Source organism: Toxotes jaculatrix, chromosome 16, assembly GCF_017976425.1.
Source record: "Toxotes jaculatrix isolate fToxJac2 chromosome 16, fToxJac2.pri, whole genome shotgun sequence".
NCBI classification, from domain to species: domain Eukaryota; kingdom Metazoa; phylum Chordata; class Actinopteri; family Toxotidae; genus Toxotes; species Toxotes jaculatrix.
The window spans coordinates 11,302,960-11,375,048 of record NC_054409.1 but is presented as its reverse complement, the minus strand read 5'-3'; the positions used below and the strand labels follow the sequence as shown (position 1 = coordinate 11,375,048).

At 41.8% G+C, this 72,089-nt stretch overlaps 1 protein-coding gene across 5 annotated transcripts; it reads left to right on the top strand.

The window, feature by feature from the left end:
- Window positions 1-19,960: 19,960 nt before the first annotated feature.
- On the top strand, window positions 19,961-69,143 carry LOC121195296 (ephrin type-A receptor 5). 5 transcript variants are annotated; one of them, XM_041058675.1, is made up of 19 exons: window positions 19,961-20,020; window positions 27,768-28,488; window positions 41,956-42,111; window positions 42,228-42,566; window positions 49,628-49,752; window positions 50,777-50,866; window positions 51,061-51,130; window positions 51,341-51,443; window positions 54,743-54,810; window positions 55,748-55,873; window positions 56,756-56,941; window positions 57,946-58,007; window positions 61,345-61,412; window positions 61,507-61,648; window positions 62,937-63,086; window positions 66,331-66,561; window positions 67,527-67,544; window positions 67,792-67,895; window positions 68,763-69,143. In XM_041058675.1, the coding sequence occupies exons 1-19, from the start codon at window positions 19,982-19,984 to the stop codon at window positions 68,869-68,871; spliced, it is 2,907 nt and encodes a 968-aa protein (XP_040914609.1). In that variant the 5' UTR covers window positions 19,961-19,981; the 3' UTR covers window positions 68,872-69,143. The 5 variants fall into 5 exon arrangements, with proteins under 5 accessions (XP_040914609.1, XP_040914608.1, XP_040914612.1 ...); XM_041058674.1 differs by lacking the exon at window positions 67,527-67,544 and adding an exon at window positions 51,166-51,168 and having other exon boundaries at window positions 66,331-66,524; window positions 67,731-67,895; XM_041058678.1 differs by lacking the exon at window positions 67,527-67,544 and having other exon boundaries at window positions 66,331-66,524; window positions 67,731-67,895.
- Window positions 69,144-72,089: the final 2,946 nt, after the last annotated feature.

Below are 72,089 nucleotides of genomic sequence, written 5' to 3'. Positions count from 1 at the left end.
CGCTCAGGGCGCTCGCCTGAACCAACAGGAAGACCTCATGTCTACCCTGGAGCAGAGCATGAAAGCTGTCTCGGCTGGTCAGGAGGCGTTTGAAGCCACTATGACATCCAAGATGAACCAGTTCGTCGATCAGTGCCAACATGTTTTCTCCACGATGATCCCTGGAGCGTCTCCTTCGAATGCGCAAGTAGGTGCCTCACCCGCTGCCATCCCAGTGTCGTCGGATTCAGCTTTGGCTCCACGACTTGCCCCACCAGAGAAATTTTCCGGTGAGTCTGGAGATTGCCGAGCATTCATTGTGGACTGTGACCTGCATTTCGAACTCTTGCCCTCAGCTTATCCGACCGAACGAGCCAAGGTGGGGTTCATGCTCTCCCATCTCACGGGGAGGGCGAAGGCATGGGCTACCGCCGAGTGGTTTTGCAACTCGCCAGTTTGTCAGTCCCGATGGGCCTTTGTCGAGGCCCTCCGGAGGACATTTAACCCCATCTCATCGGACAGGGAAAAAGTAAGAGAGTTATGTCACATCAAGCAAGGTACGGAATCAGTTAGCGATTACGCCATCCGTTTCCGCACTCTGGCCACGGACAGTGGCTGGAATGCTTCGGCGCTGTTCGACACTTTCCTCAAGGGGCTTTCTGACCAAATTCAAGATCTGTTAATTCCCCTTGATTTACCTGATGATCTAGACTCCCTGATCTCCCTAGCAGTCCGAACTGATCATCGTTTGCAGGAGCGCAACAGTTCCAGGAGTTCCAGGATGACACCTACTCTCCGTCACTCTAGTCAGACCGTCGCTTCCAGATCCGGCTGGCGGAGACACAACCTGACATCGTCGACGGCACCACGTGAGCTGCTCTCCTCTGGGAAGGAAGATGAACCTATGCAGCTAGGCCGGGCTAAATTGACACCAGAGGAACGGCAACGACGACTACAGGAGGGTAGGTGCTTCTACTGCGGGAGATTGGGTCATGTACTTTCTGGTTGCCCAGTAAAAGACAAGGCTCACCAGTGAAAGAGAGGGTCCTGGTGAGCCGGCTCTTTTCACCCAAATTCCCTCTCCGTGCTCTCACAGAAGTCGAGCTCAAGCATCTGGACATTTCGCTATCTCTAGGGGGATTCATTGACTCTGGCGCTGATGAAAGCCTCATGGACTGGGGTTTGGTTGAGAGACTTCAGCTCATAACTGATCGGCTGCCTCAGCCTCTGGAGGCGACTGCTCTCGATGGAAGTGCCATTTTTAAGGTGACTCATAAGACTGAACCCCTAGAGGTCTCCATTGGTGATCACACAGAACTCATGGACTTTCATGTATTCTCTTCTAGCCAGCATCCCCTTATCCTAGGTTTTCCCTGGCTACTTAAACACAATCCAAGCATTGAATGGAGTACAGGGAAAATTTTAAACTGGTCACATGGGTGTCAGGCTGTGTGTTTGAACAGGGGCAAAAAGACTGATGAAAGTGTGGTTTGTGGAGCCCTATCTGTGAGTCAGAATAAGGGTTCTGAATGTCCTGATCTTTCCACGGTACCAGATTGTTACCATGACTTAGGGGAGGTATTTAGCAAAACTAAAGCCACTTCCCTTCCTCCCCACCGCCCTTATGATTGCCCTATAGACCTTATTCCTGGTGCCCCCATCCCCAAGGGGAGAGTGTACTCCATCTCAGGCCCAGAACGGGAGGCCATGAATGAATACATTGAGGCATCTTTAAAGGCTGGTCTTATCCGTCCCTCCTCCTCTCCAGCTGGGGCAGGGTTCTTCTTTGTGGGAAAAAAAGATGGCTCCCTCAGACCTTGTATTGACTATGGCCCCCTCAATGACATAACAATCAAGAATCGTTATCCCCTACCCCTCATGTCATCTGCATTCGACCAGTTGCAGCAGGCCAAAATTTTTACTAAACTTGACCTGCGTAATGCCTATCATCTGGTACGAATTAGGGAGGGGGATGAATGGAAGACAGGGTTTAATACCCCTCATGGACATTATGAGTATTTGGTGATGCCATTCGGGCTGACTAATGCCCCCGCTGTGTTTCAAGGCATGGTTAATGACGTTTTGAGAGATTTTCTGGGTCACTTTGTATTTGTTTACATTGATGACATATTAATCTTCTCACCTGATCCTGATACTCATGTCAGTCATGTCCGCCAAGTTCTCCAGCGTCTGCTGGAGAACAAACTTTATGTAAAAGCCGAAAAGAGTGAGTTTCATGCCGACACTGTGTCTTTCCTGGGCTTCATTGTAGCCCCTGGGAAGATACAAATGGATCCGGCTAAAGTTAGCGCTGTGGATCAGTGGCCCACACCTGATAGCCGTAAGAAGGTTCAGCAATTCTTGGGATTTGCTAACTTCTACAGACGGTTCATCAGAAACTTCAGCGCCATAGCTGCCCCTCTCCATGCTCTCACGTCTCCGCAGGTGCCCTTCCGGTGGTCCACTCAGGCTGAGGAGGCTTTCCAGCGACTCAAGACCCTCTTCACCTCCGCTCCCATTCTCACGGTTCCTGATCCTACTCGGCAGTTCGTGGTGGAAGTGGACGCCTCCAACGAGGGTGTGGGGGCAGTTCTCTCTCAGCGATCCGCCAAGGACAACAGGTTGCATCCCTGTGCCTTCTTATCCCGAAGGTTATCACCAGCTGAGAGGAATTATGATGTCGGGAATCGTGAGCTGTTGGCTGTCAAGATTGCTTTGGAGGAGTGGAGACATTGGCTAGAGGGTGCTCAACATCCATTCATTGTCTGGACCGACCACAAGAACCTGGAATATATCCGCACCGCTAAAAGACTAAACTCACGTCAAGCCAGATGGGCCTTGTTTTTTAACCGTTTTAACTTTACCTTGTCTTACAGGCCGGGGTCCAGGAACGCCAAGCCGGATGCCCTGTCCCGTCTGTTCGACCCCGAGCCCACTGCCAAAGACCCCGAACCTATCCTACCACTTAACCGTGTGGTTGGAGCGGTGGCATGGCAAATAGAATCTGAGGTGAAGCAAGCCATTGGTGAGTGCCCGACACCTAGTGGATGCCCAGAAAATCGTTTGTTTGTGCCTGTGGCCATGCGTCCACAGGTGATTCACTGGGCTCACGCCTCTTTGCTCACCTGCCATCCGGGAGTCAAAAGGACCATGCACGTCATCTCGCAGAGGTTCTGGTGGCCTTCCATGGTTCGAGAGGTTCGTGAATATGTGGAAGCGTGTCCCATCTGTGCCCGCAACAAGACCTCTTCCAGAGCGCAGATGGGGCTGTTGCAACCACTTCCGGTTCCCTCCCGTCCATGGTCTGACATTTCTCTGGACTTTGTTACGGGGCTCCCGGTCTCTGATGGTAACACCACTGTGCTCACGGTGGTGGACAGGTTTTCCAAAATGACCCATTTCATTGCATTACCCAAGCTGCCGTCAGCCAAAGAGACGGCAGAAGTGATGATGAATCATGTTTTTCGTATTCATGGTTTTCCCAGGGACATTGTGTCAGACCGGGGGCCCCAGTTCGTCTCCCAGTTCTGGAAGGAGTTCTGTAGACTCATTGGTGCCAAGGTCAGCCTCACTTCTGGCTACCATCCTGAGGCTAACGGCCAGACAGAACGCCTCAACCAGGAGCTGGAGACGTGTCTTCGCTGCTTGGTGTCCCAGAACCCTGCTTCCTGGAGCAAGCACCTTGTGTGGGTAGAATACGCCCACAACTCGCTCCCCACGTCAGCCACCGGTATGTCCCCTTTCCAGTGCGTCTTCGGCTATCAACCTCCAGTGTTCGCGGAAACGGAGAAGGAGATCAAGGTGCCATCTGCTCATGCCATGGTCAGGCGTTGCCGGCGCATCTGGTCAGCAGCCCGCAGGGTCCTCATCAGAAGTGTGGACCGCATGAAGAGGGCGGCTGATCGACGGCGCCGACCAGCGCCGTCTTACCTACCTGGCCAGAAAGTCTGGCTCTCCACCCGGGACTTACCCCTTCGTGTGGAGTCTAGAAAGCTGGCACCTCGATTTGTGGGGCCTTTCCCTGTCTCCAAAATCATTGGTCCCTCCTCTGTAAGGTTAAAACTGCCCCGGTCCCTTAGGGTCCATCCCACGTTCCATGTCAGCCGAGTTAAACCAGTCAGGGAGAGTCCCATGGTTCCCGCAGCCACACCCCCCCCTCCCCCCCAGCTGATCGACGGCGGTCCTGTCTACGCCGTCAAGTCTCTCCTGGCTGTTCGCAACAGGGGCCGGGGCAGGCAATTTTTGGTGGACTGGGAGGGTTATGGTCCGGAGGAGCGGTCATGGGTTCCAGCCAGTTTCATTGTGGATCCTGAACTCATCACAGACTTCTATAGACGTCACCCTGAGTTGCCTGGTCCGTCAGGAGCCGTCCCTAGAGGGGGGGGTACTGTCATGGTCCGCAAATAATGCTTTATGTTTTGTCCCGTGTCTGTGTTGTTTTGTGGCTTCCTGTTTTATTTTGAAATTATTGCCTGTGTGTGCCTTGTCTCATTTTACTTCCTGCCTTTGTCTGGTTTCCCGCTGTTGTGATTGTCTTCCCCGCCCTAATTGTTTCCACCTGTTGTCCCTTACCTGTTGTGTATATATAGTCTGCGTCTTCCCTTGTTCCGTGCCAGTTCGTCTTGTCCTCAGTCAAATGAACCAGCGTCCGCATTTAGCTCTTGTGTCCCATGTCAAGATTGGTAATTCTTTTGTACTTTGTTTGTTCTTGTTCTGATCAGCGCTATAGTCTTAAGTTTTCATTATTCCTCTGAAAGAGTGATTTTTTGTTTCCTCGTCTGAGTGATTTTTTGTTTGTTTAGATCATTTGTGTTTTGAGCCTTTTTTCCCAGTTGGGTGATTCTTGTTTTGTGACTTTGATTATTAAAGACTTTTGTTACTCAGTATTACGTTTTGGAGTCGTGCATTTGGGTTCTGTCTAAGTTCAGTCGTGACACCGCCTCCTCATTCACCTGCTTTTAGCTTATTTGGAGATGATTCCCACTCTTTCTCACTTACAAACTGTAAGTGTGAGTGTTACAATTTAATGGGCAACTGTTGTGGCATTGCCAACATAGAGTTTGAGCTTCATAAAAATTATTTTGTACACTTCCAAGACAGTACTGTGTCCATGCTTTCCCCTAAGACCACTCCTGATAGGCCTTTTGGCTGCTCAAGATTTGTAAAGTTATTCCATGGTTTAGCTTGTTGTTTAGACTGATGGCTTATCGCTGTGTCACTTAGCTCAGTTGTTAGATCGATGCTATTGGTACTGTAATGATTGTGTCAGACAATGTGCTCTGCCTAGCCCCTTTACGTCATATGACTGGAATAACAAGGAGAGGGCTGGAAACTGCAAACAGCTATTACAGTAATGCAGATCATATATTCTTGCACTGTATTGACATTAATATGTATGATCGTACTAGGATATGTAAATCTGCTGTTCTGTGTGGTTTTCTGTTTATCTCTATACATGGAAACATCAAGCTCAGGAAGCATTCTGCACATGTGCCTGGAATATTTTCCTATAAGAAACTGTGTGGACTGTATTGTGCTGAAGAATTAAGTTGTTCGTCGTTGTTTTGCCCAGAGAGAGAGAGATGGATAGAAAGATAACAGATGGACAGAAATTGGAAAAAGAAAGCGAGATGCCAGCATTTTTGCTAACACCACTGAACTGGACAAACAATTGATTGAATTGTCCTGAACCCCCAGGGTGTGTGTGTGTGTGTCTGTGTCTGTGTCTGTGTGTGTCTGTAGCCAACAACAATGTAGAAGTTGTAGGTTAATAGGAAGAGGAAACGCAGGGTTTTAGAGATGGGAGTGTGTGCGTGTGTGTGTGTGTGCGTGTGCGTGCGCGCGAGCGGGTGGATGAGTGCACTTCTATACTTCTGTGGGCCAACTGTCCTCATAAGGCTCAAACAGGGAGACATGTCCTCCAAGTGATTTCATTTTTACAACTCTCTCAACTCACATTCAGGAATTAGCTTTAATTTTCTAGATTTTCTATAACTCTGGTCTAGTTTTCATAGTTTGAGCCGTTAGCTTGATTAAACAGCTCGAGTGCAGAGACATAGATGTTTAATGCTGCTGTACAGTGGAGTCCTTGGAGCAGTGCAATCATAAATTTTGAAGTTTAAAGACCAAACTTGGCTCTGCCTGAAAGACATTAGCTGAATTGGTACATAACCTCAGCTGTGCTTACAAATAAATGTAAGAGTGGAGGACGAGGAGGAGAACAAATGAGAGTGATTTACATCAGATATATATATATATATATATATATATATATATATAAAAGAAAGAGGACAAGAGTGTACTCTATGTCTGACTGGAGGAAATGCTGAGGGAGAGAAAAAGTGAAGTGACAGAAAAGTGCAAGGATGGATGTGGGGGAGGGCTGGGGGAGAGGAGTAGACAAAAAGGATGAAACAGATAAGGATGGGGGGAGCAGGGCATGCCTTTGGGAAATGGAAGCAATTGATCGAAAAAGATGCCAAAGTGTTGTGGTGGATGGGGGGGGGGGGGGGGGGGGCCCTTAAAACAGGATAATCTGAATTCTGTAGAACCCTCATCTCTCCTCTAAGTTGGCTTCTTCCTCTAAGTGGACTTGCACGAACCTCAGAGTGAACTGAATGGTTGTTTGTGCATTACAAAATGTCACAATAAAGCATAACAGGACAACACTGATGCACTGAGGGATTTCTGCATGGGAAATATTAAGGGGTCACAAGCATCTCTAATAGGGTCACTTTGATCCCACTTGTCCATCACCTAAGCATGTATGTTTGTTTCAGTTTAAATCCAGCTCATGAGATTAGTTGTTGTTTATATTTCATCTCCATTGTTTATGTGTTGTTACTTTTTCAAACTGAACAAACAACGCTGAGCATAATTTTCTGCCCGCGCATCCTTTACGGAAGGTTGGGATTGCACTGAAGGACCTGTACTGACAACCATTTTCTCAGTGTACTATGATTTTAGTCCATTATAATCTAACTCCACTATAATCTCCATAAGCAAAGATGTTGTTTTTTTTTAAATACATGAAATAACCGATGATGGTAAGAAACAAAAATCAGTGCTTTGCTTCTTTGATCTATTGTCTTTATGTTGATGTCCTTGTCTACTTTTGTGTTCCGTTACCTTTCAAACGTGTGTGATTACATGTTTATAAAATTACAGAAACTATAAGAAAAAAGGCAGTGTTTCTTTCGTTGCATACAGAAGGAATCTAAATCAAAGCACTTTGTGAGTATTTATGATATGGCTCATCTTATACCCTCTGGCATTGTTTTCTCCGTGTTTTCCACACACCATTTTCCATACAAAGTATATATATATGTTCTGTAGGTCCTGAGTTGAGAGATAAAATGTGTGAAAAGAGAGCAGTAGGATTTGGAGCAGCATGCAGAGGGGAGCAGCCAAAATAGAGGGAGAGAGAGAATATCAGCAGCACTGCCTGCCAGCCTCACTGAGCTGCTAAGCAGGGCTTAACGATGCCCAGGGGGTTGTGTATGTGTGTGTTTGTGCATGTCGGTGTGAGTGTGCGAGTGTATTTCTATGTGTGCTTTCCTTCTTTGTAAGCTCAAAACAAGAGCTCCATGTTTCGGGGTCAAAGAAAGGCCAGAGAATCTGAAAAGCAGAACTTTGTTTGAGGGTTGATAACTTGTCGAGTAGTTGGTAAACTCAAAGTGGATGCAGGTTATTTTAATTGGAGCAAGCTGACGGGAGGAAGACAGACTTGTTTTGAATCTGTCTTTCCTCCCTGCATGGGAGTCCACTTGTGGTGGTCTCTGGTCACATAACAGTTGATGCACTTAGGTGTGTCTGTTAGTCTGTAAGAGTCTTGAGGTAACACCTCTCAAAGCAGCTGAGAGTCCTTGCTGCAGAGTCCTGATAGACTGACAAGCAGATGTTTCAGCATGGGATGTGACAATGAGGTTCACACCGTCTCTTAGATCTTCTCACTTCTCAGTGAATAGTCAGCCCGACCAACCAGTAGGAGTTGCCACTTCATCTCTCTGGACAATGATCTCCCTCTGACTGCCCATCTGAGAACCCTGCATTAGAACTTGTCCGAAAGAGCAGGTGTAACTAACAACATCAGTGGCGGCTCTTTTTCATTTAAGTGCTCCGGCGAGCCACGCCAGTGAGCCAGCATGCACAATAGCAGAGCCCTGGAATTGGGACATCTAAATGGAATGAAGCCATCATTCATGTTAGTAATTAGACACATGCTTTTTCTGCTATGAAGTGCCAAAATGTCTGCTGTGAAAAAGGTCCATGGTGCTCTTTGGATCACCTCAGAACAGGTGTCTTAATGTTTTGTTTTGGTTTTTTTTAAATCGTGCACCTTGTTTCCAGTGACTCAGAATGTGAATTAAAATGTAAATTTCTCCAAACACTGACAGTAAAATTGTCATGTCCACCAGATTAATAAATAATGGAGAGGAATAAGCCATGACTGGCAAAATGAACGACAGCTTGAACCCCTCATTTTAACGTGTTCTACAGCCCCAGAGGAAACCGCATCTAAAACAAATTAATGGCTATAAATGTTGCTCTGGAGGCCTAATGTGTTGCAATGTCTCACCACATATTGCCGAGGCATTCTGGAAAATCCCAGAGTTCCTTGCATCAGAGGCCAGCTGGTCAAGCCCCAAAGCTGATTATTTTGGGAATGGGGGTGCAATATGTGCATGTGTGTGGGATGGAGAGGGGAGGGGTGGGAGGTAGGGGGGTTCAGCTACATCTTGAGGCCTATTTGTCCCCAAGGGCAGTCTGGTCGATCAGAAGGAATCAGAAGCTAATGAAAAAATTGAGAAATGTCATTTTTGCTTTAATGCTTATTGTTCTCTTAAAAATTTCTTTTCTTATGTTTCGTTTCCTGTATGTTTGTATTTTCTGTCAGCAAAGTTATGAAAAAAATAACATGTTGCAACAAAGAACATGCACTGATGAAATCATCTGAGTTGCTTTAAAAAATAATCTGTGGTGTAGATATGTTAACAGCAGGTTTTCTTCTTTGAATCAAACCTGTGGATCACAAACATTACATATCTTTGACACCTGAGGATGAATCGGTAAGGTTGATTAAGGAAAGACCATCACCTTAAAGAAATGCGACTATCACTAATGTTTAATTGTATTATTGTGAAAATATATCAGCACTGGTTCATATACAAATTGCAAAAGTTATGAAGAGAAACTTGAAAAGCTGAGAAATTCAAAATGCTTTTTTTTTTACATTGCACTTGCAATGTAAAATAATGTTTCTTTGAACAGAAAATATAAGAACATACTCAGTAAATGATGATAAAGCTGTATTACATTTATATTTTACTGACAGTTGAAAAAATGATCTGTGGAAAGTAATTCTCAGGTACAACGTTGTGTGTGTGATTGTGAAGTGAGATTTTCTCAGCTGGAGGACTGAGTTAGCTTTGACTTGTTACTTCTGCATCAGACAGAGGTCTCTTTACTGTTCCAACAAGGTACTCCCTGCTACAAACGTGTGTGTGTGTGTGCGCGCGCTCCACTGACCCTCCGTGACCTTGCTTTCCCATTCCCTCCCCTACTGTCATGAGTGGGCAGACACAAAATCACAGCTGACTGTTGAGCCCCCAAGGTTCCATCACATCTGATTGCACCAAACCATTGGTTTTGGAAAATGTTTTAATACGATGCTGCATCCTGTAGTGAAAAGTGAGGTTCTAACATCAAAGAAAGGGGGAAAAAATTGGTCATTATCTCTCTTGGTGCTTCAGTTTGTGCATTTACCACTGCACACGATGTAATGTCACTAACCTTAATGCGAGTCTGATTGAAGACACATTTAGACAGTACCGTAACACAGAAAAATAACAGGCTGGAGGTCTGGGTAGTAAATGGGGACATAAGCATTTGGCTTCAAAACCAACCTCACGATTTTATGGTTTTATTTTCTTTTTCTTTTTCTGTAATGAGCATAGTGTTTCACTAACCCTGGCCAATGAGGATATACTAAGAATAACCAATATGAAAGAGACTGTAAAGTACATTATGTAGATAACAATGTGACACATGGAAAGAAATGTAAAAGATAATAATCACCTATTACTAGAATGTTTCAGATGTGTTTTGGAAGTGCAAATTAGTAGGGTTTCTGACAAAATGCAATAATAATATTATGAGAATTTATGGCAGTTAGCAGTTAGCGTATGTTACAGTTTGGTTTTATGATATATCCTCTTCCCACCTCCTGCATCGTCTATTCCTTAGGAAGTTCCTGCCCTTGCTTTCTTCTGTCTCTATTTTAATCTTCTAAGCATCTAAGTAAATTTACTTCTAATATTAACAAAGTCCATTACAGCTGATCTGGGAATATCTCAAACTGACCTTCCCCTCATCCATCCATTTGCCAGCCACCCAGGGGATCAAGAAAAATGCATTGCCAAACAACAAAATGAGAAGCTGCAACACCATAGCTAAATGTTAGGGGGCTGGTTTGAGGTTTGGAGGTGGATTTTTCTTGCACTTTCCTCCGCAGATATTTTATAGAATTAAGCCGACGACACCTCCAGGAGACAACAACAGTTTCTGGCATCCCAGAACCACCTCCACACCCGCTGTCAGTGCTGATCAGACCCCTGCACATCTACAATACACCACCACCCTGGCATTACACCTACAGTTATGGCTACGCTTAGCAAACAATGTTTATCATTTACTGTAAAAGAGGTTTCATTTCAGATTTGATGCTGAAATGTGACAGAAGCAGGAGGTGGAAGAGATTAGTGCATCTATTGAGGACGACAAGGAAGGTCGCAGCGGGGTCACAGAATGTCTGAATGCGTGTTTCTAGCTTGGGTGAATGAGAAATGAATCAGTGAGGGTACGTATGCCTGTATGCCTGTGTGTATGTGTGTGTCTGTGTGCGTACACAAGGAGCGTGGGAGGTGTCAGCAGGGTAAGCCATAGGAATATCACCCAGAATCAAAGAATCTAATTGCACCATGGAGGGTGAAAAAGATGAAAAAAAATAGGAAGGCAGGGAGAGCAAACAGTGAGAATGAGAGAAAGACAAATAGAGAGAAGAAGAAAGAAAGAAAGGCCTGGAGAGAGAGAGAGAAACAGACAGAAGTACGGTATGTGTTTGTCTGAATGTGTGTGAAAAGTGAGAGAAACTGGGTTGAGAGATATAAGAGAAAGGGAGGATTGAAGAGGAATGGAGATAGAAGCCAACACGCCATTACAAAATCATTAAACGACAACTAAGAGTTTTATGATGCCGTAAATATAAATTAATTCAACACATTTTGAGGAATCATGATGATACAACACTGATTTACAGCTTTAGCTGTACAGGAGGAGCCTTAGAGGCAAGAATGTTTCACTTTAACACACATTTAACAGCTACAGTGTGAAGAGCTGGCAGAGGGGAAATGTGTGTGTTTGTGCTGTGCTGTGTGTGTGTATGTGTGTGTCTTGGGGGGGCCGGGGGGCGTTATGGTTAATACACATTCACACTTCAAAGACCCAGTGGTGCACCTACACTTCTCTGAGGGTTCTTAGTAAAGTGGCCTTTATGGGCACATTTTAAAAGAAAAACTGTTACTGTTTAACTGTCACTGTCTAGACTGTTGCAGTTTGTTATGTCGCATCCAATTAACTGACAGAAATAAGCCCATGACAATGCACCATGGTTCACACCTTGTTCTGTGATGCTCGTGGAAAGAAGGAAGTTGCCAATGATTTGGTTCATTGCACATCAACAAACATCAGTTTTAATTTTAGCCCTTACTGGTAGAGGTTACAATACATGTGCAATTATTATTATTTTTTCACACGTTCCTTTTGGTAAAATCATTACTGCTGCTTTGCTTAAACTCGTTATTTAAAGCCAGGACAGCAAAGCCTTGATCACCAGTCTTGAATGGCAGGGACAGAAAGTGGCATTTTCTTGGTGCTGCTATCCATAAAGTGCCCCCAAACACTGCTAAACAAAGAAAGAGGATGTCACATTTTCAAACCAACAGCGCTTATCACATGAAGAGTACAGAATGAAAAGTTTCACACTGAGGCAAGACTACAGCCCAAGTTCCTGTAGCCTGAAGGGCTCCATAAAGCCCACAAATAAAAGTGAACAAGACTCAGGGGCCATCCTCCAATTTACTTTGGTGGGGTGTAGCAGAAAGCTGCATAAAAAGTGTAATTGCAATGGTTTTTAATGACTGAGCATATGGTAACGAGCTTAATAAGCAACAAGCCCCGCTCTGTTAATCACATGTAGTCACTTATGTAGTCTCACTCAGGCAGAAAGGCAACGCGAGAGTCAGCAGATTCGTAGGCGCCATAAATGAATTTGAAACTAGTAACGAAGTGAAGAGTAATCGATTATCATTTGGAGAAACGACTCCAGCAGCAATGGGGGTTCACCTGTGTAGAGCCTGTGATTGGAGAGGCTTTGCGTTGCACTCCGCCCCCCGCCCACCCCAAGCGCGCTGCCCTCCTCCCCCCCTCACCAAACCCGGAGCGCACGCAGCTCCTCAGTACCTTCCTCTACCCGCAGCTTAACATGAGCTCCCATCTTTCCGAGCGGACGCATAACGATACAGATGGTTTCATTAGGGTATCCCGCTTCATGCATGACTGAAACTGCTGTTGTTTAGGAAAAATCTCCACCCTGTTACCGGTTGTGTTTTTGGTTCTTTTGGATGCGCCATGCAATCTCGCTGGTGGAGTTGTGGCGTTCGGCTGGTGGCATGGACGTGGGTTTGGAGTCTGGCAGTGCTCGGAGCGTGGTGCATCCCCGCAAATGAAGGTAAAACACACGCAGAGAGTTAATGGTGAGGGAGGGGGGGGGGGGGGTAATGACACAGCCTTTTAGTACACGGCTGGGCTTTAACCGTCACTGACACTGAAGTCTGGCCGGTTAAAGGTCCAGTTGTGTTCTTTTGGTGCCCCAGACCGTCGGTCTCCTTCCTGGCTTTACGCTTGCGACGCCGTTTGACAGAAAAGGAGGTCGACTATAAAATGAATTTGAGCAGATAATGTTTATGACAGCAGTGTCCCCCAAGTCGGTAATGATTGTGTCTTCCGAAACGGTAAAAGCCGAAATTTTAAAAAAAAAAAAAAAAGGACCTTTGAACAGAACATGTGTCTCTCCAGATAACCAGTCCTTTGAGGACTTGGCAGCGCCGCCAGACCCACAGTGCGCTGCGAAAATCTCTGTATTAACCTTAAACATTTTTCCTGTGCAGCGTGTAAGGTGTTCTCCTTATTGTTGACTTGGCATTGACCTGAAAACATTTTATGTCTCGGCTTGTGTGTAGTGAGTTTTAATTAACCTCATAGTTTTTTTTTCCCCACCTCTTATCATAACGAGAACGTTGTGACTGGTTTTGCTGCTACATTTCTCTTCAGTTTCCCTTTAAGATTATTTTAGGTTTAGTCTAATCCGGCATTCTGTCTTTAAAGATGAGGACTGAATCAGTCTAACCTCTGAAGTCTGTTCATACACCTGCCAGCCAATAAGTTCAAGTGTCGCTTTCAGTAATGTTACTTGCCAGATATTAAGAGTTTCATGTGTCACCACACATAATTTGGCGCAATTATTTCCATACTCGTGCAGTGGGTTGCAGACTGTTCACTAATCAGTTTGCATCACAGCTGAACTAATGCACGCCTGCATTTTCCCCCTTAGGCTACTAGGTCAAATATGGGCATTTGCATTGTGGTTTAAAAATAAGAAAAGACAAAAAAAAAAGAGCAAAATATGAAAGAGTGTGTCAAATATTGTTCCCACGCTATTGTCCGCGGATTGAACAGCATTTTAATAGCTCGAGGTGAGTGCCATTGTTTGGGGCTATTAGACAGCATTATCCGGGAAAGAGGGAACATTCATCAACCTCCTCATTCTTCCCATGGCAGATTTATTTGGCCAAAGCTTAGATTCACAAAAGTAGCTCCCAATGTGTGGCCGTGGGATATGCATGGGTCATCCTGTGGTTTTGCAGGAGCTTCCTTGGGCAACATATAAATTAGTTGGAGTTCACCTAGAATGTGTTGGTTACCTCTTTTGTATCAGTGTCCTCTGGATTAAATGACCACACTAGGGGTTTGGGGTGTTAAACATATGCATTTGTTCTTAAAGTACAGTTTATATGGAAATAAACTGGCCAGTAAGTTGAAAGAAAAAGAGTGAAAAGTTTACCATTTCAGCAGAATCACTTGAAAGCGGTATTTTACTTAAAATCTATCCAAGTTAATTACACTTGAGGTTTGTTGTCTTTAGTGCCAACACCAATACCTGCAGCAAAAACACTTGAATTCCCATTTCAGTAAAACACAGCCTTGTTAAAGCCAAGCTTCAGGCTGTGAGAGCATTGTGAATCAATGGCAGACTGGATCGGTTTGTGTTTTTAACTTGTGAGTAAAGAAAGCCAGAGAGAGAGCTCCTTAAAAACAACATCCACATTTGATCCTTCACATCTTAAAATTGGTCAGACATTTGATGTCTTTGTTGTCTTCATTTCGTCGGCCTGTCCTTTGTTTTGCTCTGCGACAGCTCGTTGTCGGAGAACCTGTTTCATTTTCTTAAAAGTGCTCTCCCTCAAATTTGACTTGAAAAGCCGAGAACGTCTGCTTAGCAAAACACATAAAATAAAACAGTTAAACACCTCAGGCCTCAAGAATCATTTGCCAGAGGCTGCCATTCAACACAAATTTTAGATTAATTTGGCACGTATTTGCATTGCAGTGGCTAATCATACCATTACACGCATAATTGAAGAGGAGAGAGAAGCCCATAATTAAAATAGCCGCTATTCTCTCATTGGGCTAATTTATTGTAATTGAGGGGGAAAAAAGTAAGATTAAACCATTTTCAGTTTGCCTGAGACATCTTCAAGGAATCATCGGGGATTCTGGCCACTTTGGGCACCCAGCTCAATTTTTGTCTTAATATGAGAGGAGCATCCTGTCAGACAACATGCTGAGGCACTGCAGCGTAACGTGTCCTCACATTACGCAGCAGGCGTACCTCATTCAGCTGTCTCTTTAAAACTGAAGTTCACCTTTAATTTAATTTAATTGAATCCAATTTCATTTGCTACATGCCAACTTTGCTCCCTGATTGGGGATTAGTAGAAGAAAAAAACAAGAACAAAAAAACAAGTGAACAGAGAAAAATCCTGATCTCTCCTTTTATTATATTAACATTTTTCTGTCAGTGGGGACAGTTTCCTTGCAGTGGGGCTCCGCCACTGATGAATGATGTTGAAGAAAACTGTACACGCTGTGCCAAGTTGATTAATTTTCTCTCTTGAAGCTAATCCATTCTTATTTAAAACTGATCAATTTCGGAGAACATCTCAAAGCAGAGCCAGATGCCTCACATCTGTTTTAGAGATTATTGTGCTTGATTAATCATAACATCTGACTAATGAGGATAATCTGGGGCGTGCAGACTGACATACACTGGGGAGTTTAAAACCCATCACTTTGCTTTTTGTTGGTTATGGAGTTGATCAAATGAGGTTGGTAAATTTAGGTACAGTTTAGTAAATGGCTTGAAAGAAGTGTGTGTTTATCTTGCCTGTAGGTCTGTGTGAAAGTGAGAAGGAAGGCCATGAAGCCAAGAGCGATCCTAGCTGGCATGTAAATGCCACAATCAAACATCATGAGGCACAAACAAGGGGGAAAAAAAAGCATTAAAGAGACAAACATGTTGAGAAAATGACGTTTTATACTTTAAACACTGTTTTCAGAAACAGGAGGTAGATATGGTTTCAGAGAAGATTGTATCAAGGATCTCTGAGGTCAAGTTGGCACTTAAACCCACCACCTGCAAGAGTGTCAAAAGTATGCAACTGAAAATAAATACCCTGGCAGCCTTGTGCTTCCGAGATCAAATATTCGGTTGTCATTTCAGTGAGAGTTTAATCAGTAATCCCCGAGCTGAAAATCCACTTACTCCTCAACATCTTTGAAACACTTTTGAGTGTCCTAGAAGTAATGCCACTACAAGACTTTTGAATCACTTCATTCATTCAGTGTTGCTGACTTTCAATAATAAGTTCTGTAGATCATTGTCTCAGCCGAGCTGGAACTTGTTAGGTGGTTTGATCCTTAGAGAGAGTGAGAGAGCGTGAAAGCGGTAACATATCCCTTATGATCTAGTTCAGCATCACTTATCTCTTCTTTATGGCCTAATTAGTTGTCTAATCACCTCCTAAGGACATCTTTTATTATTCTCTGTAGAGCAGTGGAGACAGTAAGACTAGAGTAGTGTGTGTGTGTGTGTGTGTGTGTGTGTGTGTGTGTGTGTGTGTGTGTGTGTGTGTGTGTGTGTGTGTGTGTGTGTGTGTGTGTGTGTTGGAAGGCGTTGCAGACCAAACGCGTCTCAGTTACTGAACCAGCTCTGGCTATATATCTTGTTCTGCTTACACCATCTTCTCATTGCGGATGTTTATCCTTTTGCTGACACTGGGGCAGCGTTGATAAGAGGATCAGACGTTTTACAACATGGCTTATCACAGAACCTGTGACTGGAGGGATTGTGCTCAACATCTGGTTTAAGACCTGAATAATATTTATGGATGAGTATGATTAAATTTTTGGATGACTGATAGAATCCAGTAAATTCTACTCAAATCAGGGAACAGTGTGACTGAGCCCTGCCTCTCAACTTTGTATTTCAGTAGAGGAAACCCCGATAGCACACAGAATGCAGCTAATAAGTTACTCATCATAGTTAAACTCGGTCACATGTGCCATATGGGTTCACTGTGGATGAATTGGACCTAAACAAGTTGGACTGAAGCATGTAACTGTCTAAAATGTATGCATTTAAGAAGCTGTTACTTTTTTTTTAAGCACTCAGCATGTTTGCATGTTTTTTTTTTTATCCTCGTTGGATATTGCGTGGCTCATCATCAAATGAAAAATTCACAGTGAAGGGTTATTTAGATCTGCAGCAAAGGTAGACTAATTTTAGAACTGGGCTGAACTTCTGCCAAATCGGCGGGTGAAATTCGGGGGGTTATGGATGCCCGATTAATCACCTAAATGCTCAGCGATCTGGCTGTTGGACGGTTGGCTGGGTTTTTGGCATCTTACAAACTTTGATCAGCTGTCTTGCAGTTTGAGCAGTTCCATGGTCCGATTTCCCACATGACCCCTGTCTGTTATAAACTGAACTGAGCCTTCTGTAATATTGTTGGAGTGGTATTTGTTGTGGCTAAAACTGTAGTGTTGATAAAACTGAACTTTGCTGCAGAACAGACAGACCAGACTGTCTGTATCTCCCAGCCATTTTGTTTCTTGTCACTTTTCTTTCACATTAGAATTCTCTAATAATGTTTCCTGTCTCTCTTTTTGGCAGACTGAGGATGCTTTCATATTGTTTGAACAAACTTTATTGGAGCTGCTTACGTTCAGTGTGTGCACCCATGTCAAGGCCAGTCAGCTTATCTGTACAGTGTGAGCATAAAAGTTGCAGAAGGCAGTTGTGGAGTGAGACAGCATAACGTACAGGATGAATACAAATGCGCACTGTCTACACAACTTTAGACCAGTTAGCATGTAGCAGATGCTTCTTGACCTCTAATAGTGAAGTGCTCAAATGTCTACCTCTTAATCCACTCCCATTACATGGCAACTTCAAAGCTTTGTTAGCATAATAAAGGATCCCTCGGTTGGACTTTCTCTTTTATTGTTTGAGCACACACTGTGTCAGACACAGAATGAACCAAACATTATCATAGATGAGATAAAGAAAAACGAACTCCGGCCTGAGTTCTCAGTAACGTTTATGACTGTGCATGTCATACAACTCATGCACATGATTTTTGAAGCTGTTGCAAGACAGCCTAGTGTGTGTGTGTGTGATACACCATATGTTCACTGATGGGATTTATTGTATTCAGTGTCTGTGAGAATGCTGTTGAGGAACTTTTCACCTTATATAACACTCTGTAGAGTCCTGATCAGGCTACTGACTGAACAAGCCTCAAGCTGAGCTCCATGTTGACGCTGTAGAACTCATCCATGCCATGTCATCCTCAAGATTTACTCTTAGTGTAAACCAGAGTCTGAAGCTGTCATAAGGACACAGGACCATCAAAGAAAAGGTGGCAGTCTGGAGACATGTTAACTGCTTTTGACCTTTGTAAACTGCCTCCAAATGTATCCAAAAACACCTCTGCGAGCTCACAGTTGCCTCTTTGAACAAGAACTTTTGTGACTTTTTTTTTTTTGTCGAAGAAGCAGTTGGACACACTGATAGGCAAGATAAGACAGAATTCACAAGACTACACTGTCACCAGTGCAACACAGGAGAAGATGGAAAGGTAATTGCACTTGACAGCTTTCGACTGAGAAGCTGAGAGAGGAGGATTTTAATGGATCGGTTTGAGCTGAGAGCTGTGTTCAACCCCGTAGCCAGAGAAAAGGTAAATACCAAGAATTCAGGGACAGACTGACGAGGCTGCTGCATCTGTTGCATCATGATCCACCATTTTTATTAGATTTTCTCGATAAACCAGTTCATACAGGCATTAAAACCAAGCCACAGCATCACAGTTAAACTTATTTACTTTTTTTGCAACATAGTAAATCACATCTCGACAGCATCGAGAAGTTAAATCCGCGAACCAATACAACAGTATGTCAGAAGAAATCAAGATAACTACACTGACAGCGCAGAGTGCCACTGTTGGCCAGAAGCTAGATTTGAAATGTATTTTGTACATTTGGAGAGGCTGTCTTAAGTCAATCCAAACCTCATGACACGACGGATCAACAGGTCTACAGACAGATTACTACAGAAGGCTGTACAGGATACAGGAAACCAACTGGAAAACTTGCCTCACAATAATATGAAAAAATAGCAGGATAGGCCTGCTGTCAGTGACAGGAATCAGGAGAGTGGGGTGTAATGCAGAAGAAAAATTATGATAATAATAATAATAATGCAAATGCATGTCGGCCACCTGGGGGTGGGGTTGCTGCAGCACCCTCAGCACCCCTGCTTCTCACAGCTCTGGCTGAGCAACTTCTCAGCGTGGAATCTCCGCCGGACCAGCTGCGTCTTACGTGCATGGCACATCAACAAGCAGCTGTCTGTGAAAACTTCACTCGTTACTCCCAGTGGCTTTGCACATGTTGCTGTGGACAGTTAATCTATTTTTATTTTTTTTCACTTGAAAAAGTAATTTTGGGAGGTGAAGGCCTGTGTAATGGGCCCAGCTGCGTTGCAGACTCTGAATTACTTGAACCCCAGGGTAGAAAAAGTTGGGCACCAATTTATGGTCAACGTAATGCACACAACTGCATTTCCGCTAATGAGTGTGGATAATAGCCACAGTTTTTAACACAACACTCCAGGCTGTGCCAAGTGTCATGTCAGCCGAGACTCATGAAGAGACTCTTGGCATGAAAAAGTACTGTACGCCAAAATTGCTTTCAAATTCTCAAACGTGTCTTCATTTTAACACTGGTGACTTGTATTAAACAAATAGAAAGTGCTCAAGAGACACAAAGATTTATGGAATAAATTACATCCTAACCCATTCATTAGATTTGAAATTGTAAATTAGTTTTTGAAAACATGTCCACCAGTGGAAATCCTGTTATTTGTGCCAAGATTTAGTTGGGGGAACAGATCTGGAGTGAAATTTATGACATCAAACTCTGATCAAACTCTCTTTCTTTAAATCCTCAGTTCATGATAAAGGTGGTGTCACTTCTCAAAACTTATTTGCAGCTTATCTACACAACAATCAGCCTTTGTGATGCACATGTAACAAATCTTGACCTTCATCAGCTGAATACCTATAATGGTTGCAAATGGTTATATCATAAGTGAATAAAAAATAATTAACATCTAGAGAATGTTTTTAAGATAAGGAGGTAAATGTTTCAATCACGTCCTCATTTATTTTGATTAATTGACTGGTTGGTTGGTTGGTTGGTTGTCTGTACTGACTGTGCTTTTAATCTTTTAACAGTGAACCTGCTGGATTCCCGCTCTGTGATGGGAGACCTGGGATGGGTGGCCTACCCTAAGAATGGGGTAAGTTTGACAATTACATAGATGTATATATCAGATATAGACCAGAAAGTTAACTTCTCTCTAAAACAACATGATCACCTACAGCTTGCGAGCACAGTTTTGGTAGTTTAAGTCGAAAACTCACTTTCTGGGTGTGACAAAAGACATCTGCAACTTTTATCATTTTACACTGAATAGCAGGCCTATAAGTGCAGGTACTTCATTTGTTTTATCAAGGTTAAAGGTTGTTTCATTTCCAAGAACTCTTAGTTCATTATCAGGGTAAATTGAATTCATGAATAAGATATTGAAAGTCACCATGGAATATATTATTCTCAAGCCAGGAATTGAATTTCCATTTCCCAGGGCAATGGCTAATTAGAGAATGACTTACTAGAGTTGGAAAATAGTTATTTCATGGTATTATATAGTGTATTTTAATGAAAAAGAAGTGGTGTTTAAAAACATTTAATAACATATTCTAGAGTTTTAAGACCTCCTCGACTCCTGAGACAGTAGTTCACAGCCCAGTCTGACACCTTTCCTTGAAAAAAATGTAATTCCCTGACCCCAAGGGGATTGATAGTGCTGTTGTTGGTTTAAACAGAAATTCATTTGTGCATCCATTTGATCCACATGGAAAGATTCCTCATATAGTCGCAACTCCTGTTGGCAAATAAGCAGCTATACCCGCCGGTCCGATAGTGCTGACCTTAGCGCTTTCTCATCTCTGGGTATTCAAATCACGGCCCTCTGTGTGGCTGTGTGTAGATGGGAGAGATAGTGCTGACAAAAGCAGCCGTATGCGCAGTCATATTAATGAAGATGTGATTATGGTGTGTGGTTTTTGACAATGCAGCTGCATAAATAACTGCATTCAGGGTAGATGGAGAGAGAGAAAATTAAAGATGGGATAGGACAATGTAAGGATTTCATTACGACATTCTCTCTTATTAGCTGTTATGTTTTTCCTCAGCTACAGTTTAAGGTGATTGAAATGTCTTTTTTTTTTTTCTAGTAAACTTGTGAGATGAAATAAATCTTCCCTGTTTGGCATTTTAAATAACAGACGTTATCCGTGTTGGCAATTGTAATTCTTCTCATGTTCACTATTTATACGACAGTGCCCAATCTGCAGCATGCTCTCTCACATTCTCCACTCACACAGACGTGCATTCACACTTGGCAGCAGTAGTCTGCCGTGGCTAAATAAGATATCGAGGATATTGTTTGTTTGATTTTTTTTTTTTCCTTTTTTAGTCTCCTGTTCCAGATGGTTTGTTTCATCCCTCGTTTTCTCCTCCTCCCTTCAATCCCCATCATCGCCTCTTCTCACATTCTTCACTTTTTTTTTTTTCTGGCCCAGCTCTCACCCCCCCCCCCCCCCCCCCCCCCCCTCCCAAACATTTGTTTGACTCTGTATCCCATTTTCTTCTCAGTCATGTCATGTGCCTCATGTTTGGACACAGTGCAGTGAAGACCACAACACTTATAGCTTGAAACTGAAGACTGTTGATTGTGAAACACGGATCGTTTTCTCTTAAAATGCTTTTCCTCTCATCTATGATAAGTTCCCTGAAATTCAATGTTTAGAGGTGAGGCTTCTTCTCTTCTTTATGCACAAGCGCTGCATTAACTGAAATCATAAAGACCTTAACAGACGCCCTTTAAAAAAAGAGAAAAAAAAATCTAATTTTGAAATCTGGCTTGGAGACATCATGCTGTAGCAAGCAGGGGACCAAAGCAAAATTTTTACCCTGAGGCCCCCTAGCAGTTTAATCTGGCAATGTGGAGACAGATGTGGTGTGAGGCAGAGGTGGAGAGAATTAGAGAGAGATGGAGAACTGCAGTCAGTAAGACTGTGACAGCCTGAGACAGACAGAGTGTGAGAGAGAAGAAACCAGGCTTCCTGTGACCTCGAGAATGTAAGTCCTCTGTCTCCTCCTGTTTTGAAGTAGGGGAGTGAAAATCACTGCTGAAGGTAGGAAAGAAAAAAAAAAGAAGAAGAGGGCGGATTGGGAGTCAAGAAGACAAAGATAAATTGGATAAAGACGAAAGAAAGGACAGAGTATGTGGCATTTAAAAATTACTTTTTGTCTCCTCCCCATGTCTCACTGTGGATGTCAGACACCAGCAGGGCAGGTGAGGTTGATGAGGGTCTTGGATGGAGACAAAAGAACAGAAAGAAATACTTGTGGACAGACTGTAATGCAGTTAACACTTGTGAAGAGACAGAATGTTGGACACTAATCCAAAGTTTCTTTTTTGCTTATGCAAAAAACAAGGTAATTATAAATAAAACAACCACCAAAGTTCAATAAAGTAATTTGAAACTCACAGGACATTTAGCTGGTATTTAAAAATGTCATGATTGGAATTTCAGTTGGTTAACGAAAGTTTGACTCCTCAGCATTAATATTAAGGTCGTGTTGGACAGAAAAAGGGGACAAAAGACATGAAGCTGAAGATAAGAAAAAAAAAACATGGTGGAATTTTGTTCCCCTGCCCATTGGGACTATTTGGCTGTCAACCCTTTATCTAATACCTCCATTACTTTGTGCTCCCTTTGCATCGGAGAAATGCTTGGCTGTAGATTGGGTGGGCTGCTGATCATATGACATTAGATGGAGGCTTTTATCTGCTGCATCTTTGAGCCTCATGAAGGGACAAGAATAAAGAAAGAAAGAAGGAAGGAAGGAAGGAAGGAAGGAAGGTGTCATTAAAGGGATGAATCTCACAATATGGATTCTTTTGCTGTCAAACCCATCTGTCTCCATTATGCCCCATCAGTCTGCCATATTATTCTGTCCTTATCTGAACATGAGTAGGCAATGCTTACCGGGTCTTTTAAGGCCGTGACACACTAAGCCAACCACAAAGAAGCTAGTGCTGACAAAGGCGGACTGATGAAAACCTCTGTGTTGCTTTGCATCACCTCAATTCTTCTGTTAAAACTTAGATCAGAAGAAAACACAAAGACTGTAGTTGATGGTGAGCTGACGGCTGACGGGCAGCTCATTCTGAGCGTGTGCGAGAGGATAAAGTAAGAAGAAAACCCCAACACCCAAGACGCCAATCTAGCCCACCATTTTCACACCACTGAATCTGTCTTGGCACGTGCTCAGAATACGAACTGAGAACATGTCTGACAAAAGGTTGCACTTAGTACTGTGAAGTATTGTTTTGTTTTTGCCTTCGGCTGATTAATTTAAAATAAGAACATTCAAATTGTGTTTATTTGAGGCCTGTAGTTGTGGTCCTCACGGAAAAGACATCTTCCAAGCAACACTGGTGACTGTTCTTCAGAAATCTTTTCAATTGATATGTTTTTGTGGTATACTTCACGTTACGCAGTTGTAGGGAAATATAATCATTGCATTCAAAAGTCGTTACAGAAACTAAGCTAAAAGTTGCTTAGGTTAATGTTAATGTTAGGCTCAGTCAGAAACTGGACACACACACAGCCTCACCGCTCTGGGTCCTGGATGTCCTGATTCTGATCTTTTTCAGACAATAAGCTTTAACAACAACACTGGAGAGTGTAACTGTGAGATTCTACCAATTGTGTTCAGTTGGTGGAATCTGCTTTCCACACTCAGTGTGAAATGATGTGAGCCGATCAGCTTGTGCAAGGAGGGGGAAAAAAAAGGCAAAACCAAAAATAAGGTGAAACCACACTAAATGGGTTTAATCACTGATTCGCCAGGCTGAGCAGCCAGTTTGAGAGCCCTCTTTCATTGACTGCCTCTCTGATTCAGCATGCTCACTTGAGCAAAGATGAGGGCAAGCTAGCGTCAAAGGTGCTGAACACACTGCAAAAACTCTGTGCAGCGGTCGGGCACAGGCGCTTAACGATGGTGCCCAGTGACAGCTAACAGTTGGCTTAGTGTGTCAGGGCTCAGACTATCTGTCCCTAATGAGGAAGGGGAGCGCCTGTTTGAGCAGTTCAAGGAGTGTTTGCTTAGAGATTTGTTGTGCTGCAGCTCTTATGCTTTTCAATGGATCCTCTGTGTTTTCCCATCAGCACATTACAGTACCATGAAGGAAGGAAGACGAGGAGAGGTAAAGGGGACAGAAGAGACAGATAAGCAAACTGTGGAGATTAACTTGAAGTGTGACAGGAGGGAGGGAAGGAGAAGTTTAAGAAGGGAAAAGGGAGAGCAGCAGATATCAGGGACAAGGAGGAAGAGAAGAAGTCAGAAGCTGCAAGGGGAAGGCGGAGAGATGGAGGAAGTGGGGGAAATGGTCGAACAGTGTTTCTGGGTTAGACTTAAGACGGGATAATTAAAGGAAGAATAGAGGACACATAGAGGGAAAATAATGATAGACATGGTTGAACTGAAAAAGCAGAGGAATGAGGCATGAGAAGAGGGATGTTAGAGTGGATGAGATGGAGGCAGAAATAGGGAAAAAGCGAGAGGGGGATGGGTGGGGGGTTAGTTAGGGTTAAGGTTTAGGGGGATTATTGTATGGTAAGGAGTGAGAAGGACAGATCTATTATAATGTCATGACAGTCAGCGGTAATGGGGAGTAATAATAAGTTGTGGACAGCTTTATAGACTTAGAGCCAGGAGGGCACTCAGCCACCACGGGGGGGCTGCTGACGGATGTGACACACGGACGCATGAGCACACCCACACACATAATAGTCAACAAAACAAACACACACTAATGAGGAGCTAGAAATATGCCTATAGGGGCCGTTCATTTGAGGGAGCAAAGTAGAAAAGGGCAGAAGGTAGAGAAGAGACCCTGCAGGAGTGAAAGAGAGGTAGGGGCTGGTTGAGAGGGTCTGAAAGGGCTGAAATTGAAAACCTTTAATTACTGGGACCATTTACCACCACTGGGACCCAGAACTCTCAGTCTGTTGGCTTTTTTGATTGTTCCCAATAAAGCATCCATTCAGCCAAAAAAAAAAAAACTGCTAGTGGTTTCTAGTTATGCAGATAGTTTCGGTTTTATGTGTCAAGGTGTGAATACAAGGAATTTGGTTGGTGTTACTCAAAAACATACATTTAAGAACCTCAAGAGAGACTTTTCTTTTTTGGAAACAGTGTCATGGCTACTCAGGATAATTCAGTCTTTGCTGTGAACAACTTCTGTAGAAGCTTCTTTGAAAGTAGTACCTCCAATACAAACTGCACACAGCAAGCATTTTCTGAGTAACAGGGATTTTGTTTTAAGCAGAGATCTCTAAAAAAAACATGTGAAAGCATGTACTTACCAAAGTATCTGTAGGGCTAGATACCACAAGGGATAAGTGGAAAAAACATCTCTTTCTTGGACTTTGAGTGAACTGACCCTTTAAGAAGAGGTTGTGTGAATTGCATGAAAGGTGAGGTGGGTGCACCGAAGATTATAATATCACATTTTTAAAACAAAGGCCCTGTGAATTGTTTTGGACAATCACTGAGAGATGAAGAGGCAAAGCAGAAATAGAGCTACTATAAAACAAACATACCAACAGTAATTTGATTTTAAATTGTAAACTATTTAGTGCACTACTCGGGCAGCTCACATTATCAGCTCGGGTGGTCCTGACCTTGTGGTGTTAGTGCGTTGCTCTTTACACCGAGCTTTGTATTTAACCCCTGAGGACCCTACACGCCTAATACCATCTACTGCAGTCTTTAATGATCCCATGAGATAGGCACTCGAACTTTCTAGAAACCTACCGCTTCCTGGAAAACCGTGCATGCTCGGTGGTCACATCATGGTCACATCATCGTAATCTCATAACTAAAACTAAAAGTACTTTTATACTTGAGATAGATTGCTCCTATTTCAAAATGAAATACACCACAAGGAAGTAAGGACACCATTTCATGAAAATCTAGAGTTTGAACCCTGCTAAGCTTTATCGAAAGTTTGTGTTTCTAAGCTCGTTTCATACAGGGTATTTATTTGCAAACTAAAGGCTTGTGTTAAATCACTGTTTGATGACTCAGTTTAAAGAGTTAGCTAATGCGAGTGTTGTGTCCCATTTCCATTAGCAATCAAACACCATTAATGCAGTCGAGCTGCAGAGTGGGAAGATTTCTAGTGGCAACAATGGCAACCACGCTTTATCCACAGATACAGAACCCATTTGGTTCCAAGCAAAACCAGAGAAGGTCATCTGTTCCGCTCCCTGCTGGGCTGCCAGTAATGATTGCTGTGTGTGTGCATGTGTGTGTGTGTTAAGCTGTGTAAAGCTCAGAGCAGGCTGGTGGATCTGTGTGATCTAACCAGTAAGAGGCTTAATGTCTGCACTGGGACTGACTGGGCTAGAGTCTGGGAGAGATAGGGACTCACTCACACACAGGCATACACTGATGTGTTTGTGCATCTATACTTCCTCATCAACATATTGCATGTAACCCTACATTTGACCTGATCCTAAGTCTAACCTTAACTTTGGAGCCATGTCTGAACCCTCAGACAGACCTCCAAAGAATTGATGACATTCAAAATGTCCTCACTTTCAAGGTCTAAAATTGAAACTGATCATCACAATGACACACACACACACTATAAACATATCAACACAAAGACGTGCATTTAACAGCACACATATGCTGTATAAAACCACGTGACAATGCCTGCGTTCATTCACAGAATGGTTCAGAAACTAAGCGATAATAACCTTAAAACAAAAGAGAGACTAAAGCAGAGAGGAAGAAAAAAAGATCATTAAAAAAGACAGATGGTGAACAAGACTGAGAGAAGAGAGTGAAAAGACAAAGACAGAAGGTTGTACACAACAGCTACAGCAAGGATTGATTAATATGGGCTATTAAGCTATAACACCAGATCATAGTCTGGTCCCTCTGGCCATATTACGGTGACATGATGAAGCGCCTGTATTAGCCATGGGAGAGTGCTAGTGATGCAGATAATAGCCATATCCCAGGAGACCTGCAGAGGGAATTAATGCTGCTGTCTGACACACACACACATACACAGGCATGGATGCAGACGCTCACATACACACAAGCTTTGAACACTGACAGAATCATTTACATATGTGCACACACACACAGGCAGGAATGGATACACACACACACTTCACAGAGGTATGGCTAAACAGTACACACAGATGAACACACCTATAAGTGCACATTAATTCTTTTTTTCGCTGACAAGAGCTCCACCCCTCATTCATGGCAAATGCATATATACCCCATAACACTATCTCATTCTTTTCTGTCGGTTGCAGTAGGAGGAAATGAGGTGGAAGGAATGAGGATTATTCTTCTATCTGTACAGAGACACACACTCATGCACACGCTCACCCTTTCCTCACCACTGTTAAGCCATTCAGAAAGGCATTGCTGAGGGTATCATTTGAATTTTTATAATACTAGCACAGATATAATACCACCAGTTTTGACACTGAGGCCAAAACTATACTCTTTTTTAAAATTCCTTGCTTTGAGGACTATAGCCATGTTTTTCCACAAAACCACCAGAACAAAAGGAGGCAAAGTTCTCAAATATTAAATCTTGTCAGTCAGCAGTGGTGGAAAGTCGATTTACTCAGGTGCTTAAAATTTCCATTTTATACTACTACTTCACTACATTTCAGAATGGCATATTGTACTTTGTACTCAACTACATGTATCTAACATTTACCAGGTACTTTTAAGATTAAACCAGTGTTTGTGAGCAGCTCTACATCCCTGTTATCAGGTACAGGCACAGGGAAGGGATACTGTTTTGTTTTCTGTTTTCTTTCCCTTCTTTTTCCCCTTCCCCTCCTTTAATCTGCTCCTTTTCTCTCCCTCAGTGGGAGGAGATCGGTGAAGTAGACGAGGACTACGCCCCCATCCATACCTACCAAGTGTGCCGGGTTATGGAGCAGAACCAGAACAACTGGCTCCACACCAATTGGATCCTGACCGAGGGCGCCCAGCGGGTCTTCATCGAGCTCAAGTTCACACTTAGAGACTGCAACAGCCTTCCTGGTGGGGTTGGGACCTGCAAGGAGACATTTAACATGTATTACTATGAAACGAATGGGGATGAGGAGGAAATGGAGGACGGAGAGATGAGAGATGGAACGGGGATGACGGAGGAGGAAGACAGAGCGATGAAGGAAAGCAGATACATCAAAATTGACACCATAGCGGCTGACGAGAGCTTCACAGAGCTGGACCTGGGGGACCGCGTGATGAAGCTCAACACTGAAGTCCGCGATTTAGGTCCTTTGACCCGGAAGGGCTTCTACCTGGCATTTCAGGATTTGGGGGCCTGCATTGCTTTAGTCTCAGTGCGGGTTTTCTACAAACGCTGCCCGTTTCTAGTGAAGAGTCTGGCCGAGTTCCCCGACACAATCCCAGGCTCAGAGGCCTCGCAGCTGGTGGAGGTAGTGGGCCGCTGCGTTAATAACTCCCTGCCTTTATATGAGCCTCCCAGGATGCATTGCAGCACAGAGGGAGAATGGCTGGTGCCTATCGGGAAGTGTGTATGCCAGCCGGGGTTTGAGGAACTCAACGGATCCTGTCAAGGTGAGAGTGGAAAATTTGTGTGTGACGTAAAGCTGAAGTAGTTAATTATCAAAGAAAAGTGGCAGAAATTACTGATTCCAGTTTATCAAATGTGAGAATTTGCTGCTTTTTATTTTTCATATCATTGTCCAGTGTCCAGTGTTCAATTTTTTTGGTCTCTTCAGGTTTGTGAGTGCACATTGATGTATGTTGTTCTTTTGGGTTACTATCTTCATCCCGTGCGTTTATTTTTATATCCATGCACATGTTTGTTTTAAGGATTGTGCGCTTGAGTGTGTGTATGGATCTGTTTATTCTTTTACTAAGGGTGTTTTCGCACTCTGTGTGTGTGTGTATGTGTGTTTCTCCTCAGCTTAGTGCAGGGTATTCCCCTGAGCCCCGCAGCACTTTGCTGCTCTCATGCAGCCGCTGTTCTGCTCCGACTCGAGCCCAAACATTCCCACCGCCGACCTTAACTGCCATTTCCACGGGCACCCAGGGCCTCTCTATTTTTCTCTCCTTCGCTCCTCTGAAATTTTCCTCTGTGCTGTCTTTAAATTACTCAATTTTCAGACTTGCACACCAGACTCCTACTTGCAACCAAGAGCAGCTTTGAGCAGCATAGCGAAATTTCAGGAAAAAAAAAATTCCAGAGAACAGTTATTGCAGCAGCATGAGGCTATGTGGTACAGAAAATTGAAACGTGTGATCATCTGGTAGCTCTTGAGTGTTTCATCTCTTCACACAATGTTCCACCAGTCAACTGTCAGTCTCAAGAGATGAACCAACTTTTTGCTTTTCTAATTTGTACGTGTGTTAGTGTGAGTGTGTATGTTTAGTATAAGAAATACAAATTATATAAACCCACTCCATAGCTCAAAACATTTCCATGTCCTCTGTAATGACTCAAGTGCTAATACACTAGATATACTATATTATTCCTGTGCAACAAAGCTTGTATGATACATAATTGGAAACTGGCTTGAATATTAGAGAAGTGCAGTTAGTGGTGTTCCAGTAAATCCCTCTCTTTCAGGACTAGCACCTCTTTCAGCTGTGATCAGTTCATTATTATCAAATGGCAAAACATAGTAGCTATGTAACAAACCGTCTGTGGCTTTACTTCATCAGACACGGAGCCTCTGTGGGGAGATCATTAGGAAATAGCTGTCAGTAGGCCACTGGCCTGCCTGGAGTCATACTGCATCAGCCTGTGCAGTGACCCACACTGTTACAGACCTGTGGCTGACAAGGCTTTAAAACATTCTGGTGTTCAGCAGTAATACCTGAGAGCTCATTCTGTACTGCATCAACAAGATGTGTGTAGTTTAGAAAAGGAACATCTTTGAGGATTATTTACTGCACATAAGCGTACCACTGCATGGAGAAAGAAAATCTGAATAATACACTGATTACCACGCTTTAGCTTGCTGCCCAGTTATGGAATAGGCAGTTATGCTTTATATAGTTGTGACTAATCTGGTTTGAGTTGAGTTGAGTCAGCATGAACCGTGTTGATGAATATTCAGAAGTGTATGACATGTACAGTAGTTTCATCGAAAAATAAATATATATTGAACTTTTAGACGGATTGCAATGCTAAATCGTACAAATATTTATCCCCAGAGGATGAATCCCACTTGATACAGGTAGTCACTCTGGGGACTTTGGTGGTAAAAGGGAAAATTAATATGTATGTATATGCATTGTTGCAACTGTCTTTTTGTTTAATGACACATGAATAAAAAATACACCTGAGTCAGTTCTGGTGTGGACTGAGCTTAAAAGAGGCAGCCAAAAAGTCGTATTCCCGTCACACCCCTGTTCACAAAGAGGTGTTGGGGTGTTACATGACACTGTAATAAAATTTGACCCTGCCACCATGTCTTGCAAAAAGCCGACAGTATGCCTGATGGGCTGTTTTCACTGTCCTGTCGCAGCAGAACAAAGTTTCACGGTTGCAGGACTTGATTTTCATTTTAATGAGTTTTGGAGTGTTTTGCATTCCAGGAAGATGAAGTTGTGTGATATGCTAATTTTATTTTATTTTTTTTTTCCATTGCTTAAACATTTTAGAATAAAAACATCTACAGTGTTCACGGTAAAATTGAGTGAATTTTTGTTTTTTTTTTCAGTTTTATTTAATTTTTTATTTCATTTCTCTTTAATCATGTTCATATGAACAGAAGTAAACATACTTGGCAGTGAGCCGTCAGAGCAGAACACAGCCTGATCCTTGCAATTGATGAAGCTACAGGATGATTTTTTTTTTTTCTTACTGTTTTGAATGCAGATGAAACTGTTATAAAGTCTGACAGCCTTTGAAAGTGTCTACAGAGAGAAACATGGCAGGGTTTCCTCTCTCTCAGCTTTCTAACCATATGTGTTCTCTGCCTTAGCAAACAAGTTTTCATGTGCGTTTCATTCGCTCACAGTGTGAAGTTTTGAATTCTGTTTCTGAGACGTTGAAAGACTGCCTGGACTCCATACTGCGAGGAGTTATGTATTCAGTGTCTTCTTATATGGCTTGGTTTCTGGTTGCCTTTCAGATGTGGAAGTTGTGAACATCTGCTGGGCTGGATTGGAGAAGCTTCACTGGATGTAGTGATTTAATTTTCTTTCCATTATGTGTGTTTTGCCCTCTCTGTGAATGTCAGCGTGTTTTTTAAAAAGGGTAGAGCTGTTTAAAAAGAGATGGAGCACTGGTAATAACCACATTTTATTTGATAGCCTGTTCAGCCTTTTCAGTTAATGTTTTAAGCACGCTTGTCTTAATAGAGAATGGGAATCAGTGGGCTGCAGGTCAGAATACAGTACATTGTGTGCATACGAGAGAAAATGCATAAGTCTGTGTGGATCCTGGTTGTACCGGCTGCATGTGCTGCCTAGTCGAGCATGATTTAACGCAGCCTTTGTGAATGTAGGACAGAACACGTTATGGACACCTCTTCCGCCTCCTTTTTGTCTTTTTCTTCCTCTCTCTTCTGCTGCTCTATCTCATTCTCACATCTCAACTTCTTTCTCATTGTCTCAGTCCTTTGCTTTCTTCCTCTTTGTCAGTACCTCAGTCTTTCCATTCTCCATCTTCCATCTTTTTTCTTTTTCCTCTTTCTCTCATTTTCTTTCCCCTGACTGCCTATCATTCATTGTCCATCCATCTCCCTCTCTCCCTTCTCTTCATGTTTATTGCTGCCAACTACATTAGCACTCCTGTCTTTTACACTCATGCCAGTGCCTCTCACTCTACTTCCCTCTCCTTCATACCTTTAAAGATCTGTACGTCTTTCTCCATAAACAATGCAGCTCTTGTCTTTTTTACCCTCCCCCTCCTCCTGTTATACACAGACACAGACACACACACACACAGACACACACAAACATTTTGTATAGAAGTATATCTCTATTTATGGAAAACATTGAGCCACCACACATCAGCACACAGTTTCCACAGTGGGGAAATACTGAAGAATATTGGACAAACCTGTACAGTATCATCTGTACGGGAGTGCATTGTTAGATAAACATTTGTGCTATCCATTGTTCTGTTACTGTCCCATTCAATTCATTATTGTTATTTTTTTTTTTGGCAGCATAGTTAACTTCATTTTTTTTTCTTTCAAATGTCAGCACAGTAAGTATAAGATGCCAGGAAAGTAAATATATTTACATTTAAAGCGTGCAGTAATCCTGTCTCATTAGACCAGGCGTAGCGTTGTGTCAGATGACATCTAAAGATACTGTATATGATTGGTTTAGATGTATAGATGTAGGCGCAACTTTAGCTGAGATAATTGGTGATACCCTGCAGCACTGTCAGCCCAGCAAGACTAAAGAGAGGAGATAGATGAATAGATAGACGGAAGGATGGGAGGAGTACAGAGAGGAGAACTGATGGCTAAACAAGAGGACACTAGATAAATTGAAGATTTCACACTACGGGATGTGAGGGCAGAGAGATGGATGAGTGTCGTTTTAGGGGCGATGACAGTAGAGTAAGAATAACTGAGGATAGAAGTGGGCAGATGGATGAAGAGAGAGATGAGGAGGGGGGGGGGGGGTTGTAGATTGAGTTCAGCTTCGCAGATGTGACTTAGGCTTAATGAATACCAGAAGGAATGGCTGAATGGAGCACTGGAATAATGTTTGAGTTGAATGTGGTTGTTGATGGTTGATGGTTTGTAGAAGAGTTGACTGCGGTGTCAGAATGACAAGAAACCCAGTTTTGAGTTTTATCCCGGTTTGGATCATGTTCAGGAAATGACGTTTGTATGAATCATGAGGAACCTGGTTCTTTATGCTCCTTTCATAGATTTATTAGGATGAACCCAGTTTGTAGACTGGTTGCCAAGACTGTGGTGCAGTAGCATGATTTTATGACCACATTTTTTGGTTTTATTTTATGGTACTTACTACTAAGCAAATTGGGTGAGAACACACATACATGTGCTTAAATGGTTTATTGTCTCCAGCATAGTTACATTTCTCTTATCTGGGTATTATGAACCAGGATATGATGTTTGCATGTGCAAACACATAAAACGGATACAAAAGCCCTTATTACAACCAGAATACTTTTGTTCATGTGCATACACTTAATGACAGAATAACTGAATAGAACAGGGATGGTGTATTGGTGGAAGATGGGCTGAAATGACTGAATGATGGGATTTTTGGATGAAATAATGTTTCTTTAATGGAAGAAGAGCTAAATGAATAGTTGAAATGATAGATTAAAGGCTGAGTGGGATGTTGGGTGGAATAATGTCCCTTGAATGTTGGAATAATGACACATGAGCTGAGTTAAATGTTGTAATGATAGTAAAAGAGCTAAATGACATACTGGAATGGTGGAATAATGGAATAAGGGATGGATTCAATGCTGGAATAATGAAATAAGGGCTCAGTTGGATGTTGGAATGACAGGATAAGAGCTGAATGCCACATTGGGAAGATGAAATAAAGGCTGAAAGGAATCCTGAGATTGACAGCTTTCAGGCAGGATTCAGGCTGCGCTGAATTCACGTGACAGAAGAAAAAAGGACTTGGAGGTACAAGATGGGCAGCAAAGTCAGGGGAAGAGAGGAGGGGAAGCTGGGGGAGGGTAGGAGCACGCAGAGAGGAGGAAAAAGAATGACAGCAAATGAGGAATACAAATGAAAATGAGGGCGACTGTTTGTATCATGAATTAAAAGAAGTGCTTGGAATGATAAAGTGCCGCTCGCTAGTAGAACAATAAAATGGCAGAGCATTTCGTTCGGCGAGCGTCGTCTAAGTGTGTCATGGGTAGAGCTGGATTTCCTGTGACGATGCTTTGTTTCGGTGCCAGGGCTCCCCTAATGTTCCTGTGTGTTTGCCTGCCTGTCAGACGTCACTGCAGCATATGTCAAACTTGATCTGGTCATGGTGGTGGTGGTGCTGCCATCAGAGACTGACTCCCTGGCTTAGTAATGTGAGGAAGATTTCTGCCTTCTGCCTCTGGGGAATTCTGGGATAGCGAGAGAGCAGCTCACACTTTCGGGTGTGGGACTTGTGGTTGATGGTGTTCTGACATGGGTATTACACTCACTTGCATAACGCAGAGACATACACATCGCACTGGCATCTGCCATTTCAGTATGATAACCCACATGTGCTGATAGGGGTGATAAGGACTTCCAATACGACCTTGGTTTTGGTTGGACTTATTTGTTCATTCATTCCTTTAGTTTAGTTATTTTGTATTTTTTGTGTCATGCCATTTCAGCCCATCTCACATGGGATTTACAAGATGTAAGTAAGACATAAAAAATAGAAGACATCGTCCAGTAACATTCAAAACCTAAAGATGTCATAATGTTGTATGTTTATCCACAAAGTTTGATTTTTTTATTTATTTTTTTTTAATTAATTCAATCATTTAATTTTCTGTCATGGAGGTGAAACACTGAGCAAATTAGTTATTCTTCTCATCAAATCATAATGATTGCATCATAAATCTTTGGTGGCTATATTTATTCAAATTAGTGTCAGCTACACAATATTAGCCCCGTGTCCTTCTTTAGCTGAATAGTTAGCAACCAAATATTCACTCACTGGACCTAAAAGATCTATCTCCGTCAGTGTCTTTTAAATTTAAATGTAAACATTATTTAGTTACCATTACAAATATAGAATTTCTGTCATCCTTAAACTGTTTCGAAGACAGAAGATCATGGTGAATGATGGCGCAGAAATCTGCAAGTGGCAGGAAGTCTTTCTGATTCCATCATCTCCTGAAATATGAATCGACTGGATTTATTCTGGAAAGAGCCGCCATTCATCTCTTTAGATCTTGTTCAGTTGGAAACTGCTACTGGCTTCTTTCTCTACATTCTCTCTCACTGTGTACTCTCGTCCTGCATCTCTCTCTCTCTCTCTCTCTCTCTCTCTCTCTCTATCTCTCTCCTCCATCTTTCTCCCCACCCCCCTCTCCATCACCCCATCATCTCAACGTGGTGATGCTGTCATGACAACTAAAGTGCTTCCTGAGTGCTTGTTGGGTAAACTGACTTTCCCAGAAGTGCTTCCTCCATTTTACCCTTCCCCCTGCTAACATGCACACATATACACACATTTTTTCCTACACTTGTCAGGACCCTAAATGACATAGTGCAGTGCCTGACCCCTAACTCCAGCTATAACCATCATAACTAAACCCCATTTCTTGCCCTAACCTGAACTTGAATCTGATTCTGAGCTTAACCCTAAAACCAAAGCTAAGCCCTCACACCCGTCTATGAAGGAATGTGGGCCTACTACAGTGTCCTCACAGAGATATAAGTACAAGAGCGCACACACACACGAAGACACACACATTCCTGCAGTTGGTGAAATATTCATATAGTGTTACATTCAGCAGAACCAGCTTCTTTCCATGAAAGCCTGGTTGTCTCCAGTGGCCCAGACAGCGGTGGCTTGTAGGACTGGTTTGACTGGTAGTTACAGACCCCTGCATGACAAGCAACGCATGTAGGTCATGTGATGAGTTTCCCATATGATACAGTTTACAAAGAAATTACAGTTTTGTAACAGATACATATTGTTGACATGGTAAAGCTGGATTTTCTTATCTCTGTGCTGTCTCTAATCCCTCAGATACTAACATTAGCAAAGCTGCACATATTTGCATTATATATATTTTATAGCCCTGGTTGCTGTCCTCTTCATTTTACCTACATGAATTTTCACATGCTTATATATTTACAAACTCAAACTTTGACATTCAGGGACTTTATTTCAGGGGAAATCTGGACATACACAGCCACTGTACAGTAGAAGTTATCTCAGCTGTACAATGCAGATGCGTCCCAGGAAAACAACAGTGACGCCAAACCTGTTAATGTCTCTAAATTAATTAATTACCTGGTAATTTCTTGTAGCCTCTGAGTCATTGAAAATAAAATCCAAAACATATTTTTTCCTCTGAATGGATTGAAAGTACATACAGAAGTGTATCAGCATGCTTCTGGGCAATTTAACGTAGGACTTGTGCGGTCACGGCATCATGCATCGGCAAACATGCATCTAGACATGCATGAATGCGCACACAGAGACATGAATGTTCTGCATACTTGTATTTAAATGGGTCAAAAGAAATGTTATTAGATTCACAAGCAATTTCATGCACAATCGTTGCATGTCTACCCCTCCACCTTTTTCAGATATCACATGTCTCAGGAGATCCTGACCCTTGCACACCTAATTTGTGGGTGCTTGCAATTTTTGTTCGTAATTGTCGGTCCATTGCTAGCAACTCAGTTTTTTCAAGTTAATGAGTGTCAACTAAATGCTGAAATAGTAATATAATATGTAGTGTCATAGTTATTCACTTGGTTGAATTATTTTCCAACACATATGGTCAGCATAACTTGACACTTGATTTATCATTATGATGTATTGCTAATGTTTAATCTTCCCCTCTAGACGTTCACTGGTCCAGCAATTTGGTTTATGAAGGACCGTTATCGTGACCTTCTTGACCTGTTGGTTTCTGCCTGTGGTCTGATTGTGAGAATAAATGGGTGCTAAACAATGACCCTCCTCTGTCATCCAGCAGACAGGAAAAGCCCATTGACTTGATTGTGTATTATTATGGTATTATCATCTGACTTTGTTTGCGTTCACACACAGGCGTACACAAATATGAGTGTGCGTCGGAACATACACATGCACACATGCAGCGACATGCACACAAACACAGTAATACAAAAATAATACACGGAGGTACGAAACCCCCGTACGTGCACACCCTCAAATCGGCACAGAGAGTAAGAGACAGTGTTTATGTTCCTTAGGCCAGTAGCTCGCTGTGGGACAAATACAGGAACAGGATATTTACTGTGTTTCCTTGGCTCGTTTATTAGTTCACAATAGTGTCTGTTAACAACGCAGGCATAGTATTGAAATCCAGCCTTACCATTTTTTTGTGTTTCTTGTGTCAAAGTTTACCTCTGTGTCAATCCTGCTGAATCTGTGTACAGTTGGAAGAGTGACAGGAAAGATGGAAATATAAGTGGATGTCACGTGCAGTATATGGAGTGAACCATTTGGGTTTTTGTTCTTTGTTATGTGTGCATAATACGTGTATTTGATACTTTGAGTATATTTTGCTGGAAATGCGCCTGTACTTTAAACGCACAACTTTTACTTAACATGCAATATTTTTAGCACAGTTGGCACATCAGTTGGCCAACAAACCAACTGGTACTGACAGTAGTCATGAATCCTTTTCATCGCCCCGGTGAATCCGTCAGAATTTTTACGATAATTGACCCTTGATCCCAAGAGCTTTATGAATCTAATTATATATCAATAGGAATGCAGTGTAATATTTGGATCTATATTCTCTCTATGCCCATAGCAATAAAGAAATAAGAGTATGTGGTGCTCATCAACCCCTTCAAGTGTGAATCTCTTCCTCTGCCTTAATCGCTTACTCCCTTTAATCCCACCAAACGACAGCCAGTCATATAAATCAACATGTTTACAGTGAAATGTTTCCAATTAAAGAGGACGCTCGTTAAGAAGCATCAGCGGACACCGCTGGATCCTTAATTGCCTGGGATGCCAGTGTGTGATGCATATTAATTACGTATTAACCTCACACACAAACACACACACGCACAATTGCGTACCGGCACATTAGTGTGTATTGCATATTAATTACCTTTTACCCTTTGTGCTGTGCATTAAGAGCTGCGTGGCATCAGAAAGACAGCTCGCCCAAGGGCAACGCACATACACACTCACACACACACACATGCTAATGCCACCAACGCCGTCTGTTCAGGTTGCATTCGCAATGAGGAATGAGCCATTTCAGTCAGCCAGGCATGACCATAACTAATCTCACCACAGGATGTGTGTGTGTGTGTGTGTGTCTGTGTGTGTGTGTCTGTGTATTTGTGCGTAATCAGGTATAACAATGCATTTGTGAGCGGATGTTTCCCGTCAAGACAATTAAACAAAGCATCTGATCGAGGGAACTAACCACCTGCCTGTCTTCATTAATAACTTTTTTCGCGGGTAATTGAAAACTGCAAGTCAGCACTGTCTGAGAGAGTGGACATTGACCTTCATGCAATCATCTGCTACCTTAGTCTCAAGACCTGAGGAGGTCTTTGACCTGATTTGACCTGATTCAGGACTCTCAGGTTACTGTCTGGTCCTCAAGGTGAAGGAGGAGCTTGGTGATTGCCATTTTGACAGCGATGATGTTGATGTTGTCACCGCTGCTGTGGACCACTTTCGATGTTGACTTCTACAAAGAAGGAATCTGTATGCTGGACCTCTATACCGCCAGACTAATGTAGGAGTTGACTGTGTTGTCTAAAACTGACTCCATGAACTTACCAATCATCATTGCAAATGTTTTTAATACATTTCCTATTTGGCAAGAATATACAATATAATAAATAATAAAAAAGTTACCTGTTTTATCTTTAAAATATCTAGTTTCTTCAAATAAGTGCATGTTGATTGCGCTTTTTTGCCACTGGTTGTGTTGTAAAGCAGCATAAGTTTGTCAGTTGGAGTAAAAATCTTAATTTCACTGCGGTAACAAACCAGATAATGTTTACAGTTAAAATAAAAGCAGTTATCACTAAGTCCCATGTACATAATCCAGTTGGCATTTAAATGACATTCAGTCAACTTGCATGTTTTTTTTTCGCTCTTGTCCTGACAGCCGCACCATGGACTTTAAGACTGCCCTCCAGCTGTGGTTTGCTCTTCAATTCCACACTGAACATCCATGTTCTTATTTACTCTCTCTGGCATTTTAATCGCTTTATCCCAGTTTCAGCCTTCAGCCAGCTGCCCTGACCTTCATGCCCCCCTTTCGCGTGCGTGTGATAAGCCCTTAGACACATAATTAAGCAAAAACAGTCAAAAGTGCAACATGAGATAACTACGCAGTCATTTGCACTCATGCTGTCATGTCCTGTCTAACCATACGCGCATGTAGTTAATTTCCACACATGTTCTGTGTTCGCTTTTTCTGTAGAGCATGGATAATCTATTTACCCTAAATGGAAATGAGCTCGAATTAATGATAATAAATATCTTACCATCTACTCTGTTGGTGCTTATTAGTCAACTGGATTGTTTTTTTTTTTTTTTTTTGGTTCACACCAATTTACACATTTTAATTGCAAATGTTTATATCATTCTTATAATCATTTGCAACTTCCAGGGGAAAGATATATTCCATGCAGTATTTTGATTTAATCAAAAGACATCATCTAATCTTTGACACCACATTATCAGCAAATGTCTGTGTCTATGCAAATGTCTACGTCTGTCTGGTTCACTGGGCGTCTGTCTTTCTATCTATTTTATAGCAACATGCTTTCAGCAAATAAATACGGTTTTATTTTGCATACAGTTTTAGTCTGCATATGCCAAATACTGAAGTAAAGTTTGTATGTTTTCTATTCCACTGACTAACAGTCTGTCACCCCCCCCCCCAACAAACTCCTGATCAACAGGAAACCTAAGTAAGGAGCTTTATATTATCACACTGTGCCCACACCATACTGTTTGATTGACAGGTGATCTTTTGGGAGTGCAGCACAGACACACCAGGCGGCAAGAGCTAAGCACCAAAAATAATAAAAAGATAAATAAATAAAAGTAATTATAGTTATTCTGGCATGATATCTGAACGTACTATGTGAAATTCTTAATATAGCCAAAGCTGTTCATTCTTCCACTTTTTTTTTTCCCCTGCTTCTCCACTCCTCTCCTCTACACTTCAGTCCGTGCCTGTGTGGCTTGTGTGTCTGTAGATGTGAAATGAGCTGCCACCACATTTTTATTGATTTGGCCGTGAGGGTTTGGAGGATGAAGTCAAGGAGAGCTAGACACCAGACTACGGCAATAAATCTGTATGCAACCATAAATGTGTGTGTGTGTGTGTGTGTGTGTGTGTGTGTGTGTGTGTGTGTGTGTGTGTGTGTGTGTGTGTGTGTGTGTGTGTGCGTGTGCGACACCATGCTGAAGCAGACAAAGGATCAGGTGTCTCCTGCTGCCCTGAACACCGAACCCACATGTAGAGTGTGATAAGGCAGCACATCATTATAGTCTGCAATGGGTAAAACTGATGTTGTTAGCAAACCATTGACACAATAGGTACAGACCCCTGTTTTCTACATTCATCGCCTGATAACAAAAACAAACAAACAAAATAAAACTTTTCACATCTGAATAAAATAGCCCCTAAAGGCATACATTAGTGTCTGTGCTCTGCTGAGCATGAATTATGTCATCAGATGTATTAGTCTGCTCATTCAAAACTAGGCCAGCTTCATGAATGCCTCAAAAGCAATGTCTTCAGCCTCAACTCGTAATTAGGGTACGTGTGGCATCCTACGTGCCAGACACACTTTTGGAAGGCTTCCTGTACGTGTGTGTGTGTGTGTGTGTGTGTGTGTGTGTGTGTGTGTGTGTGTGTGTGTGTGTGTGTGTGTGTGTGTAAGGCAGAGGTGAGACACAGCGCGATCCAGGGCAGAGGGAAAATTTTTCAGGCCTAATGTTCCATGACAATGGGCCAAGGTTCCGTCAAGGTGAATCAGAGCCACCGCCGTCGAATGCCTGAAACACACACACACACACACAAAAATCTCCCCTTCTACTCCTCCTTTGTTTCATCCTCTCTCCCTCATCTCCCCTCATAAACTTTGCTTTCTTCCTTCCTTTCTCCCTTCCCACCATTGCCTCTTGCTTATCCTTTTTACCTCCCTATATTTTCTCCTTCCCTGTTCTTTATCCGCCTGTCCTCCTACCTGGAGTTTAATTAGGTCGTTCTTAATCACAGTTGCAGTCTGAATGGGCTTCGCCACAGCCAATTGAAGAAAAAGCTGGTGAAAACAACAGCATCAAACCTTAGAGGGCAAACAAGCACATAACACACCTCCTCTCTTTTGTCCTATACTCCTCTCCTCCTCTCTGGTATCCTTCCCTTTGTTCTCATCTTCAACATTATCTCTCTCCTCTCTTTGACAGTAGATGAAACAGAAATCCATCATTAACTACACAATATCTCTGGACACAGCAATCTATGGAACTCTGCTTCAAGAGTCCAATATCCCATTAGTATTTCATCACCTATTGCATGTGTCTGCTTGTATCCATCTGAGAGCAACAGCAAATTCGGGACGAAAATGATGCTGTGATAAGTAAGTGATTGGTTGGCTTGGGGGCGCAGCCATGGCGACAGAGGTTGTTGATGTATTCCTTGCGTGTTAACATTCTGAGTGTGTCACCCTCCTGTCGACCTGCCCCACTTAGATCAGCCGTCTGAGTCTGCGTTCGTGTGGGAGGAAGAGAGATTATGTCTGTTCCTGTGCTTGCTGTATTTGTTTATATATGTTGCACATATGGAGCTAGGTGGGTACAATATTGTGCAGCAGATGCAAGTGCGAACTATTAATCAGGGGCTGGTTACAGATCGCTGAATTGCATTGAAGACTGTGAATAAGAAGGAAACTCCCACAACAGAAAAGAATTTATTTATTTTTTTGGTTACGATAAGGAAACACGAAGAAGAGAGGGTTGTACAGGCGGGATAAAAGAAATAATTCCCAGAGGGATATAAGAAGAAATCAGACTTCAAAAGAAACAGGAAAAAATACAAATGTGCGACAAAAACTAGGTGACAAATGCTTCTTTTAATTTCAACTCTGCAGCTACAAAAGTATCTCTGATGAGGAACCTCAAAACAACCGCAGCCACCCAGGGAAATTTTTCTACCGCTTGTGATGTTGACCTCCTTTTTTTTTTTTTTTTTTTTTTTAAAAGAACTAACCATGCTGTCCTGCTTTTTCTCTCCCCCCACTTTTTTTTTTTTAAACCTCTCTCTCCATGACCCCCTTCCCTTCCCTGTTTGTACGTCTACTCTTATCATCTCATCTTATCTTTATCCAACCCCAAACACCCCATGGCTTCTACGCCCTCCCACCCTTCTTTCAGTCTGCAAAGTGGGGTTTTACCGTTCGCTGCTGGAGTCTCTGGCCTGCAGTAAATGTCCCCCTCACAGTGTGGCCAGGCAGACAGGAGCCACTGCTTGCAGCTGTGAAGATGGATACTACAAGATTGACTCTGACCCTCCCAATATGGCCTGCACACGTAAGGATATACCACCTTTATTAATCATCAAGTTCCCAAATTCATCGAGATGCTGTTGTATGATATTGCTGCATGTATTTGCTTTTCTCCATCTAACCACGTTTCATCTCTCTCAGGTCCTCCTTCTGCTCCACGTAACGCCATCTCTAATGTCAACGAGACCAGCGTCTTCTTGGAGTGGTCTGTTCCCATGGAGACAGGTGGTAGGAAGGACGTGCGTTACAACATCCTGTGCAGACAGGTCTTGCCAGATGGAAGGGGCTTGGAAGAATGTGGCCCCAACGTACGTTTTCTGCCACGCCGTGTCGGCCTGTCAAACACCTCGGTGATGGTGGCCGACCTGCAGTCGCACACCAACTACAGCTTCCTGCTGGAGGCTGTCAACGGGGTGTCAGAGATGGCCAAAGACCACGCCAAGCAGTATGTGTCACTTAATGTGACAACCAATCAGGCAGGTATGTTGCACCAGATCTGTCACAACTGTCAATGCGAGCTTTTTCTTTTTGCCAATCACAGCCTCCCCATGAGTGCCCCAATCACTTCCACATCTGTCCTGCCACAGCTGTATTCAAACTTATCGTGAATTTTATTGTGAAACAACAAAAAGAGACCTCATTACATCATGACTCTTTTTTTCCCCTCCTTATTGAAACTACCACAGACCGACCTGGATACTAGGCTCGAATATCTGGGTTTGATAACAAAGACACCAGATGATCAAATCATCACAGTATTTGTCCAACAAATCTGTCGCTGTATTAATTTTCACTCGTGCATCATCCCTGCAGTGAGTGAGGGAACATTGCTCAGTGGAGAGATTTTTTTTGTTTTGTTTTTGTTTTTTTTGTTTTTGCCTTTGCATCCAGATATGTCATTGAAAAAGCAGCTTGGTCCCCTCAATTAGGCAGTACACTTCATCAACAAGATTTGCGGGAATCTGTGGCGTAATGAAATCTCTTGATTTGCAGGCTGTTTGTTTAACGGGTGTCTCGTGTGGTAGCAGGTGTTATTCCTCATGCCTATCAACAATGATGAATCAGGCGGATGACATGCAAGTTTGTTCATTTTAGTCTGGGAAGTACTATTTTTGAGCAACTATGAATGAAAAAAGAAAATTTCAGCTATGTTTTTTTTTTTGTGGCTGCGGGGAATATTTTATTAGATGTGATCCCAGAGCAGCTTAGAAAATCTGTGAGAGGAACTATAAATTGTGCTTGAGCAAGGCACTAAACCAACAACACTAAAGTGAGCAGCACGGCGGCCAAACATAAAAGACCTCTTCAGTAACGGACAATGAAAGAGCCCCACTACGCCCCGTAGCTGTAAATATTGGACGCTTTGTTAGCTTCCTTTTAAACAGAGATTAGAATTCATATCTGCTTTGGGAACCCTTTTTTATATTTACGGGAGGTGTGTGCTTGTGTAGTTTTATTTTATTTGCTTGTAATGAATTGGGCAGCACACAGCGTAATGAAATGAGAAAAATATGAGATTAATGCTCTCCTCCCCAAGGCTTCCATCTGGAGGGAAGGCTCTAGGAAAAAAAAAAAACAATTTTGATGGAGCTTGTTTGTTCCGTTTTGTTGAACAGATGGTTCATTGTCAGTCAAGGAATAGTAGGAAGTAGTAGTAGTAGTAGCAGTAGTAATAATAGGAAGGGTTTGTGTAGGAGAGAGAGGGAGAGGTAGACAGACAGACAGAGAGAGAGCGGCAGATGGTTGTCTGACAGTTGAGAGTACTGACAGTCCCTTAACTGTGTTGTCACTGTGACTGTCAGCAGACAGAGTGGATTACACCAGACTACACAACTCGCATGGAGTTTATTGGAGTTGTGGCTGGATTAAAGTTAGTCAGTCACTGGACCAAGTGGAGATTAGGGATTACCATAGATTACACATGGCTGGCGGAGTCACAGGCAGATAAAATGTGCTGCTCTTTGGCATGGATGTGGTTCAGGCTATGCAAGGGTGTGTTTTTATTTTACCCTGGAAATGCAGCACTTTGTGTTGGGAGCAGTCACCGTGCTCAAAACTCAAGAAATCAGCAAATCAGTGAAACAAAACTTTATTTACAAAGTTTTGAGTCTAAAGCCATTTTAAAGTGCTTTACAGGTAACTAATTAGATTAACAGAACGTATATTGGATAAACCACTGGGAGTCAAATTCACTCAAAGTAGAAGAAACAAAAGCAGTGGAAAAGTGATGACAGCTAAAACATTGATCATTGATCTGACTCCTGATCATGGCAGCTATTTCTCCAATCATGTTGTGTTCACTGCAGCATGGTGAGAACTTCAACCACTGCAGGTCATATGTGTAAACTGACTTACCGGAGTAATGAGAACAATCATTTTAACAACAATCCTGAGGCCATAATTGTAATGAACAGCTTAACCTGCTCTGATCCAGCCTCGCCTCCACGTTGCAGATGTAATTACCCTATGAGGACTTTGATCAGGGTTTTACCTCTTTGCTTTGGGCTCGTATGCGACTGTGTGTTATGACCGTGCTTCTGCTTGTGAGGGTAGAACGGCAAAAACAAGGTACTGAAACAAAAGTACAGAGAGACGGGGGGCAACGGGGGGACTCAGCTAGAGAGAGACAGAGAGAAGGAGTCAGAGGATCTGCCGTTTGATGTGTGGGAAGTGTCACACTTGATAAGGGATCCGTGAAAAAGGTGATTTCACAGTGTCCCTGTGAAGCCCTGCTGAATAATAAAGTGTTGGTACTCATGAGGAGGAGAGGTGAAAGGCAGGCGAGAGGGAGGAAAGAGAAAAGCAGAACAACAGGGCGGAGGTAGAGAAGACAAACTGTGGAGGAGAAATGATGGAGAGGCGAGATATGTGATGAGAGAAAAAGTGAAACGGAGGGAGAGAGAAAGGGTGGACATTAACTGCTTGTAGACCTTCAAAAATGCTCAGAGGTCTGGTGCAGCTAAATAGTTTTAAAAAGGCAAGTCATGTATTTTGCACCACTTTGATGTTGCCTTTCACACCAACACATATAATTTGATGAGGTGGATAGCTGGAAACCACTGTGAAGTTCAAGAAATTAATTAAAAAAGGAAAACTAAATCACCAGACTCACTGCAGAACTATCCCTTCAAGCCAATGAAATTTTGAGGCATCTAAAGTATTTGCTCATATACCACTGTGAAGGCTTGAATTGACTATTAATGATCAATAACCACAGAACATTTAGCCCAAGCTTTATGATTATATATGCATTAAATGAGTTTCTGTGGTAGCTCAGCTCTATTATGTCTTTATTTCTGGTCATTTGCTTTTAATGATGTTGACAATGTGGAAGCACTGCGTGGTAATGGCACACTAAATGCCTCCATACATTGTTTTTGCTGTTGTTGGCTATTAATCAAATGAATCGTGATGCATTAGCTCGTGGGTGGCAAAGTGCACAGCCTGGCGCTCTGGCCATGTATCTTACTTTTGTTTTGGGCACAGATAATGTATTAAAAAAAGTAGTGGGGTTGCTGGAGTGTTTGATCTGAACCTGAATTGAACTGAATTTGGAAAAGGAGAGGATTAAAGAAGATCAGAGAGCAGAGAGGATACCGGAACAGAGAGTGGGCTGAGAAGAAGTTGGCCACGGGGCAACACAAGAAGGTGCGTAGGTGGCTTCATTTTTGGTTTAGGAGGCATCTTATATTCTGAGTGGATAAATATCAAAAGAAACCTGAACATATCAACTTCTCAGGTATTCATGGGATTTGGTGAGAGAAGAATGTCAAAAATAAGAACTCAGCACATGCAAGGCAGTCACAGTGACTTAAAATGCAGATGTAATGGAACAAAAAAAAAAAAAACTTGATTTATTCTGGAACAGAAAAGAAATAAAATACAGGATTTCTTCCTCACTCCCAACTGGAGCAGCAGTCAACTCAGTGCTGCCCCTACAGGAAAAGAAATTGAGAATGACAAGCAATAGAGCTGTGGTATTTTATAACCTTAATAAAGCCATTACTCTCTGCGGCCTACAGTTTTGGTCAAACATATTGGCACCTCTGATTTTCAAGTACATCATTCAGAATACCTTCAGAGTTAAATGCAAATGAACCAATTTTGTATAACCAGAATATTTTAATAAAATGTCTAAAGTTACTGAACAAAAGAAAGAAAAAAGATGATGGTGAAATAATACAAAAACACAATATATTCCAGACACAATTATTGTCACCTTTTTGATGAATGTAAATTAGATCCTCAAACATAATTAACCAAAAAAAAACTACAAAAGAACCCCCAAAAGAAGTAAGACTCATTTGTACTTAATTTCATGTGTTCACGTGACCTGAATTAACCAATGAATGATGACTTTACTGCATAGAAAATAGTTTCTTTTTCATGATGGCAAAGACAAGAGACAGCAGTCGTGTGAAGGCCGAGGAGGACACCGTCACTGAGAGAAAGGCACAACAAGGAAAGACTAATGTGTGCAAAACCTCACAGATGAGCCACAGTGTTTCTGGGACAATGTTCTATGGACAGATGAAACCAAAGTAGAGCTCTTTGGGAATGCAGTGCAGGATTGTTTATAGCTAACAAAACACCCTACTTACAGTAAAACATGGTGGAGGCTCCATCATGCTGTCGGAGCTGCTTTGCTGCCTCTGGTACTGGAGGCACTGAACGTGTAAAAGGATTGATGGAATCAGACGGGTGCCAATAACTTTGACCATTACTGTATCTCTCTTTCTCATGCTGTCTCCCGTCTGTCATTCTCCAAGGGTCGTTAAAGGATAATAAACCCGATAGTTGAAGGCTTGTATTGATTTTAGTGATGGTTCAGACAGATAGCGGTCTGAGAAGCGTATGTTCTACACTGTGATAACGTTGCTCTTATCTGAGGCCAGAGTTGTTACACTGGAGGGCTGCAATCGTCCACCGAACAACTTTTACAACCTTTTCTGACTTCCCTCGTCATGAAATGGAAGATGTATCGCAGCTGTAGATTGACGGACGAAACAGACACTGGGCTCACAGACGTAGATTATTGCAAAGCATCTAGAGTTTGTGTTCTTTTAGGCTCAGAGTTGCCGTACTATAGGTGCTCATTAGCAGATTTAACACCCACTGGAAGTGTTTAAACCACGAGCTGTGATTTCACTGTCATCCCTGTTGCTTAAAATGAAAGTGTTGCTGGGGCCGTGTCTGCACTCCTTCACCATGTCCCTGCCTCTCTCTCTCTCTCTCTCTCATATTTCATCACTCACTTTTTTTTTTCCAATTTTGGCAACCCACCCGCTTGTCTTCCATCCCCCTCCTCCCCGTCCTCATTCAGCACCCCTTCCCTCTTGTCCGTCACCTCCCATTCTCTCTCAGCATTGGCGTTTCTCAGATCTGTCGGATTTTAAAAGACTTGTTTTAGTCACAGCGCCCGAGTTGTGGCGTTAACAGGTGTCACAGAAAGGTGCTTCTGTTGCTTTGAGTGTTATAAACTCTGTGTGTGTGTGTATATATATATATGTGTGTGTGAAGGAACAGGTGTAAATTAGCGATGACTTGATCAGTCTGTCAGTGTTTGTTGTTTTTGACTCGTGTGTTAAATGTATGTATGTAATGGAGGAAAATTCAACAGTTAAAACAGATTAATCATTCAAGTCATTTATCAAGCAAAAATCCCTGACAGTTGCCGCTACCAGCTTCTCAAACACGAGCATTTGCTAATTTTTGTTTCAGTGTAAACTGAATACCAGTGGGCTTTTGAGTGTGGATGGTACAAAACACACAATTTGAAGACATCATCTTGGCTTTGGGAAACTGTGATCAGTGTTGTCTCAGTTTTCAGACATTTTGTAAACTGAATGATTAAATGAAAAAAAAACTGATTAATTCATTCTAAAAAGTATTTGATACCTGTAGCCTTATTTCAAATGTATATATTGTATATATATTACATGTAGAATGTCACATTAAGTTTATTTATATAACCCAAAATCATAAGCTCATATACTAGAGGGCTTTACCCTCTTATGGCACTCTCTATTCAAACCCTTTGATTAAATAAAGCTCAGCAAACTGCATCCATTTTTGGAGGATTTAAACTTAGATTTTGGTGTATTGTTACCCGTTAAGCTGCTGGGAAAAGAGGCCCCCTCTCTCATCATCACATCCCAGCCTTTATACCATTTAAGCATTGAATGTGTGCGATTCGCTCTCTGGTTTCAGGCTTTTAAGATGTTGCAGATAACACTTCTGTGCGACCATCCACTCAGGATACAGTTACTGTGTTTGTAGCGATGATTTATTCCCTGTGGAGTTCTGCTGAGGCTATTGAAACCCAAACGGTGTTTAGCATTTGCAGCAGAGGCTTACACACACACACACACACACACTATTAGGATGTTGCCTAAGGGAGCATTTTGCCTGGTTGAAAAGCTCTTTATGTGTCAGAGACTCTCCAACTGTCCCTCTGAGAGATGAGCCAATAGCTCAGGTTACAACAGGATGGTTTGATGATTGATGCAAACTCACACAACTGAGCTCAGTTGACTTTAGGACTATTCAGAATATATTACTACCAAAAAAAATCTTATAATTAAAGTGGCAACTTTAAGAAGTGCCAGAAACAAACAGGAAAAAACTCCCTACGGCCAAAAAAGGTTTTCTTTGTTGCTCATTTTCAATTTCTCAATTTTCAGTTTTACAATGTGTGTTGTATCCTTTGCAGGCTGCCAAAGTTGGTACTCTAAACACTCGAAGCCAGATGTGAAGAGTCATAGTTGGCTTCGCAGGCTCCTCTGCCAGCACCTGCCGAATAGCAAGATGTAAAGGGATAGTTTAATTAGGTGCAGGTGCATCTTGTTGCCAGATTGCAGACATTTTTTTTCTGAGAAGCAGAGCTGCTTTGGAACCAAAAATAGTCTCACTTGTTGAGTTAAGGCTCAATGGACTGAGCCAAACAAACTCAGAGGAACTCTAGTAACAAACAAACTTGAATTCCAAACAAGAAACCCAGGGGGGGAAATATGACAAAAATTGTCAGTGTTTTGTTTTTTTGTTTTTTTTCTTGCCATGCATCACAGAAGTAACACAACAGCAAAGACAAATGTACATAACCGTGTGAATTCTGATATGGTAAACCGTCTCTCCTCTTTAAAACCATTTTTGATCTTTTTTTTTTTTGTTCCTTGATGTTTCATCTTCACTTTAATATTTCATAAAGCACAACAATCACAGAAAGCATTACAATTAGCTCTGCGCATGTAAACATCAAAGGATGAGGACTGTTTTATAGATGCTGATGGTACCCAATGGATTTTACAACTTTTACACCACTTCTCCTGTTTAATCAACGTTTATAAGAATTTTAGTGTTTCAGTCATGTTAAATACGGCAGTAAAAGAGATCCTCTGGGTTGCATCATATTATACAGCTGGATTTTTACTTTTCAGGCAAATTAATGTTGATGCTTTATCTCTCTCTCTCTCTCTCTCTCTCTCTCTCTCTCTCTCTCTCTCTCTCTCTCTCTCTCTCTCTCTCTCTCTGTGTGTTTACAGCACCCTCTCCAGTGAGTGTGGTGAGGAAAGGTCATACGGGGAAGAGCAGCATTGCCCTTTCTTGGGCAGAGCCTGATCGCCCCAACGGCATCATCCTGGAGTACGAGATCAAGTATTTTGAAAAGGTAAAAAAAAAAAATTCACGTTCGCTTGGTTGCTTTTACTAGTGCAGTTGTGTGTATTTTAATGTACAGTATACACCATATGCTGTATTGGCCTGCTGTCCGTAATTCACAACAGTTTGTTCAAAATCAAATTTTGCAATTTGCGATTGTGAAGATTATGATTACTGAGCAACTGTATTTAAAAACGCTGCATGTAACACCGTTTACTTTAAGGCCTCTGTTAAAGTTGCCACATACCGACTCAAATTTAATCATTTTTCTTAAGAAACATCATTGCTTTGCATTAAAACCAGCACCACTGGGCTTATATTTATGAAGTTACCTGGTTGAAAGCGAACTTTCAAAAAACTGCTGAAAATGTACATTTCTATGCATTTGAGAATTTGATGATGCTAAAGGAATCACTACCACCGATGGATTTTTGCCTCTTCCCAGCTCTATACATATATATACACATTCAGTTTTCCTTGAAGAATTCTTTCACTGTTGTGGCATTTTAATTCAGGTCCACTACTTCAAAATGACTCTTTCATGCGACAGGACAGCACTATAGCTTTTTTTTTTTTTTTCCCCAAAGATGGAACTAGGTAGATACAGCAATTTGATTCTTGTATACAGGTCATTGTTCCCATGCCCTTCCTCTTTTCTCTCTTACATCTTGTGATGTCTTCTTTTCTGGGAAGGTCAGGATTAAAGTATACAGGAGAGCCGAGCAGGGTTTGTGGTCAGTGGTTAGCTAATGGCCTCTGGCTAATGGAGGGGGCATTTAGCTGTGTTTAAACCTGATGTGGTTACAGTTGCGAAACTGATCCTTGCACACACTCAAGCGCGCACACAGGTAGCTGAGCCGTAGAAATGTGCAGAGGCATAGGCAACAAATGTGAATGCGCACACAGATGCAGGCAAGAAGATGCACACAGAATTACTACTGCACCAACAAATCGAGTCCAGTCAAGGCAACAAAAATATTTGTGAGGCATGTGAAAGAATTGCAGTAACAGTCTCTTCCTTTCTCCCACTACAGGAGCAGGACTCCAGTTACACTATAATAAAATCCAAGGAGACCGAGATGGTGGTGGAAGGCCTGAAGCCCTCTTCAGTCTACATCTTCCAGGTTAGACATGGTTTCAAAAATGGAGAAAGAAAAGCGCACTGATAAATAAATAATAATAGGACGGAAAAAATGTGGGAAAAAAATCCAAATATGACCAGAAAAAACACTTTAGTGTAGTCTTGTGGTAACATATGAATATATTTAAACGTGATATTCATTGTGGATGTGATATATACGGACATGATGCATTACAGGTGCGAGCCAGGACCTCAGCAGGCTATGGCGCATTTAGTCGCCGTTTTGAATTCCAGACCAGCCCTTACTGTGAGTACACCTGAGCGAGAGCGGGAGAGTGTGAGCGAGTGGGAGTGTGAGAGAGCATTACATGAACAATAAAGTTCAGCTTGTACGTGACTCCCTCCTGCTTTTGGAGGCTGCATCAACAACAGATGCCAGGTGTGTTTTGAGCGTGTGTGCTTTTATCCTTTGTGTGTGTGTGTATCTAACTCTTTATTTATCCCTTTTCTTTGGCAGTAACTGCGACCAGTGAGCGTGCCCAGGCTTCGATAGTAGCGGTGGCCATCACGTTGGCTCTGGTCCTACTGGCAGTGGTCGCTGGATTCCTGCTCAGCGGACGGTAAGAAATAAATACACACCTGAAGAAACATAAACACAACCAGGAAAACATGTGTAGTTCATTGTTACGTATATGCAGGTGTACATGTGTATGTTTACACGCATTCTTTCTCCTGTGAGAACTACAGTCCATTAAATGCCTCCGACTGTGCCAACATAAAGTAAAAATGGGGGTGTGAGTGAGCACAGGGACCATGACCCCAGGGTGTGATACAAAAATACTAATGCAGCGCTTAAAATGTTGTATTATAAGTGTTATTGGAAACTTAAAATTAAATTAATCAATACTGAGAAACACTGAACTAACAGTACATGACTAGAGGGGGCATTAGAAATTGTATATCTCTGATACTGACTGTATGATGAGAATTATTATTATTAATAGTCGTATTATTATTATTAGAGCTGTAACATCTCTCATCTTCCTGTGTATTGGGGTAAGTCATGTTATTAATGTAATAGAGAATAACATTTAACGAGTTGAATTGCTCAATTCGAGGGAATAACGGGGACAGGCCGCTCAGAGTGTGAAGCTGAGATTTTATTTTATTTTCAAATGCAGTTATTATCATTTTGTAAAGCTCACCAGTCATGTTCATCTGTATATAAGTGGATATATGTTAGCTTAGTCAGAGGACATCCCCTTATCCTTCTCTTACCTATTGCAGCATTATGGGATTAGATACATGGCTTGAGGTTAGAGTTTTGTAATAAGTCAGGATTAAGGGTCGCTTTATAGATTATAGCTTTAGGGTTGATGCATGGAGGTCAGTGGATTCTTTTTTTTTTTAAGTCTGGTGGCACAGTCTTGCTCTGTTACACACCGACATTTAAAACTCTGTCTGCCATACATCATACACTACATTAATGTTGCATTTGCGTGCCTTTGGGCTCATATGACCATCACTTAACCTTGTGTTGTAATTGGTACAACCAATTTTCTGGGATCGTTTTCATACAGGCTGCACACAAGTGTGAATGTACAGTAGAGAAAGAATTCCAATATATGCAAAGGACTTAAATCACCCTGGCCATAGTGAAATATGTTAAACTGTTGTTGAGAAAACATTCAGTCTCTTGTCCTTATAAAATTTTTTGGTCCCTTGAACTCATCTATTTGTCTGTAATAGTTTATTGAACTTTCGAACTGAACCTTATTACCACTTCAGTAATCACATTTTCCTGTGAAATGTATCTAATTAAGTTAATCACAGGCAGTATACTGTATGTCCATGTCCTTTTACTGAACCATAATTAACAGAGCTGAGGGCAGCTTCATAAAGCTCGGAGTGTGAATTCAGATTCGCATGCATGTTCTGATGGTCTGTTCCTCCTCCCAACTCTCTATTCACACATTTATAACAATGATCTATCTTACATCCATCTGTCCATGGATCTGTTCAGTCATCTTCATTCATCCATGCGCACATTTTGTAGCTTCTTCATTCATTGAACTGTCCATCCCTTCAGCTATTAGGTCATAATTTTAGTAATTTAATTCATCCTGATTTAAAAATGTATTTACAAAGATGGTGAACGTGTAGTTCTTTGACCGAATGATCACATGAATAGGCAGTGGCTGCACTGGTGAGGTTTAAGGTTTAAAGAGCAAATCAGAAAGACACAGTGGTGATTTTGATTTAGCCAAACTGGGATGAGGATGGAGGATCGCTCTGGTTTTGTGTGGGGGTGGAGAGATGGAGGAAAGCCAAATTTTTTTTTCCAGTGGTCAATTTGGGACACAAGCTTCACAACCCCCTCCATCCACTGTGTTCCCATCTCCCCTCCCCCTGCACTACCCTCCAGACTACACAAGTGTGCGTAGACATCCAAGCACGGCACACATGTAGACATACACACATACGCACTGATGCATGTATGCATGAGCTGACACACACACAGACACAGATGTACACATGCAGGAAGTTGGAGGGCCAGCCTGGGCACTGAGCGTGCTCAAACCCCTTGACTCAACAGATCCGGCAAACTAAACACCCTCAGGCAGACACACATGTGCAAAGTACACACACGCACACACACAGGCTTCCCTCCCCCCTGCCTATCCAGCTGCCCATACTAAACCCCTGTAGCCAAGCCTGGCTGTCCTACAGAGATGTGATTGGAAAGACTTGGACATAAACCCTATGTGTGTGTGTGCGTGTATGTACATTCATGTGTTCATTCAATTTTTGTCTTCAAGAACCAAAAAATGAGGAAAATTCTGCCATCGAAAAGATTTTCTTTTTTTTTTTGTTGATTTTACAGATTCAGTAAATGAGTGCGTTTACCTCATGAAAAAGTCATTTGAGTGTGTGTGTCTGTGTGTCGGTTCTGTCTGTGGCACACGTGTGAGTGTGAGTGCTTAAAATCAATCCTCCTGTTTAATTGGGTTATCTGTGATTATCTCTGACGCTTCTTGTCTAAATATTGACATACAGAAGCGTGTTGAGCCCGTGCACATGTCATATAGTCACACACATCCACACAACGCACAGCTTAATACATATTTTGGCCATCAGGGGAAACACAAGCATGCTTACTCAGGCGGACATAAGGGTAAAGGATATAATGCAGATACAGACAAAAGCCTGTAGTTTGAAGAATTTCTCTTACATGTCCTTTTTCTTTTTCTTGCAACTTGACAAAAAAAATCTTTCATTTTGCATATGGCCTCTATCAAAAACTGCAAGACTGTTCTCTCCTGTGTCAAAAGTCAGAGTTGATCTGTTGACAAGCGATTTCTTGAGAAAAAAAAAAAAACTGCAGTCCTTTGCCTTCATCTTAAAGGCTGGTAGTTTCCAGCGTTTTCAGCAATATTTTTGAAAACCTTGAAATGTAAGTTAGCAGATCCTATGAGGAAATAGAAAGCTTATCTTGCACTTAGATCCAAGTCGGATGATGTCTTATGTTGGCCAGAGTTTGCTTTTACTATGCCTGGGCCATTCTGTCGTATCTTTACTTTGGTCTCTGTCTTTCACCCTTTCTTGTCTTTATTTGTAAATGTCACTGTTTGCTTCTTTTTAGATACACCATAGATAAAATTCATAAGGCCATACAGTATTTTGTGCTACTTTCTAGTACACACAGGACAATGATGTGCAATCATTGCCAAATGAGGGTGTCTGCCTTATACCTACATCAACATTCAGCCTAAGAAAGTTGACAGTTTGTGTCACTGATACAAGTGTAGTTGTAAGATTTCTGCAATATTAAAAACACTAGTCAGTGCTTTTACTTGTGCACATGACAACTCTATGGTATGACATTGATACTAATGTGTTTGGGTGTCTACCCTCTCAGGCGATGTGGCTACAGCAAAGCAAAGCAGGATCCTGAAGAGGAGAAGATGCACTTCCACAACGGACACAGTAAGTTAAGAAAGCCCAGACTTATTCTGTATATATTTATGTGTGTGTGTTATAAGTTCATCCAAAGTTTACACTACTACAGTGAAGGGTTCAGACAGCGGTCATGTCTGTATGCGTTTGTTCATCTCCGTAGGCCCACGCGTATGTGCGTGTGTGTCACCAGTGCAGCTGACAATGTACTAGGAACTATTCTTTGAATGACACAGTGACAAACCTGCTCCATGGCAGCCATGTTGGCAGAGGACGTACAAAGCTCTGATGATTTATAGGCCGTGACAGCATATTATATTTGGCCACGTTTTTTCCATCCATCTGCCGGCATCAGAGCCGACGGTGACAGAAGCATCAACTCCGGAGAAGTTAGGAGAAACAGCAAGTGTGCCAGTATATGTGATGTACTGCCATATTGACATATACCATAAAAGAAGTTATTTTAAAATGAATGTTACGAACTTAGGCACACAAAAGGTGACTGAAATGGCATATTCTTTGGGGTGATATTTGGATCATTGTATTTTGATCTTAAGATGCAGTAGTTTTAGTGAGTTCTTTTATTAAGGGTGATGTTTTTTCGAAGACAGTAACAAAGGCCTCGGGGTTCAGTGTATGTATTTAATCACATCGCAAGTGACAGTAATAACAATGACATAATGAACAACTTTAATAGCAGTTGTGTCAATATAAAAATTCTGAGGTGATGTTTGGTTAAATATTTTGAGTTTGAAGACATTTGAAAAAATTGGAAAAGCTATTTTCTCACTAATGGTTAAATATACTGTAGCAAACTTTGTAACATTTCCAAGTATAGAGAATGACACCACTAATAATATTAAGTTATTTTGTATGCATACACTGCACTGTGGATACAAGACTGACTACATGCTAACATGTTAAATGACATCTCAATGGTAATGATGTCATGCATGTGCCTCTGCAGTTAAGTTCCCGGGGGTGCGTACCTACATCGACCCCCTCACGTATGAAGATCCCAACCAGGCTGTGCATGAATTTGCCCAGGAAATTGACGTCTCTTTCATCTCCATAGAGAGGATCATCGGAGCTGGTGAGGAAACTAACTTGGTGTGCCTGCTTGTATGTGTGCACCATACACAGCAGATACACTCATTCTTATTCTGAGCATCAGTCTGAGGCAGATTTGTGTCATAGAATACATTAATTGTTGGCTCTGAACCACTGAGGTGAACCTGTTCAATCGAGCATACTCGGGTAAAAACCTCTAATGTCCTATAACAGCTTAATATCAAACAATACTTTATGAAAACATGCTTGAAGTACAATAATAACAGTAATGAGTCCAGCCTAATTCTGCCATGTTGTTTAGAATTTAACCGTTTTCTCATTACCTCTGCCATAGTACTTCATATTTCCTTTAACCTGCATAAATCTGTCCTGTTCATAATTGCACGTCATTGTACAGATGCACGGTTACACGCAGTCAATTAAGCCAAACACTGCTGGAAAATGACAGTTCACACAGCTATAAATGGTGTTTGTGCCCTGCTGACAAACATGTTGATTTGCAGCATTTATTAGCCTCACAAGCTCTCTAGCTGTGCAGCAGTGAAATCAGCCCTTCAGACTAACGCCTTTTTTTTTTTTGTTGGTTTGTAGCTACAATTGGTATAATGAGCACTGAATATGGAGTTGAGTGATGCTTGTCCAGTATTTAAACACAAACAATTGTGTTGCAATTGTGTTGCCCTAATCCTAAAAAGTAAAAGAAACATATTTCAGCAGCTTTAGGTGTTAAGAGTAAAAGCAGTCTCAGTTATGTGAGACTAAATCTATTCATTCTTAGAACAACACTTTCAGATTTAAGTATCACACACAAAAATCGATCTATTTAGGGTTGTTTTACCGTTGGAGAAGAATTTCACAAGTCAAGGTGTTGAGGCCACGCTCAAGCTGTGTCTTTTCGCAACAGGGGAGTTTGGAGAGGTATGCAGTGGACCACTGAGGCTGCCTGGGAAAAGAGAGATCCAAGTTGCCATTAAGACCTTGAAAGCAGGCTACACAGAGCAGCAGAGACGTGACTTCCTTTGGGAAGCGTCAATCATGGGCCAGTTTAACCATCCAAACATCATCCGTCTGGAGGGAGTGGTCACCAAGAGTGAGTCATCAGCACGTCTGTTTCCAGTCAGACACTGTGTTTTAGCTCTCAGGGATGTGAGTCCGAAGTGAACCCTGTAGGATCTCTAACATATGTCCCAGTGCAGATTATAGAGACTACTCATACAGCAGTCTTGCTGTGTAAATATTTAGGAATCTCAAGCTTGACTTGTCAGGTTCAAGTCTACTTGCTAGACTCGAATTTCTGTGTACTTTGTCAAGGTTTTTCAGCAACCATCAGACTCAGCTGTGCTCCATCGATCGGATTTAGAAGTCCTTTGACATTTCAGCTGAGGTTTATCAAACTCACTTCACGTTTTAGTTGTACTCTGACCTTTTTCTGACTCGCTGATACAGTTGATTTTATTATTCAAGTGCTACAGTAACAGAAAATTTCATATTTTTCAGAGGTCTCCAAAATGCTAAATCTCCAGGTTGATTATTCAAGATAACAAAATCCCAAAGTTGTTCTGTTATACTTGATATTTTACAGCCACATAACTAACTATGCCTCTCAGGAGTGGTAACAAAATTCATCAGTTCCCAGTTTATTAGGTGCACCAGTTAAAACTAATACAATCTAATACAACTGTCCCTTAAATACATTGCATTTGTGAAAGTTACATTGTTCATTTCTGTTGATTGTAAAGAAAATGATTCAGCTATTGTTTTACTGAAACATACCTATGTTTCTCTCAGTTCTTTATTCATCATTCATGTCGTTTTTCAAGCAAATATGCCAAACATTTGATGGTTCCAGCTTCTTAACTATGTGGATTTTCAACTGTTCTCTGTTTTGTATCACTATAAAGAGAAAGTCTTTGGATTTGGACAGTTTATCAGACAAAAACAAATATGAAAACATCACTTTGTGTTCCAGGAAATTCTTTGGAAAACCATATAACTTGAGTACCCACTTTTACCTGGTTCAACACAATCAGTTTTGTTTATTCACATGCATTCCAGTTCTTGTAGTAAACTGTGTTCTTATATTTTGCTTCTCAGGCAAGCCAGTGATGATAATCACAGAATACATGGAGAATGGATCACTGGACACATTCCTTAAGGTAGGACAGAAGGATTCAAAAGAGTGGCAAAGGGTTTGGAGGACGGTATAGAAGAGGATGAGAAAGATGAGGATGATGGTCATAGGAAGTAGACAATGGATAAAGACAAGGAAGTGGAGCACAATGTGGAGTAAAAAAAAGTTTGAGGTGGGAAAGAGGAAGAGGAAGGTAAAGAAATCCATCAGTACTCAAGAATCAATCAAAAGAAAATGTTTAAACAGGATATTAAAAGGAAATGGAGTCCGCTCTCAGACATAGAGCTGTTGTGCTGAATTACCACAGTGGACTGAAGTAAGTGGCAAAGGGACAAGTGTGGAGAGCCACTACTTGCTGATGTGCCGAATTGGGAGGACAATTATCATAGAGGTGGAAAAATGTTTAATCTTCTGGAAAGGAAAATACATTTTCGAGAGCTGTTTGTAACGGAGACACACCACTGCGGGCAAAGAGGATCAGGACATGTCTTCCAACGCTGTTATTATTCCAATTCAGTAGCCCATCATTCTACACAGAAGTTACGCAGAAATTAGCTAAAGAACAATATGCAATAGTTACGAGTGTAAAATCTTGGCTGTTGTTACACTGACGTCTTTCAAGGGGAAATCGAACAAGAGACGGTAGACGGAGCTCCGTCTGCATGGTACAGATTTTAAACTTTCACATTTTGAAATGTTGACTATGTAAACTATGTAACGGATGGTTTGGCAGAAAATACGAAAAGGCATCTGAGCACTTAGGGCTTGAATTGTGTCTGCACTGTCTAGACAGTCTGGACTCCACTGAATGGAGAAGGTGGACTGTAATGAAGAGGCAGGCTGGCAAATCTGTGAATTAAGTGATCCCCCTCCAGAGCACTTCATTCTGTTCACTGGTTACAATGGCATGATGCTCAGTTGGCAGACAAAGCTAAATCCTGCATGAAAAAAAGGGCTAAACTCCTGCAGCAGATGGCTAATGGAGAGATGAGAGAAATAAGGTCAAACAGTTGGAAGATGGTAGAGGTATATTTTAAAAAAAAAGTTATGGAAATTTGGGAAAGGTAAGAACAGTATGGTTGTGTTAGGAGGTTCAGGTGTGCTGGAAAGGCAGTGCTGACTGGAAATATCAAAAACTTGCACAGGATGTTCTCAGCCAGACTGTGAGGATTGAGAGGATGCTGTGAGACAAAAGACAGAGGAAGGAGGGAGGAGATATGCTATACGGTCAGTGGAAACTGCTGACGTGACTGTCCTCTGTGCTGTGGGGGAGAAACCCTGGATGGCAAAGGGGAAGCAGAGGAGGTGGGAGACCGTCAGGCGGAGCAGCACAGAAAACCCTGTGAAGTAATTACATGGATGGCTGGTGTACTGAGGCCGGTATAAATGACACAGCCATGAGAAAACCAGGAGCTGGACTGGCTCCTGGATTAAGTGTCACAGCCATGGACAATGCACCGTAAGGCTCCTAACTCACATCTTTGGCTTAACATCTCATTTCACATGTAAGTGGGATGTTCTGCTGTGGATGGATGGGAAAAGTAGTGATAATACTGATGGAAACTGAGGTTGAAACCATGAGGGCAAAAGAAGTGTACAGCGATAACTACAGTTCATGTCTTCCTGTGGAAAATATGGATATGGAAAGAAAGATGAAAGGAAGATTGGATAGTTTACACTTGGATTGGAAGGAGCTGAAGCTTAAACTAACAGTGAGAGCTGTCATCACGGGAAAACTAAGACGGACTCCAGTGGAAGGGTTTTCAGTAGGAGGGAAAGAAGAGTCACTATAATTTACTGTTTTCATCAAAGCTAGTTTCTGTGCTGAGATGACAACAGCTTCTCCTTTTGCTTTAAAGGTCAACCTCCGATAGCTGTTTATGCTCCACACAAACAAACGTAGAACCAACCCAACCCATTCACCAAACTGAGCATTTATACTGGACAGTTCTAACTTTTACAGATGACCTTAAATGGCAGTATCTTTGCCAATATCTTTTTAATTCTTACATTTGTGCACACAAACTACAACATGTTTACAGTCCTATAAGAGGGCTATACACCACCACAACCTTTATACTCTCTCTTTCCACCCTGCTACAAAGCGTACACTATTTCCTGCATTGGCATTGAACATAGAAATTGTACACTGTAGGCTGGTTAGTCAGTGCTGTGACTTGAATCAAGTTTGGCAGCTTTTTCAGGGGACTACCTTCTGATCAGCGTGCAATGGTGGAGGAAAAAACACATTCTGTCCTTGGAAAAGTACATTTGCCCTCACATTATATATATATAGTTGGATATTCAACGACATAATTATAAGGGTATGGAAATTTGAAGGTCCTATAAGCGAAGGTTAAGTCAGGGCTAGAAGTGAAGAATGAGAAAGTGGCTGTGACTTACTCGAGGGAGTAACAGCTGCGCTGCAGTCGGTAGCAGAGACAGTGGTTTCATAAAACATGGTGTGACTCAGAGCAGCAGTGAGCCTTGGGCAGGATTAGAGGAATCCTTCATCATGGTTTGGGTCTGTCCATAGAGCAGGAGATCTACTGACAAGAACACCTGTGCATGCATGGGAGGAATGACTTGAGGTACAAAGGTGCACAGGTGATACCAGACAGGGAGAGCGATGACTGGATGATCGCCATCACTGACATTAGGAAATGGTAATCAGATTACCTGGAAATCACCTTGTCAGTATTTAGAAGTGAATAAGAGTAAAATGCAATAATGTGCTTACCTTCAAAATCCGCTGCCACCAAAAAGAGCTCATGTTGGACGTGCACAGTTGTGTCTTTATTTCTACACTGTAGGTGACAGGAATGACCTTTTTGGCTATCAGTGGCTACGTGGCTTTCATGCTACGGGACAACTTTTAAGCAGCAGTTAGCAGAATTCTCAGCTATGTATTATCTTGCAAGCTGACCCAGTTTAGCAGGCTTCACAACTGAAACCGTATAGAACAGGTGATGGGGATTGAACCATATTTCATTAAAAAATTTCCCAGTTTTTACTGTTCAACCATGGGTGGACTCCTTTATCATCACTGAACTTACTGCATACATAATACAGAATTATAATGCAGTGCAGCCAATAAGGGGAAACACTGCATTGACTCTACAGCATGCTACATAACTGAAAGTGTGTAGGGCGTCCTGGATCAGCAGCATTCATTTTGGGAGCTACTGGAAGGCATTTAAATATTATTTTTATCTGATATGTGATTTTGTTTTTCCCATTCTGTCCCTCTCCTCCTCTTTTCACTGTTTGCATCAACTATATGAAGTGGTTTAATTAAAGACATGAGAAATGAGTATTAATGAGAATGTCTTTCTCCCATTTATTTATTTATTTTTCTTTAGAAAAATGACGGTCAGTTCACTGTAATTCAGCTGGTCGGTATGCTGCGAGGCATCGCGTCTGGCATGAGGTAAACATACAAATCCACACAAACGCACAATGTAGTACTGAACACGTCATTAGGGCAAAGTTTCTAATCATCTCCTTTGTGTTGATAAATTCAGGTACCTGTCTGACATGGGCTACGTCCACCGTGATCTAGCAGCACGTAACATCCTGGTCAACAGTAACCTCGTGTGTAAAGTGTCTGATTTCGGTTTGTCCCGAGTCCTGGAGGACGACCCGGAGGCTGCATACACCACACGGGTAAGACTGCACATGCTTGAGTGTGTGATGGAGCTGAATTTTCACTGTTATGTCGTATGTCAAAGAGAAAAGAAGAAAGAAAATCTGCAATTCCTCCTATTTGGAAGAGTTTTAATTATTTACTTAAATAATTAAACAGCTGTGGTTAGTCGTCTGCCATTTAACTATAATCGATTAATCAACTAATTGTTTCAGGACTGGAGTTAGAGAGGAAGAGGAAGGGACATCTTGAGGGCACAGTGCTGTGTCTTTGAAGGCATTTATATTTTAATCCAGTGTGTATCTCTATGTGTGTGCAGCGATAGTGGTATTTTAAACTTTGGATTAAGTGGAAAACTGACACCGAATACACACATAGATTCTTGAATGCAGACACACACACACACACACACACACACACACACAGACGGCAGCAGCAGGTTTTAAATTGAGCTGTGTGTCCCAGGCTGAGTGGCGTCCTGTCAACCAGAGACGGGCTGCTTCCTGCAGGAGGAGGGCCAATTAGTACTCGGCTCAGTCTCCACAACACTCAATTAGCACTGAGTCTTGCTGCCTTAGCGCCAAATATCCTGTCACTCACCTCTGTCTGCAAGCTACATCTCTTCTTGCTGTCTCTCTCGCTCTCTCTCGCTCTCAGTCGCGGTCTGGCTCTCTTTCCCTGACAGAGCAGTGAGAATAACATAATTCACACCCTTCAAATAATCAGATCCTGAGACATCCTGCTGCTGTGTTCATCAATACTACATCAAGCTAATTTCACTACTCATCAGCTGAAAACACATTTTCCTCTGGAACTCAGCGGTCGTCCTGTGAACTTTTCTATCTTTGCAATGAAAGCGCAATAATGAAGACGAGGAAAAGGCGTAGAGGAATCTCGCGCCCCCCGACAGCTAGGACAGGAAATTTGAGGAAAGAAAGTGAAACTTGGTATCATGAATGTGTTCCTAAATTGGTATTCATTAGTGTAATTGTGAGTTGGACCACATGGGGCAGAAGTGACTCAATTAAGGTCTGTGCTTGGTTTCCGTCTTCGTGTAACAAAACGTAAAAAATTTTGAATGACTGCAGCTGTATTTATACAACGGAAGGTCATTTGCACAAGTGTGGCGCTGAGCTGTTGTCGGAGTAAACATTTCAAGGTTATTTATGTCAAAGCTGCTCAACATATGTAAAGTGTTTCAGCTTTCACAGAGTTTATTTTTTCTATGCCAGGTTCCTCTGAATCTACTGATACTGTACTGTATACTGTGTGCGTTATTTGGTAAATGTTTCTTTTATTTTGTCGCAGGGCGGCAAGATTCCTATTCGCTGGACGGCTCCAGAGGCGATCGCATACAGAAAGTTTACATCAGCCAGCGATGTGTGGAGTTATGGGATTGTCATGTGGGAAGTGATGTCATACGGAGAGAGGCCCTACTGGGAGATGTCCAATCAAGATGTAATTTTCATGTGACATTGTTATAGAAATCATTTTTGTGCATGCTGTAATTTGTCTTGTTTTAATTTATTCATGACTCCACCAAATGGAATTCTTTTTTCGCACTTTGGGTGGAGCATAAACTAAGCACAGCCTGTGTAGTTGGTGCTCTGGAGCTGATCGTTTCACATAATCAGCAGCAGGTGGAGGTGGAGTTTGCCCATTTGTCATGGATTTGTAAATGTTTTGATTTCCTTTTTTGTCTCACTGATTTAAAACATTATATTTTGTTTGTTTAATCCGTACATAAACCAAGGTATTTAGCAGACTGTTGGCCGTTTTCACCATGGAAGGGAGGGTTATGTGCCAGATTATTTCTTGGCCACAACCAGCAACTTCCTGGACTGGTTGCCTGGTAACTGTCCAGACCAAAGAAATGAAAACAGCAAATTGTTGTTTTTACACTTTTTACACAGTTTGTTTTATATGTGAGGAGTATGTGAAGTGCTGATTGGTGGATTTTCTTACCTTTGGACAGAGCCAAGCTGATCGTTTTCCCGTTTACAGTCTGTGTGCTAAGCTAAGTTGCCCAACAGACAGATTCTTTATGAGAGTGGTATTGATCCTCACATCTAACATTCTGTATCTCCCAGAAGGTTGAACTTTTGGTTCAGGGGCCTTGGAAACTGCAGCTGAGCTTCTGAAACACCAGTTATGCTCAAGTGCTATTTTCAAGAATTAACTTAACACCTCAGCTAGGACAATGTTTTCCAACCTTGGGCTTGAGTGCGGGGGGGCTGAACACAGGTCATGTTAGCTTTTTGATTACAGGTATAGGTTCCTTGAGATGGTGACGGCTAGAGAGAAAAAGATGTAGGTGAAATATACAAGTTTCCTGTCAGGAGGCTGAATGGAGGTGAACTAGTGAGGGCTGAACAAGAAGCTGTTATTATAAATCATTAACCGCAAGGAGTGGACAATAACAATGGACACTGTGGGGTGTCAAGAATGGTGTGCGTAAGCAAAAGGGTGAAACAGGTGAATGCGCATGGAGGTGTGCTGCTAAGTAGAAAAACGTGGCAGGGATAATAGCCAGCTTCCTTAGGCTGTGGATCACCCATAAGTGTTTAAGGTTTTTAGATCCCCTGTGACCAAAATGCAGACATTTATTTCCAATTTCCCGAATTTTCGTAACTTAAATATTTGGCCAAATGCAAAAGTATGAACTTGTGAATGAGTGGCTGTGGAGTGATACGTGAGTGGCAGGCGAGTTAGCTCTACTCAACAAGTACCAAAATCACCTGCATGTGTTCATCAGGGAGGAGATGAAGAAAAGTGAGTGAGAGAGGAGGAGGGTGGTGAGAAGGGGAGGAGGGGGTTGCACCTATTTTATAGTGTTGGCCCGGAGGTCATTTTAATGGGGAGATCTGCAATCGTGTTACACGGCGATGATCGAGAATGTAGCATTAGGTTCTGACACCACACACATGCACTCGCTTCCCACCCACAGACACACACACACACACAGGCAACATATGCACGCACAGCCCTCCAGTGACCTCTTCATCCCCTGCTTCAGACCCCTCCCTCCTCCGTTTGGTTATTAGGCTGTCTGTCTCGAGAAGTCTAGAGACTGGGAGGAGTGGAGAGGAGAGGAGGATGAGAGGAGAGGAGAAGACGTTTGATGTTTAATTGAAAGCGTTATGCTGGATTTTCTCTGATCTGCGCAAGGAAGTGCAGGCTCTCACACTCTCTTTCTCTAAGCTCCCTCCTTCTGTTTCCCATTTCTCTGCCTTTCCTTCTCACTTCTTTCTCTCGTCCTCTCTTTTGTCTCTCGAAAATGCAATCTCTGTATTCTTCCTTGCCTCTCGTCCGCCTTCTCTTTCTTTCTCCCACCTCGGTCTCTCGTTTTCTTCCTCTGATCTTTCCTCCCTGCCAGTCAGCGTTGTGTAGTTCTTCTCCCTCTCAGCACGCAGCGATGATTTGACGCTGCGCTCCTCTCTTTGGTGTGCGTACGTGTGCTTTCATGCCCGCATGTGTATTGGAGTGCTATCACGTCTGTCTTTTGTGTGAATTTGACACAAGTAAAGGCTGTCATGAACTCAACAAATCAATTCCCCCCAGTGTCTTGCACTGGCAGAACTAGGCTGAAAATTCCAGCCTGCTTTCCACTGCAGGGTCCAACGGAGAGAGTCGGGGGTTTATTTATTATTCATCTAACTCAATTCCCTCCCCAAAAAAAATTCTGTTATTCAGTGCTGCATCTTGTTACTTGCGGAAATGATTAACTAGGCTGTGCAGCATATCAAATAAACAAATAATGCTTTCATGATGTGTTACTTTGTTGATCCTCGGAGGGGGTTAGATTTTGCTCTGCTAACGTCATGGGGGTTTGAGTCTAGGGTCAGATAGAGATCAGGAGCATCCCTGGAGCGAGTATCAGAATTCAGGATCTCGTTCTGGAGAATTCAGAGTGGAAGAAACATTGCCTTGCTGTAGTGTGTCACGGTGCTGGTGTGGAAAAGTTATTACATGTTCAAGTGTCAAAACACTTGAAGTTGTGTCCTCTCCACACCCTGATTCAGGGTCACTTTCACACTTTAAAAAATGATGATCCAACATTTATCAAGACTCAGTAACTGCATTTTTTTTCATGCTTCAGATATTCAGGATGAAAAATTCTTGTGTCTCTTATGCCATCAAGCGGTTAAATGCTCAGCATGAGACAACTGATTATCAGTTTTCCTAATAATATTGGTGGGTGATGATGATGACAATCTGGTTTTAACCACAGATGATGAATGGAGGTTTAGAGTTATGTTTCCACTGATGTACATTGTTTTATGTGAGCCTGTGAGGCAGGTTTTATCATGTGTTGTGCATACGTATGTAATATGGTTTATATGTATTTTTATGTTCAAGTCTCTGTGTTCTGTTTTTTTTTTCCTAGATGCAAGTCAGATTTCAACAAAATGTTAATGCTGAAGTTAAAACAAGCTCCAAATCATGTTTTCAGAGGGGAAGACTGAGATGAACATAGGGGGGTTTCACTGCTCTGGTTGGGCTCCAGCTGCTAATCATAGCCCTTTCATACTGCTAGTGTAAATTGGGCATTACTCTGTCACCCTTTCCCTCCATCTCCCTCCTTCTCTTTACTCCTAAATGAAAGAAATTCAGTTGTTTCAAGATCATTTGGACTGTCTTGAAATATTGTACCACCTTATGGCTTTTTACAAAACTAACCTCTCCCCTCATCTATCTGCAGGTAATAAAAGCAATAGAGGAGAGCTATAGGTTGCCGGGTCCTATGGACTGCCCCGAGGCTCTGTACCACCTCATGATGGACTGCTGGCAGCGAGAACGCAGCAACCGTCCCAAGTTTGATGAGATTGTCTGTCTACTAGACAAACTCATTCGCAACCCCAGCTCATTAAAAAAACTGGTCAACTCTTCACACAGGTGGGGCCTCACACCACAGAACAAACTACATATTGATGTTTTGGATTTAAGCAACAGACAGCCAACAGTTACACTGATATATGAATGAGAACATTTTCTTAAATTTATTTTAATTACATTTTTTTTTCAAGGAGACATGCATGTTGGACAAGGGCATGTTTTCAGTGACATGCTTTCATTTTTTTTAAAAGGTATTGTGTTTTAATTGACCTGTTATTTCTTAAGTGAATTAAACCCAGCACTGCAAGCTAATAGACTCATCATTGTTCTGATGAAGTGTAAATAGAGTCTCTGCTGAAGTATTGTGTAGCTGCACAATCAAATCAGAATGGACATGGTCTCTGAATGCTGCATGCCAGCAAAGAGGAGCAGAGGCATAAATGGAAGTGGCTAGATTTTCTTAAAACTATGCATTAGTGTGGATTGGATTCAGTGGGGTGTCCTTTGATTATCGTAGCATTTGAACATTCAATTAGAATTTCACCACTATGTATATGTGTTGCATTAGTGTATAATGGCATGAAATTACTCTTAAGTGCTCTGAAGCAGACATTTAGTCAGACAGCCTCATTACTTTATTTTCGTTGCAAAAATAATGAAATAACAAGATATTTTGTTCTCCTCTCTCTTTTTCACTCACACACACACACACACACACACACACACACACACACACACACACAGGAACCCACTTAATAAATCAATGCCATATCTAACAGCCCATGCAATAACACGTGACAGTTAGCCAGCTTAAAGGGACACCAACAGGGCTGCCCCCTTGTTCCACATGACAGTCCACTCTAGCTGTAGCATGGAGAATGTTTTTTAGCGAGCATGAGCATTTCTCTTTGATAGCATGGAGAGCTCTATTTTTTAGCATGAAGAGTGAGCTGAATAACAAAGAGTTTTGAGAGGACAGCATTTTCAGCTCTGCATGATGGTGCATAACTCGCATTATAAAGCCTCACTGGTAACTGTCAGGAGCTTAGTACTGAGCTTCAGAACGCAGCTGATTTCACAGTGAATTCCACTCCTTTACATTTATGATAATAATATGAAACAGAGCTAGTGTCCTATAAAGTCCTTTAATTTACTTTTAAAACATCCTCACAGCCAGGTATACTGTTTGAGAACATATATGTATAATCTTGTGTCTATAATCACTGTCTTACTCTTTCTTTTACTGTATATCTATCCATGTACCAGGGTTTCCAACCTGTTAGTGGAGCATGCCAGTGTAGAAGGGGACTGTAGCACTCGGACCCAGACTGTAGGGGAATGGCTGGACTCCATCAAGATGGGTCGTTACACTGAGCTCTTCATGGAAGGAGGGTACTCTTCACTGGAAACAGTGGCTCAGATGACTTCAGAGTAAGGCCATTCAAGCAAATTCAAACATATATATAAACACTACAACACCTAACCAAACCTTAAGATTTCTGTTTCCAGCCTAATGCCATGAAGTTAAGTGGAATTTTGTTTGTAGAGCTTACAACTGTGCAAAATTGCATTAAATATTTTCAACAGCAAAATCTTCCTTAGTCTGGATAAGCACCAGTCCTCAGTCTAAACACTTTTAATATGGACTATTTCTTCAGTAGAATGTAGTCTTTATAAAAACGTGACCCATTAAAGTTGAAAATTTAGTAAAATAACATGACCCAGACTCAAAGTGCAATACTCAAATGTGCAATGCAGTTGTAATCACAGTCCTTGTAACACATACAAAACTGAACTGATTCTAATTATTATAGTTTCTTTTTTTTTTGTTTTTTTAGCAAGAGAAGCAAATGAATATTGTCACAAAATGTTGTCAAGGTCAAAGAAAAATGAGAATTCAGGATCTATTACGAGGTTGCAAGCTTGTGGGGGGAAAAAAAGTTCTAAAAAACCAGCACTGTTTATAGAACTGAGAGGCTCTATAAAGATAGAAGCAGCTGCAAATGATCTGTATGACTTCTGCATACAGAACTCAAGGAGCATCACAAAAACTACTAAATTAGTAATTCAACATTTTTTTTAACCATGCTGTCTATAAGAGCTGGGCTTTGTCAGAATATTGTATATATTGAATATATTGATTCTCTTGAAACAACACGGTGGTACATCAATAAAACTGGCATCAAAATGTTGTCTAAAACATTACAAATAAACCTTATATAGAAACATTTTCTTAAAAAAAAAGAAAGTTTAAGTATAGTCATACATTTCTTTATTGTTTGTGTGCTGTTTTTTCAGGGATTTGCGGAGAGTAGGCGTGAATCTGGCTGGACATCAGAAAAAAATCATCACTAGCATTCAGGAGATGAGAGTACATATGAACACCAACTCTACTGTAAACATCTGATACATATGTACAGGCCAACATACACACACACACGCACTCAAACACACACATGCACACACTATATGGACCTAGTATGTGACAAAAAGACTCAGATTTGCTGTTGGACCTAGAGCGGCTTAGCACTTTCTACGGACAAGGAAACCCAGTGTTTATGGATCTAAATTGGACAAATCCACATTTTTGTGGTTCTTGTGTGTGGAGTTTGCTTGTGGTGTCACTGGGGATATTTGACTTTGCAGCGCTAAAACCAAACTGAACTGAACTGAGTGGTTCCACATGAAGGGAAGCTGATGGTGAGATAAATGAATTGAACTGCATCAAACTCAAGTGAAGATTTTTTTTTTTCTTCATTTTAATTATTCCATTTGTGTGAATCTTGGGGATTCTCATATCTTGTGCACTGTTTGGATTCTCTCAGATCAGACATGAAACACAAACTGCAGATCTGGCTCTGAGAGCAACCAGCACTTTTTGGCTGTGTCACAAACATGGGAGTTTCATGCAGCGGGCTCAAACTGAAAATTTTCAGCCTGTCTCAGGTGATCTGAGCCCAGCAGATTGTTCTCTAGCAGTTTCCTCTGGAAGTGCAGTTCCGCCAGGCGTCATTGAATTGAACACCATTCTCAGGCAGTGTTAACATGTGATAATGGATCAAGAGCAAAATCTTCATTAGTTTCAGTTTTTGTTTTTGCCATGTTTCCTGTCTCAGGCAGGTCTTCATGCCACAAGACTGCAGCTGTATTCCAGCTGTGCAACTCACAGAAGGTCCAAACTCATATTCAACATCATATTCTTCATTATCTTCCAAAGCAGTGCAAGGCAAGAATGCAAAACGCAACCTTCATTGTTAAAAGAGGCTGAGGTTTAAAATTGGGTCTCACCAAGCCTACAGAGGAAAAGAGTTCAAAGATACACAGCTTTAGGCTCTGGGATACTCTATATATTTGTTATTCTGGCTGAATGTATAGCACTACACAGAACACAATGCTCAGTTGCAGCATCAAACTGTTATAGTTTGGTATGTAAATGCTGTCAAATATGGATAGAATGTGGCAATAGAACCATTCTGGTCCTTAAAACCAGCTTCTGAATGAAGCTGCAGATTGTAAAAGAGATTCAGCTGACTCTCTGTCATTTTTGCTCTGAAAATCTGTAAGAATCTCCACTAAGATCTTGATGAGTTCCTACAGAACTCACTCAGACAATTTCCTCATATACTTGATACTTCATTTATGTTTTAATGGAACTGTCACTCCGATTCTGGGGAACCTTCATGGTTCTAGCAACATCTCAAATCAGTCACACAGCTTCACTGAGGGTCAAGCAGAAATGTTTACTGAGATTCAGCTAGAACCTTTTTTTTTTTTTCAGATATTATCGCATCCTTCACTGAGGTTCTGGTGAACCTTCATTCAGATTCTGATCAACCTTCACCGAGGTTTTAATGGCAACAGCGTGCATTCATAATAAACAGTCACGTAGGTTCTAATGGAAATATCACATCTTGTTCAAAAGTACATGTAGTTGGGTCCAGTAAAATGATAAATCCAACAGAAGTCTTGTTTTTGGAAAGTCATGGAAAGTTCAGTCGATCCTGATGGAACATTTGTTCATGTAATAATGGACCAGCTACTCAGATTCTCACGGAAAGGATTGTCCAGGTTCTAGTGGGACTGTTTACTGATATTCCAGTGGAACCTTCACTCAGATTCTAGAGGAAACCTCTACTGGGATTCCAATGCAGCCTTCACTCAAGAGTGCACTCCACTCAGATCTTCATGGAGCCTTCACTTAGAAACAACAACCTTCAGGTACCGCAGAAAACCCTCAGCAATCTGTTCAGTTCACCATGCTGCAGAGTCTGTCTGCCCCACACATCTGCCACACCACAATAAACCTCACTCTAACTGGACTGCTGAAAATTAGAAGGCAATATTGATCAACTTGATAATCATTTATTTATTTATACTTGTTTAAAGAAATGAGCAAAAATGATGTAGACGGTTTGTGTTTCATCATAATACTCTCTTGGACTACTGAGCAGCTCTGCCTACACGTCTTTCATGTATATAATGTATTATATATTTAAAGCAGGGAGCATCGTTCTTCTGTCTACCATCACGTGGACAAGTTGGTATTGATCAAGCATCTCAGAGTAGAATACATTAGTAAATAGTAACAAATACTCTAAATCAGCATTCCTGCTACTTTGACATGGGCCACTGTCAGGTGGGGGCAACCAGCACATCTGTCTCCAACTAAGAAGGCACACATGGGTATGCAGACAGATCAAATATTCATATTATGTTGTTGGTGACTGTGTTTCATTTCCAGTTTTGGTGCAAGAACTATTAATATTTTCAATGGGCCTCTGTTGTCTCTAAAAGCAGAAGTGTGCACAGGGATTGATATATGAACCTCTGGTGTATGGTAATGGTTTAAAGTTATATAATGATGTCAATGATCAAGCCCTTGCTTAACTTCTCTTTGGTATGGTATGTTATACATTATTACTCAGTGCTTTATCGCTAAAACTTGACCCTTTTCATCATTGTGTTCACCTAAAGCAGGAACTGAGTTCTGACAGTACATATATATATCCTCTTTGCAGATGACATGCTAATATTTTTCTTGGTTTTACACAGTGAACTGCTAGTGCTATCGCGTAAGAGTGGAAATGAAATGAGATTGTAAAGTTAGTTTTGTAAGAGGTGATATCACCTGACTGTATGAAAAGCATTGCAAAGTATACGAGAGGAATGTAAGGTTTTAAAGGGGTATTTCACTTTTTTAGAGAACATGTTTGTCTTTTAAACACTCAGACCTCCCTCTGAGTTCAGGTAGAGTTAAAGGAAAAAGCCTGGTTAACTGGTGGCAGAAAATTATCTCACTTGTGGCCCTCAAGCTTTCCCACATGGTGTCAAGATCAAGATCATAGTTCTCGATTGGTTTAATATAAGGGCGCGAGTGGGGAATGGTCACAACTATTCTATTCTTCATGGGTATGTGGTTTTAAAAGTTGAAATGTTCTTCTAAGAGTGAAAGTTCGCTGGACTGATAAATATCTGCATAGTCTCTTTAGTCTATGTTTATTACTTAAGAGGTTTTGCTCTACCTTGTATGTTGATATACTAAATTGTAGTTTTAATGGTGGGGAACAGTTGATATTTTGCACTGTAAGATCTGTGGTTTTGTTCCCTTTTTTAAAGCACATCATA

What these genes read in the sequence shown, in the direction of transcription:
- LOC121195296 (XM_041058674.1), top strand. Translation starts at nt 19,982, where the DNA reads ATGGGAGACCTGGGATGGGTGGCCTACCCTAAGAATGGG. An exon ending in ACTCAACGGATCCTGTCAAG is followed by an intron (nt 28,489 to 41,955) that starts GTGAGAGTGGAA and finishes CCCTTCTTTCAG; the next exon opens with TCTGCAAAGTGGGGTTTTAC. An exon ending in AGGCTGCATACACCACACGG is followed by an intron (nt 61,649 to 62,936) that starts GTAAGACTGCAC and finishes ATTTTGTCGCAG; the next exon opens with GGCGGCAAGATTCCTATTCG.